The 72,089-nt window shown below is 44.6% G+C and overlaps 2 protein-coding genes across 7 annotated transcripts in view; both read right to left on the reverse strand.

The window, feature by feature from the left end:
• Positions 1-8,056: 8,056 nt before the first annotated feature.
• On the reverse strand, positions 8,057-46,721 carry KBTBD11 (kelch repeat and BTB domain containing 11). Of its 3 annotated transcripts, none has more exons than XM_077309322.1 (3): positions 46,422-46,721; positions 21,945-22,234; positions 8,057-18,988 (listed from the first exon to the last, which is right to left on the reverse strand). In XM_077309322.1, the coding sequence occupies exons 2-3, from the start codon at positions 21,967-21,969 to the stop codon at positions 17,013-17,015; spliced, it is 2,001 nt and encodes a 666-aa protein (XP_077165437.1). In that variant the 5' UTR covers positions 21,970-22,234; positions 46,422-46,721; the 3' UTR covers positions 8,057-17,012. The 3 variants fall into 3 exon arrangements, with proteins under 3 accessions (XP_077165437.1, XP_077165427.1, XP_077165422.1); XM_077309312.1 differs by lacking the exon at positions 46,422-46,721 and adding an exon at positions 45,847-45,980; XM_077309307.1 differs by lacking the exon at positions 46,422-46,721 and adding an exon at positions 27,986-28,665.
• A 7,655-nt stretch (positions 46,722-54,376) lies between these two features.
• Positions 54,377-72,089, reverse strand: part of ARHGEF10 (Rho guanine nucleotide exchange factor 10) — a 110,363-nt gene continuing 92,650 nt past the window's right edge. For all 4 annotated transcript variants that reach the window (XM_077309355.1, XM_077309345.1, XM_077309335.1 and 1 more), the window contains 2 exons: positions 59,408-59,530; positions 54,377-57,936 (listed from right to left, as the gene is read on the reverse strand). In XM_077309355.1, the coding sequence (XP_077165470.1) occupies positions 57,425-57,936; positions 59,408-59,530 (635 nt within the window). In that variant the 3' untranslated portion in view covers positions 54,377-57,424. The remainder of the gene's footprint in view (positions 57,937-59,407; positions 59,531-72,089) is intronic.

The raw sequence follows: 72,089 nt of genomic DNA on the forward strand, positions 1-72,089 counted from the left end.
AAACTCTGCTAGGCAACATCACCAGCTGGTCCCACCTGCTGTCTAAAACACTTGGTAGGCCCTAAGAAAGTTGTCAGTACCCATGTACCCACACTGGGGACCCGTTCTATCTATCCCTTACTAGCTTCATGAGAATAAATACAACTAAAAATGGTGTACATAACAATACTATTCAGAATGATAATGAGTCATCTGTCTGCGGTCCAATCATTTCATGTCTCTTATCTTAGTCCATCAGATCTGTGACATGATTAAGCTGTGTGGCAGAGTACCCTACCACACCAGTCTCCATTCAGTGCTTGTGGCAGAGCCTGCTACTCCAGCTTGTACACCAAAAAGAAAAATGTTGAGGTTGTGGCAACAGTGAATGAGGGAATAATTAGACTGGACAGCACAGGCCGCCTGTGGAGGACAGAAACAATAATACATGGCAGGATGGATTTCTAATCGAACTTTGGTGTCAAAATAAGTTGAATTATACTCAAAGAGATAATTTATTGATTACTTTACAAGCATCCTCCTCCTTCCTTTGTAGATTACAGGGCGAAATCCCTGAAGGGACTTTAAACAGGAAGCCTTTGATATAAAAAAGAATAAAATCCATGTGTCCTGAACTAAAGCACAAGATTCATTCTGTTGGAAAATTTCCTCTGTCATTGCTTCTCTTTAATTGCAGTAGTGTGAAAATGTATGTGGGAGCATCAAACACATCTGTAGTTTGCCCATTCTTCTCCTCCTTATCAGTCTGTATCCCCCTCAGCTACTGATGTCAGATATATGCAATGGTTGCTAAGAGACCACCCCTGTGCCTACCAGAAAAGCTATCCCACTGCTTTGAGGAAATTGTGACCTGCCATGGTGTATTGAAAGAAAACAAAAGCAACACATGAGACATCTTTCTATTTAATGGTAGTAACAGAGGCACATTCTGGTCCCTCCCTCCTCCCTCTTTTGTTTTTATTACTGGTAGGACAACTCAGTCATATACAGGGTCTGTTGGGAGAGGTGCTCTTCCGGGAGCAAGGGGGAAATGGAGTGAGATTGATCATTGTTGTGGATTATTGTTTTGTTTTAATTGGAGTTGATTTTAACACTATTATATTGTATTGATGTAGCTTGGTGTAGTGGTTAGGAGTGCAGACTTCTAATCTGGTGACCCGGGTTTGATTCCCCACTCTTCCTCCACATGCAGCCAGCTGGGTGACCTTGGGCTGGCCACAGCACTGATAAAGCTGTTCTGACTGAGTAGTAATATCAAGGCTTTCTCAGCCTCCTCTACCTCACAGGGTGTCTGTTGTGGGGAGAGGAAAGGGAAGGCAATTGTAAGCTACTTTGAGACTCCTTCTGGTAAAGTGGCATACAAGAACCAATTCAAATGAATAGCCATGTTGGTCTGAAGTAGCACAATAAAATCTACTGGACTCTGATTTTATTATATAAGAACCAACTCTTCTATTTATGTATTCTTTTAAACTGTAAGCCGCCGAGAGCAGACACCAGTACATTGAAAAATGAATAAAATAAATCAATGGGCAAGCAATATGGAGAAACAAGCACCCCCAAATCCCACTAGTTAATTCAAATAAGCATACATTTCTACCTTTGGAAATCTAACTATATTAGCAGTGGAAGAAGAAACAGGAAAGACTATGCATGGAACCACCTTCCCATCATGCTGAGTTCCTCAAAACATTCCACTCTCATTGTCCCTGGGATGTACAGGAAACCGGCAGAATATTCTATGATGGAAATGGGCATAGATGAAAGGTGGACTGATGGGAGGTAAGGGCTGATTTAAGGGAACAGGGCAAAATTAATGGTAAATCAAGGGAAGAACAGAACCTCCCAACCCCCTGAATTTCCCTTCCATAAGTAACACAGAAAACAAACTAACCTAATGTCCCACTATACATGTTATTAAGTGCATTTTGCTTCAATGGCTAAGTGCAGAAAATGTGAGATGTGGTTAAGCAGTTAGTCTAGTTTAATTAAATAACAACGCTTTAACCTTTTTCATATCTATGACCATCCCAAGGGAGGGACTGTGATCTAGTGATGGCACAAGTTTAGTATGCAGACAGTCCCATTTTTAATCTTTATGATTTTCAAGGAAAGGATTAAGGAAGACCTTTCAAAAATGAATAAAACAATTATTTTCTGCCATACGACTTGTCTTAACAAATAGTTACTCCATGGGGAAGCTTTGGCCATGTGGTGTGATTTTGCCAAGGTGTTTCCGCAAACCCACAAAAGAAGTTCTGTTGCTAACCTCCCCACAATCTGCCCCTCATCATGGCATATGCTGGCAGGGATTCATGGGAACTGTAGTCCATGGACATCTGGAGAGCCACACTTTGGCCACGCCTGAGAAAAGATGACATAACCACTCTAGAATGACATGGGGGAAAATGGGAATCCCAAGACAGTAATTCAGAGCTGAATTCATAACAGATATTGGCTTTCCTGGCTGACTCAGCTCTCCGATTTCAATTAAGTGATAGACACCAATAGAGAAATGCATAGTGAGAGAATGTGAAATTGCTCTTAATTAGATTTCTGTAACTAAACTGCCTGATCTGCCTTCATAATAAGAATGTTGTCTAAGTTCTTCCTAAAGACCAAAAATATACTTTGAGAGGAAATTTCATCTACAGCTTGTATTATCTAATTTAACATTTGTTCAATGTGACTCAGGGTGAATTGCAAACAAATATTTATAGCAGGTTAAAACAAAAAGCTCTGGGGAATCCTAACCTCAGCAGTTATCAAGTCAGCTGAGCTTATTCGTCTAGAACTAAAGATGAATATATATACAATTAGATCCACTACCACTTCCTGGTTGATTTTGGCCATTGCGAAGTAGTGGGAATTAAGTAGATATAGGTTGCCTGAAGAATTCCAATGGAATTGGAGAAACATACCTTTGTTTTAATACTGTTGTGGAAGTCATTGATCTGTTGCTCCATTAGCTCAAAAATTACATTAAGGAAGGGAGAAGACGAGGAGGAAGCCCACCATGATATGCAGAACTTTCAAAGATTCCATGGAAATTTCCACACTGGGTGATCTGTAAGAGGATGGGAGTGCAAAATTCAGGGTGTCTGCAAAGGCTGTGACTTTCTGATGGTCGGTTAGGTCCTCTTCACCCTGAGTCATGGGCTCTTTCCCTACGGAAAGCCTGCAGAATGCTCTTTAGGCAAAGGCTGCAGTAGGATTTGAATGGCCTAACAATAATCCATTCAGAAAATGTATGGGTGATCAAACGGCTGTCACAGATTATAAGCCTGGTCAGAGTTCTGGTTTAAATTCTGGTTGCCAGAAAGAAAGTATTAATTAACTTGGGCCAGTCTAGTACTCAAGCTTTTCAAAAGGCCAAGTAGCCATGTGATTTGCTATTTGTGTGCGCATGTACAAGATGTGCATGCACATTCTAATCGGCAACATTTTCTCTCATCTGTACAAGGGGCAGCACCATCCCTAGTCTGCAGCTATATCAAGGCCAGTCAAGCAGGGTGGTGGGTTTGTTTGTTCATTTGTCTCTTTCCAATACAGGAAACAGCTGAAAGAACGTGACATGATAATCCTACTACCCTCGTAGATGAGTCTTTGTGTTCCATGTTTCAGATATGCCCAATCCTATCATTTCATGCTTGGAAACAGGTTTTGCTGTATCAGAGGTATGGCCTTTCTGCTTTCCACTACATGGGAAGCAGAAGAGGAAGAGGAGGAGGAGTTGGAGTTTTTTTGTACCCTGCCCTCTTGCTACCTGAAGGAGTCTTCAAGCGGCTTACAATCACCTTCCCTTCCTCTCCCCACAACACTGTGAGGTAGGTGAGACTGAGACAACTCTGACAGAACTGTGACTGGCCCAAGGTCACCCAGCACATGAAGGAACTGGGATTCAAACCCAGTTTTCCAGATTAGAGTCCACAGTTCTTAACCACAACACCAACACTGGCTCTCCAATGACCCATTTTTCTCTGCATTCTGGCTAATACAGAAAAGAATGACCACCCTCAAACGATGGGCCTGTCATCTCTGTAGAACGTAGGAAACAAAGCTGGCATATGACTTATCAACCCTGAGATTCAGAGTGAATATACAACTCCCACCTGTACACCTATGTAGCTTGAGGGCACATGTCAGCTCTCAAACATGAGCTTGTACCCAAAAGTCACCTTTCTGCACGCAGAAGGAACCTTCTGCTCCTTGTACTATTCACCCTTCACTAGAACCTCGCACAAGGATAGTAAGACTAAAACGCAATCTTCTGCTTGCAGAACAGCAATTGAACCTATTGATTACTGCAATGGTGCTCGCTATGGTGCCTGAGCACACTACAGCACCCACTGATACCTTTTCTTGTGGCCACCAAGTGTTTTTAGGTAATGGGCTTATTGTCTTACAGGGCTTCACGCTGGCCACTGGAGAGCTGATTTGCTGTGCAGATCTTTGGAAAAATTGCTCTGGCAGCAGCTGCCCACACATTCCAAGGATCTTAACAGAAAGGCTGAAGTTAAGCTGTGTGTATTCAAGAAGATATTTTAAAACAATATGTTCATTTTAAAAGGCTTCCTATTAAACAGAGCTTCTTCCTGAAATCATAGTGCTCTACTCTGGCGATCATCAATAGAACAAGAACAGAGAAACACTTTACATCTAGTAAACCAGTTGTTCCAGAAAGCTTCCCCTTCCAGGTCAGGGCTTAAATAGCCTTGCTCTGGGAGCAGCACCTGGGACTCACCTTGCCAGGCTTAACAGCAGCCAGAATCCTGCAAAGGACTACATCCACCAGGATCTGGCTGCCAGCTTGGCCCAGCAATCTTGCTGCGTTATCTCTTAGCTTCTGCTGCTTCTGCCAGGTGGGGGGGGGGGTGGATTCTGGTGGGCTTTGTGGGATGTGTACTGATACTTAATTGCCCCAGGACCTCAGTGGACAGATGGAAGTCCTGGCAAACTCCCAACTGAAAACTCAACAAGGGAAATTTCTGGAGGCTCTCTCACTGCAGGTCCCTCAGGACTTTAGGATGGTTGCTTTAGGATGATTAGGGCTGATCCTGCATTGAGCAGGGGGTTGAACTAGATGGCCTGTATGACCCCTTCCAACTCTCTGATTCTATGATTAAGCTCTGGAACCAATGGGCCAGAGGCATCTGTCCTGCCTCTGAAGTTTCCTGCTCTACTCCAGGCCATGTCTCTGCCTCCTCCGGCTCCTTGGAGGCAGCTGAGTCAGAAACTAGAACCAGGGGACCATGATACAACCTAACTTCATGACATTTTGTGGTTGGTTTCACCTCTTGCTGCGGTCATGTTGTAGCTGGTTCTGTGTCCTGTGGCAGCCATTTAAAACTGGCATCCATGATCATGTGTCAGAATTACAGGGTGCCACAGCCAATTAAGAATGGGAACCCTGAACTGCAACACTGTAGAACTTTTTTCACTGCAAAATCAGTCAGTGTTTTTGATGTGGAACACATCTTCTGGTGCACCCCCCTAGAATGGAAATGCCTACGGATGTCACATCCATAACCTTGGCCCAGGGAGCGTGTCAGAAGATGTGGGGAGGCCGTCAGCAGAGGAGGCCAAAGTTGTGGCTGAGGTGCCATCAGAGGCAAGGCCCCGAAAGCTGGTTGGGGCCGCTGCGTGACCCACACAAAAGCTGTGGAGCGAGATGTTGCCTCTGAAGCTGGCTGGTCCCCTGACCAGTCCCACCCTCTGCAGAATGGGGCAGACCAGGGAAGCTCTGCTGCTGTGGCGCCTCCCTTCCCAGGCTGGTCCCACCCTCTGCAGAGAGGGACAAGCCAGGGAAGCTCTGCTGCCGTAGTGCTTGACTTCTCAAGCTGGTCCCATCAGCAGGGCAGGCCTGGGAAGTGAGCAGACACTGTGGCTGCCTGTAGAGGACTACAGAACTCTTGCTGGGACAGGTAAGGAGGAGAAAGGGGATTGTGTGTGTCTGAGAGGGAGGGGGAAGGGACCAGGAAGGAGAGGTAGGTGGGAGAGGCAAGGGGACGTGGGAGGAAAGTTGTAGGGGGGAGGGATTAAGGGGGGAGGGACCAGAATGGAGAGGCAAGGAGGTGGGGGGGAGAAGATGTGGTGCGAGGGATAGATTGAGGGGGGGAGGGACCAGGATCCAGTGGGTGGGGACCAGATAGAGACCGGAAGTAGGTGGAAGAGGCAAGAGGGGAGGGGAGGAAGAGAGTCCCACACCAGGTAAGTGTTCCACATACCCTGTGATAGTCGGACTCTCACTATAATTTTTTTAGATGTTCATTTTAAAAGGCATCCTATTAAACAGAGCTTCTTCCTGAAATCATAGTGCTCTACTCTGGAATTTTTTTAGACCATTTCCCCCCCCCCTCACCCTGTCTAAAAGGTAAATGCTATTTTTATAAGCTATTAGGGTTTCAATTCTTCCCTCTTTATTTTACACACTGCAAAAAGAAACCACAGAGGGAAAAGAACTAAGAATGTTCTACACTTCAAAGCCCTGAAAGGATTTCACCGGCTTGGCAGAATCACTTTACATTTACTGTGCTCTCTTGGAAGAGCTGCATGGGCAGGGAAATACAATCTCACTGCAAAGGGAAAAGCCAGCATCATCTAAACACTGTGTCTCATATGCTCAAAGAAAGACTGGAGCCAGAATTTCTGGCATCAATGGGCAAGTACTTGCAAAGACAGCTTACACATGTTCAATTGTTTCCTTCCTTTCTCCTTCAAATAATTCCATCTGAACTTTCATCAGAGTTCTTTCAATGCACCCAAGCAGGCATCACTGCCAAGATGTTCTCAGGTCTCTATTCTGAAGAAAACACACACACACCAATAAAATCTATGACTTATCAACCCCCAAAAAACAATTATTAACTGTTCTTGCAGGTTTTGAACCCAAATAATCAAACATTTTATGGTAAAATCAGGTTTACTCTGATGGAGGATTTCCCTCTTGTAAAATATCCTGCCATTAGAAATAAAGAGTGAACATTGTACAGACTAAGATATCTGTAAGGTGCCGTGACAGCTTGCCTGAGGGAGGGGGGAAAGTCCCTGGAAGCTGTCCTGGACAGGGAATAATAAAATCAGAGTCCAGTAGCACCTTTAAGACCAACAAAGATTTATTCAGGGCGTGAGCTTTCGAGTGCAAGCACTCTTCGTCAGGCTGTGATCTTCTTGTCATGTGAGATGATCACAGTCTGAGGAAGGGTGCTTGCACTCAAAAGCTCACACCCTGAATAAATCTTTGTTGGTCTTAAAGGTGCTACTGGACTCTGATTTTATTGTGCTACTTCAAACCAACATGGCTACCCATTTGTATCTGGACAGGGAAGTCACCCCCACACACGTACCAGGTGCTTGTAGATGAGACAAGACTAAAAGGATAAACAGGCTCTGCGTTGATTGGATAAATATTTATCTAACTTTGTATAGAGTGATTTAGATGACTTAATTTGGGTGTGCTATTTGGACTGTATAGAAATCTGTACCCAGTGTGTCTTGGTGTGGACGCTGGATTTTAGACATGACACAGTCCCACGCCTTTTAATGCTGCAGCTATTAAAATGGTATTTTGAAAGAATTCTCTGGCATTGTAGATAATTTGGATCTCTCCCCACAATGAGTTAAACCAAACCTGAACTTCTTAATGGTGGATGCATCAACTCTATTCTAAAAACAATCATTCCTACTACTTAGGAACCAAGTGAATCTATTAAAAAGCATATGTAGTTGAACCAATTATTGTCAGCGCTGGCGATTCTGTGATAACAAGAGAATTAGGTTGTCTATCTGCATGTATTCAAGATACATCATTTCATAGAATCATAGAATCAGGCCATCTAGTCCAACCCCCTGCTCAACGCAGGATCAGCCCAAATTTGTGAGCCTTCAGTCAAGTAGCACTGCGTTCTTCACCCTCTGGGCTCCTGTGTATGATGGATTCACATGTATAGCAAGTTAAAATTTGAAGAGGACAATTTTCTTAGCTGTGACCTGAGAATGCACAAGAAAAGAGTTAGCATGGCACATTAAGAAAGGACACAGATCAATTGCAGACCTCCATGAGGGAACATTTGCTTTCTGCTTGTATTTATTCCAGTACAGCATAGGCCAAAGTACATAAAAAGCTTTATAGAGATTTTTTGCTTGTGCATTTAAAACACACTGGTAACAAATTACATTTGTTCTGCATGTCGTTTACTAGAATTGTGCACAGTGTCCAAAGCAGATTTTGCATGAATCTGTGATTAGTGGCAGCATTAACACAGTCACTGGGGGGGACTTATCCAGACTTTTCCATGAGGAATGCAATGATTACAAAATACCAAAACAGCTTCCTGAAATATTATATAATGTCCGAGATGTGATTCTATCACAATAAAGAGTCAGGCAGTGGGAGAGAGAGATGTGGAAGTAGAGCTAACAATTATTAAAATATTATTTTAAGCGTATCAGTCATGTGTTGAACACTGGCTGGATTGTGCTGGAAAACAGGTCAAGAGCTCAGAACTGCCTGGGATAGAACAGGCCTTGTGACAGCAGGGTTTGGCAGCATTCCTGCATCCAATTAATCATGTGTTAATAGTCTCATTGTTAAGACGGTGGTAGGGAGGAGGGTATACCCTTTTTCCATCCCTAGGCAATGACCTTTGTGGTCACTACACAGCTGCCTAATGGTATCCTAAGTGGTCTAGCATGCAATGTTTATCTGAAATGGTTGTTGAAAGGGACCGTATGATTGTCTGAATGGTTAAACATGTAAAGGACTAGATGATTAACACAGTGTGGGAGGGGGGAATAAGCTGTGGATAGCTTCACCCCATCGTGTGCATGTCTTAAGACATGAGGAAAACAAAGGATTGGATCCAGCCATCGTTCTACTGGGACAAAGGAAACCCTTTTGACTATTAAAAAGACTATACTGAGAATCATGTGACCTGCATCTACAAAAGCCATTATTTATTTTTACTCTGACTTCACTGAAGACAGAATCTCATTAATGATTGATAAAATGCCGGCGTCTATGCAGTGCAAGAGATTCAATCACTATTACGTAAATTACAATTCTGATTTTGGTAGAATTCGGGAAATTCTTGATACGCCCAAATCATTAGCAGATACACCAGATACAAACTTCCAGACCAGCCTTTCTCAACTTTTTTACTGTTGAGAAACTCCTGAAACATTCTTCAGGCTTCAAGAAACCCTAGATGTGGCGCAATCATATAAATATGGTTATGAAACACAGATGTGTACAAGCTCACCTGGGGCCCCTCCCCTCCCCACCCCCTCCAGGCTCATAACTGGCCATTGGGGGGCAGGACCATATATGGTCGTATCACCTGATTAATTTTTAACTAATTAAAATATATGAAATTGAATTAACTCCCACTCCTTCAGGAAACCCTTCTAGGGCCTTCAAGAAACCCCAGGGTTTCATGAAATCCTAGTTGAGAAAGCCTGTTTTAGACTATGAGTTTTGTTCTTAGTGAGCTTGACACAAATTATTTCCCAAAATATTAAAGGAAATTTAACTTTTTAAATGCAGAATACACAGTATCTGATCATATCATCCTTCTTCATGCTAAGGCAACATATTATTCCCTGTAGCACCTCCCCCCCTTCCTTCTCCCAATAGACTTCTACACACATTACACACTACATTATAACCTCTTCAAATTTTCAAAAGTACTTGGACTGTATGGCATGGTACACTGGTGGTGGTGTGGGATAAGAGCCCCCCCCCCCAACTGCCCATATTGTTCTTTTGACTGCGCATTTTTGGTTTTAGAAACAATCGACTCATTCCACAAAAACACACGCTGAATTTCCTGAAGGTCACAAAGTCACAAGCTCTGCTGTATTGTTGTCTTTCATGGGATGATTCTAGGTTGATTTGACAAGTGCTGCCTTTCCCCATTCGAAATAAGCAATGTTTTCCAGTGGATCTGAATAAACTTTTACAAGATGTTCTTCTGCTTTGCTATCAGACTAGCAGCCTTACCCTAGCAGAAGCATCGCCATTCAATTGTGCTTACACACTGGAAGTAATGTAGGGAGGAAAGGCAGGATATTGCACTTAAAAGAAAACTGACGGCTTTTAAAGTCATTAATATTTGTAGATCAAGTACAGCTTTCTTCTACCAATTTAGTAAGCCCGTGCCTTTCAGATGCTTTTCCCTCAGTGGGGCAGGATTGGTTGCACTGTCATAGTCATCCCCAATCCCAGCCAGGTGACAACTGTTTCGAAAGAACCTATACAAAAAGTCTTGGCTACTTCACGCCAGATCTTAACCTGCTGCTACAGCATGTCAAAGATCCCTGCATTCTAAAAGGTTGCACCAGTGTAATTCCTATGCAATGGCAGGACAACTTCCAGTCTTACATTTGTCTGTCAGCTAACCAATGTTTTTGTGCTGGCAGCATGTGATGGAGCTGGGGAACAATTCCTCTAAGTAGAGCTGTTGGTCAAGGCTTCAAATCAAATGGAGGTGGGGGGGGGGAAGGACCCAACAATAACAAACTACTCATGAGTTGAAGGCCCTAAGGGTCAGATAACAATTCCTCTGATTGTTTACCAAAAGCCAGAGAGAGAGAGAAACCTTTCATGGGAATAATTTATTCTTTCTAAGCACTTGAAATTGTATCAGGTGTTTATTTGCAAGAGTTCATTGTGCATAAAATACTCATTAGGTACCACACAGTAGCTTTATTCATGAAACCAGTATGATTCCTATTCAGTTTTCACGAGAAGTCTTTGATAGACCAAATACAAGGTCATTTCTCTCCCAGCTCCTCCTGTGAAAGGTTCAGGGAGCAAACTGGATTTGTATGAAATGATGCTGAAGCCATATGTGTCTTCCTAATTGGGTTTTCCACTGACCGTTAATGTGTGGCTGAAAGGCTTGGAACTGAAATTAAAAACTCCACAGGCTTGATGCAGGGTCTGTGTCAGAGAAAATGAGGGCACCAAGCAGGAAATCAGTTTAAAGGTACCCCATATGTGGCCAGAAAAGTCAATCATCTGGGTATGATTATGCAGGAATCACACAAAGGAAACGGCATTAAATGGCTAGTAATTAAGTCCAGATTATGGTACCAGGAAACACTCGCTCATGTGTTTCACTTTGACTTCAAAGTGAGTGCAATTTTACCCATGTTGCAGCACTAGAGTTTTACATCTGTTTCCGCACTGCATGAAACTGTGGAGATGGGAACAACAGCTGTAAGAGTTTTGATCTAATCTGCTTAAATATATATATTTCTTTATGAATGGACTATGCACAAATGCTTGTTGAATACACAGAGGGATGTTACATGGCGGGGCAGGCGAGCAATTTAAATACTTTGGGGGATTTGGGAATTAATTCAACAAATGAAATTATTTCTCTGACTTCCTGGTTCTCATCTGTAGCAGTTTAAAACATAATACCATGAAAATGTCCTTAGTAGGACTTTATGAAAGGTGCTAGGTTCAGGAAACCACCTTTTGTCATTCACTCAGCTGCCCTGTTCTCTCAGAGCATGTTTTAGTACGTTGAAATGTATTCCACAGCCTACAGAACCTCTGATTTTCTCCCTTATGCTCATGACAAAGCACAATCAGTAGTACATACATTAATCTTAGCTGACAGATATAGAACATTAAGTAACCATGCAGAGAAATGATTGGATGTAACCAACATTTCAATATAGATTGGATTCTTTGGGCCCACCCCTGACAACATTTGGTGCAGAAGAGTTGTTTCTTGTATACCACTTTTCTCTACCTGAAGGAGTCTCAAAGCGGCTTACAGTCGCCGTCCCTTTCCTCTCCCCACCACAGACACCCTGTGAGGTGGGTGAGGTTGAGAGAGCCCTGATATTACTGAAGAAGTTGGTTCTTATATGTCACTTTTCCCTACCCTAAGGAGTCTCAAAGCAGCTTACAGTCACCTTCCCTTTCCTCTCCCCACAACAGACACCCTGTGAGGAGGGTGAGGCTGAGAGAGCCATGAGATTACTGCTCGGACAGAACAGCTTTATCAGTGCTGTATCGAGCCCAAGGTCACCCCAGCTGGTTGCATATAGGGGAGCATGGAATCAAACCTGGCTCCGTGCTCCTAACCACTACACCAAGCTGGCTCTCTCACCAAGCTGTAGTGGGTGAAAGTGGCAGCCTCCCCACTCCTCCACATGGAGCCAGCTAGGTGACCTTGAGCTAGTCCCTGTTCTCTCAGACCTCTCCCAGCCTCACCTATCTCACAGGGTGACTGTTGTGGGATAGGCGATTGTAAACCGCTTTGAGGCTCCTTTGAGTAGTAAAAAGCAGGGAACAAAAAGCCAGCTCTTCTTCCATGTATGCTATGAATCACTCCGCCCTTTGTAGGACTCAGTATATGAAGAAGCTGCCAATGGGAAAAACCGTAGGCAGAAAGAGCACTTGCATACTGCAGCACAGCAAGGGGAGTCATGTGAAGGAATTTGATCAGAAATAAGGGTCTGATAGCCAGTGCACCCTTCTGTTGAACTCCGTGGGCTCAGAAGGCAGTAACTCTTCTTAGGACTGCCTCTAATAGATGGATGTGATTGTCCTGGTTGCAGTGCGGTCATTTGATTAGAATAAAGTTCTAAAGTATGTACATTATTTCCTTTTTAAATCTCAAGTCTTTTTTGAGGTTTTTGGCCTAGAAGTACCCAGATTTAGCTCTCTGCAGGATTATTTAGCACCAAGACTCTATGCCTGATTAGACTGATTACATTTATTTTGGATTGGCCTGTCAATTCTGGGCTGGGCTACTCCTAGAGATTTGGGGAGTACGGTCTGGGGAAGGCAGGGTTTGGGGAGGAGGAACACCGCAGCAGGGTATAATGTCATTGCATCCACCCTCCAACACATTTTTATTCAAAGCATGAGCGTTCGTGTGCATGCACACCTCCCCAGATACAATGTCCAGTTGGAATTCTGGGAGGTCTCTTGGCCCCACCTGGAGGCTGGCAGCCTTAGTTTCAGATTTTTTTTTATTGGTGGCACTTTTATTTGTATGCAGTTTTAGTGCACACACGGCAATGTCTCTACTCTTAATTCCACTGCTTTGTTTTATATATTTAATACAATTTATAACCCACCTTTCCGCCTTTACAACAGCCTCCAAGGCAGCAAGCAAATTAAAATGAGCATATTAAAATAATATTCTAAAACTATTTTTCCACTACAAGCATATGAATTCCTTACTTACTTATCAATGTTGGCATAGTATATAACTGCAGCCATATTACCACCAATAGGGTGCAGCAGTTAAGAGCAGCAGACTGTAATATGGAGAACTGAATTTGATCCCCCCCTCCTCCACATGCAGCCAGCTGGATGACCTTGGGCTAGTCACATTTTGCCTAGAGCTGTTCTTACAGAGAAGTTCTCTCTGTGCCCTCTCAGCCCCAACTACCTCACAGGGTGTCTGTTATGGAGAGAGGAAGGGAAAGGTGCTCTTTGGAACTTCTTCAGGTAGTGAAAAGTGGGGTATAAAAATCGTTCTTAATTTCCGAGGAGTTGTCAATTCATCAACTATATAAATAGAGGGCCTTTTAAAGAACTTGCAAGTATATAATACAGCGGTAAAAAGTATATAGTGGTTGATAAAAATCTCTAAATTTTGTTTGACAAATTAAAATATATCACACCACCTAAAATATTTAAATCAAAATATGTTACAAGATAAAATTATTTTTATATATTCTTAGATTTTCCTGATTAAGGCCTGTAAAGAATGACTGAAAGGGCTTAGTTCAACTATATATTGTATTTATATTCTTGACAATTTATTATATATATATATACTTTTATGAATCAATCCCATTTTTAGGAACCACTAAAAAGATTGCTTACAAAACCTGTTTGGTCTCTATGATTTTTTAATCTTACTATTGTCTCACTTTGGTGTGTATGGTATTTTACTTCTGTATTCATAATTTTACATCCCTTTTAAAGCAGAATCATTTTACAAGGATTATATATATCTTCTTGAAATATACTCTATCTGTACCTCAGCTTTCTGGGTTTTTTGGTTTATTGTTCTTAAACATCACTGGGAGAGAAAAGCCTAATATAAAGCCTATTCCAAAATATCCATTCATTTCCTGCTTGCCAATCTCAACCATTTACTTCAAAACAGTGATGTAGGCCTAAAAATGTCACTGCTGCACTAATCATTCAGTAGCATAATTTTTAAGGGTGAAAACATCGCAATAAAGATTTCCCCTTTATTGAACTGATGTCTGCTATAACCAAATCTGCTTCCTTCTCTTGGAAATAAGCAAATCTAATGTTAGCACTTTGCTAAAGTGACATTTTAACCAAATGGAGCATCTTCCAAGACTCTTCTTCTAACTAAAATGGCTACGCTTCATAAGCAGCATGTCCAAAGTTGGCTCTTAGCTGTATCATCATTAGTATAAATACCAACGTGGTCCGGCTGCAATATCAGCGTAGGTCCCATGCGTGAAGGATGCCCACCAAACTGAACACAAACCTCCCCTCCCCCACACCCACTTGTTCCCTTCAGCTACACATGGGCATACACATGAGAAACCAGATGTTTGTGTGCCTCCCCACACCATTCAATCCATACCACCCTCCGGCCTCTAATGAGGAATAACTTGCATCAGGCCGAGGGGGGAAGCTGGACAGCCACATGAGTGGAAGTACAAACATATATTGAAGCTGTCTAGGTTCCGCCATACAATATGCGTTTGTTCTTCTGCACAGAGGGCTTTACAGAGTTCATAGGAAACTTTCACAAGAGCACTGTGCCTACAGTATAATTGAATCATGTCTCTTAAATCCATTATGTTTTTAAAAAACTGTTTAGGGTAATAGTTTAAAAATCAACATGGCTTCTTAATCTGGGGGGGTGTATGTGTGCGTACGCTTTTTCATATTTTCTGTCTAGAAAGCTTCCATTTGGAATGTAACTCCAATGGCATTTTAGCGACTTGGGCAGAATGTATTCTACAACAGTCCTGGTTTATTTTGCTTCCACCAACTAAGAAAGCTGCCAGTCCACATTTAGAGATAGAAATAAGAATGTATTTCAAAAGTGATTATTACTCACTTTTAACCTTCCCACAGTGGGACTTATTCCCAGTAACATGTCATAGGTTCAGGGTGTTTGGCTATAAACTCATACCAAAGTTTGTTATATTGAAAATTCACACTGAGAGCCATAAACTGGAGGGGATTGAGGGGAGAAGGGAAATATGGAGTACTTAAACAGGCCTACTCAGAAGCAGGTCCCGTGTTATTCAATAAGGCTTGCTCCCAAGCAAAGGTCCTTGGAAGTGCAATCTAACAGTGCCATCCTAAGCAAATCTAGAAAAGATTTCTTAGGATTGCACTGAAAGAGAGCTGTTTTGCTGCATGATGCAGGGCAAATGGCTTTTGGAAATGAGGAGACTTTCAAGAGCAGTTTGGATATGGAATTTAGGGCAGAGGGGGTCAGCCAATCAAAGGAAAACATCAAAAAGTACAGTGGGTCAGCAGACGTCTCTTGTAGGACTGCTCTTTGGATTCTAGTTTCCATAAGTGAACATTCCAAGTTTGAACTGAACTACAAAGATTCATTTTGAACCCAACATCACAGTAACATGAAAAGCTTGGTGCTCTAACTTCCTACAAGCGATTCTTTGAATGAGCTGCCAGGTAAGTGATGATTCAGGGAAAGATTTAGAATGAAAGCAAAACTGCTTATATCCTGCCCCTGTAACCAACTTGACAACTGAATTGTTCATGATAATCAGTCACTCTCATTTATGACCTGGGGTTTGGCTGGCACAGAATGTTAATTCCTCTTGGCTTTTTAGAATAGTGGAAAAGCTATGCCTTGATAAAACTAGCGCATTTCTTTGTGTGCGTCAAGTAAACCACATTTGGTTTTCATTGGCTTGCAGTCAGCAGCCCTGAACATAAGGGAAAGGAAAGCTCCCCTGCTATGAATTTGCTGGTGAGTTCAGTCTCACGAAGGATCTAAACTTGAGTATTATGATGCAAAACCATGACTGAAAAAGAACACCAGAGCGTGTTAAGAACAAAGCGGATCACAACTTTCTGACAGACCATGCCAGGGGACAAAAACGCAGGTCTTAAAAAACTGAAGCAACGTGAAATTGAAAGACCACCCCCTTTTATTTTCATTTTGCTCTCTTCCCACTATGTACATATGGCAAACATGTGACTCGTTTCAACCCTTTGTTAAACCATGCACTGGGGCTGCAACTTCCTGAAGCTGCACAATGCCATGTCCTCAATAAAGACCCTTATGTCAAAAGAAAAATGTTGTAATCTAGAGAATCCTCCACTCCATCTTAGAACAGAGAAAACATTCTGTTTTGTCCTATTAATTTTCCGAGGAGGACTGCCTGAACCCCCACCTCATGGCTTGTTCCACATCTGCTAAAATCCAGAAGGGAGGAGAAAACCAAGAGCAGAAAGTGCCCGCTAGACCCAAATGCATATGTACAAAACCACTCTTTTATGGAAATTCCTTTTACAAGCTTTCTCATTCCATCATTTCTGACAGCTGCGGGATGCCTCTAGACTGGAAAGTGGCACAGGCATTGCTCAACAGTCCATCCAATTTAGCAGCTTTTCACTGGTTCTAGAAGTGTCAAGAGGTGACTTTTCTACACAAACTATGCAAGGAAGCTTAGAAGGGTTGCAGCCAGCTGGTCAACACTTTAGGTGGGACACCACATAAGCCTCCGCAGCCGTGCATGCATTGTGCGAATTAAGGACATCTAACAGTGGCCCTCCGTTAGCCTCTGGAGCTACAAAGGTGTTAGGTAACACAGAGATGACTTTTCACTCCTTGATTAGCCTCTGCTGCCTGGATAGCCCTTCTGCCCACTCCACCACCACTACAGAATTTTGGAGGCCACACGACCACATTCACCCCCTCTGATCTTTCCCTTGGGGGCGTTCTTGCACTAATGACACCCATAAGCAGGACCGGGCCCTAATATGAGCTTGGAAGGGCCACCTCTTACAATCCCAGCGGGCTCTCCGGCTCCAGTGTTTTCTCCCTCTCTGGCAGAGTAAGCACGAAGGGTAGGAGGACCCCTTTGGCATCAAACGGGGCTTTGAACAGTTCTCTGTCAAAGGTGCCTTTCAATCCACCATCTGCTTCCACCTCCCCATTCTGGGACAGGTTAAAGCACAGCATCCCAGTCCGGTTGACGCAGAAGATGGTGCCACCCAAGGCAGCGCAGCGGAACGGCTGGACGGGGCTGCCGCTGGGGCGCAAGGACGCACACTGACTCCAGTGCTTGGCCACTGTGTTGTACCGGAAGACCTCCACCCCCCCAGCCTGCCCCTGCTCCCCACGGCCGCCGCTGACATCAAACCGGTAGATGAAGTTTTTGTAGGCCACCATGTCAGCAGAGCGCCGGCGGCTGCTGTTGTAAGGACATTCCTGCCACTCATCCCGCTTGGGGTCGTATTTCAGCAAGCGGTAGAAGAGGGATCCGCCAGACACGTAGATCTCCCCGTTGCAGGTGGTGGCCTCGTGAGCCACGGCAAAAGCGCCTTTGGGCAAAGGGGCCACCGGGTGCCACCGATCGGCCCGAGGGTCGTATTTCTCCACGGTGAAGAGGCACTCGCCCCCCACGGCGTAGAGGCAGCCGTCCAGGGCCAGGAGCTTGAGCTGGGAGCGAGGCTGCCCCATGGGCTTCACCTGGCTCCAGGTGTCAGTCAAGGGGTTGTAGCAAAAGACCTTGTCGGAGAGCCTGGCCCGCTGGTCGCCGGGGGTGGCGGAGAGGCCTCCCGCCAGGAACAGGTAGTTGTGGAGGACGCACATGGCGCACCCCTTGGCGTTGGCCTCGTCCGGCAGCCGGGTCAGCACCCGCCACTCCTTGGCCGCCTCGTGGTAGCTGTAGAGCAGGTAGCTGCTCTCGTCCAGGGACACCACGGACGAGGGGCTCTGCGGGCGGCTGCTCTCGCGGCTCTGCGGGCGGCTGCCGCCGCTGAGCCTCTCGAAGGCGTCGCTCACCTCGGCCACGAGCAGGCAGGGCTGGCCGGCCTCCAGGCGGCGCTGCAGGATCAGGTCGCGCTCGGCGCCGCTGAGGCGGCCGTAGACGGCGGGCTCGCGCAGGACCTGCAGGTAGTGGTCGCTCATGAAGCGGTAGGCGGCCTCGCGCAGCTCGGGCAGCCGCTGCTTCTTGGCCAGGCTGAGGAGCGGCAAGCAGTTGTCGAGGCGCAGCTGCGCGCGCATGGCCTCGGCGGCGCAGTGCAGGGCGCGGGGCATCTGGAGCACGCGCGCGCCGCTCACCACCTCGGCCAGGTTGTCGTGGCGCACCTCGCCCATGCGCGCCGTGTACATGTACTCCAGCAGCAGGCGCAGCGCCCCGTAGCTCACGCCCTTCACGCGCAGGATGTCCCGCGAGGCGCGCGCGCGGAAGTAGTCGCTCTTGGCCGCCAGCACCGCCTTGTGCGCCCGGATCCGCTGGCCGGACACCTCGATCACCAGGTCCGGCTCCTCCGAGAGCTGCGCGCCCGCGCACGCCTCCAGCTGCTGCCCGCCCAGCGCGCCCTGGCTGTTCTCCTCCGACTCGGACGCCGCGCTGTTGATCTCCCACTGGCTCTGCACCACGCGGGGGTTGCTGCTCCCGCCGCTGCTGCTGCAGCACGACGACGACGACGACGACGACGGGGAGGCTGCGTCGGGCTCCGGTGTGGCGGCTTTGTCTTCGCCGCCGCTCCCGCCGCCGCCGGGCGAGCTGAAGCACAGCGAAGAGCTGAGGCCGCAGGGCGCCTGCAAGGGCAGCTGCGCCGCGCTCGGCTCCCCCGCGCCGCCCCCGTTCTCCTGCTCGGCGGCAGCGCGCCCTGCCATCGCGGCCGGCTCCTCGCCGCCGCCGCCGCTCCTCTCCGCCGCTTCCCCGCCGGCCGCTTTCCCCGGGGACGCTAGCGGCGGCTCCATGTCCTCGCAGCGCATCTTCGCCTCGTTGACATTCCCGTTCTCACCTGCGGAAGGGACACAAGAGAGCGCTGAGTTCGCCATGGGCAGGAGGGAGCCCGCCAGCCCAGCCCAGCCCGTCGCCCCCCCCTCCTCCCCGGTGCGGCTCTGCAGTTCGCCCGGCGACCGTGAGGGGTTCGTGTCGCTTCCTTCCCTTTGCCTGCTCGAGTCGGCTCGTTTGGCGCCCGCCCCAGGTCCTCGCCCGTCGAGCGAGGCGTGACCGCCGCTCAGCACTGAACTTTTGAACCGACCTCGGGGTAGAGTTTATCGGCGAGCCACCAAGCCGTCGGATCCGGGCGGAGCTGGCCTGGGTGGCCCCGCAACGACTGAACTACAGGCCAATGTCTCCGCTCCCTACTGAAGTGAAGCCGGGCCGGCCAAAGCATTTAGGGTTCAACCCCACATTCCCGTGCATTTCCCCTCACAGTGAGACCCATGCTTACACCGCGGATTAACAACAGCTATCCAAGTTCCCCATGCCCAGGACTGCCCTGTCTCTTGTCATTGGTTAACAGAAAACTCTTAAACTGGGGGCCAAGGTACACTAAGACAACTGTAATTCTGCTTTTTCTGAAAAACAGCAAGGTGAGCCCTTTAAACCAGATCGAGCCTCCAGAGGCCTCTGGCTCCTGAGATGTCACAGGGACTGGTAGTGAAAAATTCTAGACTGATCTGAGAGAAACAGGTTCAAGCCCCTACTCTGCCATGGAAGGAAGTCCCCTTGGGCTGGTCACATACTCAGCCTAACCTCCCTCACAGGGTTGTCCTGAAGATAAAAGGGAAGAGTGGAGAACAAAACTCTTAAACTGCTCTTGGTCCCCACTGGGAATGCAAATACATTGTCCTCACTCTGCACAGAGTCCCTGGGGACTAGAAACTTGCTTGTATGTTCAATTCCCATTAAAGCCCATGGTCAATTTGAAGCTGGTGTGCTTATTGGTCCCTTGCTTATAAAGACCATTTGTGTACACTAATAGAAGAGCAGTTGGTTTTTATACCCTGCTTTTCAGTACCCAAAGGAGTCTCAAATTGCCTTCCCTCCCTTTCCCTCCAGCAGACACCCTGACCGTTTATGCACTGGGAACTTCACTGCCCCAGCTCACGTGCAGGAGCATAAATCCGGGCCGGATGAGGTGAACCAGGCCAAATGCGCCCCCATGTGGGTGCAGGAAGTGGTGGGGCAACCTGCCATGACTAAAACTCCAGCCTGCAGCCCGGCATGAAACCTCCAGTGCATAAACGGTCCCTGTGAGGTAGGTGGGGCTGAGAGGGCTCCAACAGAACTTTTGGGAGAACACCTCTAACAGGACTGTGACTAGCCCAAGGTCATCCAGCTGGCTGCATGTGAAGGAGTGTGGAACCAAGCCCATCTCTCCAGATTAGCTGCTGCTTTAACCACAACACTAGGCTGGCTTTAAAGTTCAATAGAACACAGTAAAAGACAGGCTCGATATCCAATTTAATGGGCCTTATTCCCAAAAAGAGTTCAATTATGCAGCCTATCTTGATCCTATGCATAATTATCCTATGCATAATTCTTGAGAATTAAGCTCAAAGTTGGGTTCATGGCTTATGCACTAAGTTTAAGCAAACAACAAGAGCAGATGCATATGTTTAAGTGCATGCACAAGTCCCTGCCCCCCCCCCCAAATGCATGGATATTTTACCACTATTGTAAAGATTTCGATGAACTGGTCACAATTCCCAAACACTGAAAAGCTCCATCAGGAACAGCAATTAACTGCTTCTCCAATTGCCCTAACTCAGCCCTGTAAATGGCACCCCTTCCAAATGCGTTTTAAGACCTGGTGCCAGTTATAGGTGCAGATATTTGTACAATGACCTCCAGTTCTGTCGAGAAAATCTGCCCGTAGAAAATCAGTAATGAAGTGATCCTAGAGTCCCATCAGGAAAGACACTCCATCGGATGCCACCTTCTTGCTCTTGTCAGAACACACACCATGTGCAGAGCTTTGAACCTCTAGTTTCCCATGAGGTCTGCCTAAGCAAAAGCATTTCTCAGATATGCGGCCATTGAGCTAAGGCCAATTTGATACTGGATTGTGTGATATTTCTAATTTTTTAGAAACCATGCAAACCTCCAGTATTAGGGCATAGGGGAATAATGATAAATAGGAAGACTTGTTGCTTCCTTAATTGCTCAAAGTGATCGTGATTAGGGATTCCCCTTTGATTATTGCAGTAGGGCTTTTTTCTGAACCCAAGGTTTCCAGAAACAGCAAATGGGGGGTCCTGCTTCATGAGCAGTTCATGTTGAAAAAGAGTTAGTTTATATACCCTGCTTACTACCTGAAAGAGTCTCAAAGTGGCTTACAATCTTCTTCCCTTCCTCTCTCCATAACAGACACCCTGTGAGGTAGGTGGGGCTGAGACAGCCCTGATGTTAGTGCTCTGTGAGAACAGCTCCAACCGGACTGTGACTAGCCCAAGATCACCTAGCTGGCTGAATGCGGAGGAGTGGGGAATCAAACCCTGCTCTCCAGATTAGAGACCACCACTCTAACCACTACACCAAGATGGCTCTCTGGGTTTTAGATATGACTTCCATAAGCCACTCAGGCAGGGAAATAAAGGTAATAGGCTCTTTTTTTGTGTTAAGGATCAGGTTGAGGTCCCTTTTTAAAACCATTCTGCCAGTGTGAAAAGAAATCTAATCCCTCTGATGTAAATGTCAAAAACTACAAGATTGCCATAGAACAATTATTTTAAAATGGAGACAGCAAATGAGAAGTGCTCCACTGGGATGGGGTATGAATTCAAACTGGTGTGCATTCAGGTAGCTCTCTTAAGCAGGTCTACTCAGTAGTAAGTCTCATGTTATTCAGTGGGTCTCACTCCCAGGAAAGTTCCTTTAGCAGTGCAGCTTCAGTTCCTTAAAACACGTTAATTAATTGTCAGCTCATTGGATGATTATCATAATACATTTGTTTGTGGTCCTGCTACCTGAAGTTCTGGTGATAGATGGCATCTTTTGTACTCCTTCCACGCAGAGTGCTTGGGAAATGTCCCTTCTTGTGAAGATCAGCGAGTCTCAACTATAGTCATTCCAAATTTTATTCTATGGATATTTCAGTGGGATAAATGAACTGCAATACTGTACATTTTCAGAATATTTGGAAAAGCAATCCCCCATCCAGTTGTCTTCTTGGTCAGCAAGCTGGCATCAATACTTGCACATGAGTTTCAGTTAGATCTTCTGTTTCTTACGAAGTCATCATCCATTTTTCTTGTACCTGCATAATAAGAGAGTTGAATTTCATTCAGTTTTAAAATGAAACAGTCCTCACGCCAGCATTTTGTTTGAATCAACTCTGAAGGGAGCTTTTATATAACTACTGTAAATACAGTAATGGAGTTCTCTTTAATCCCATCAACTAAATATACATTTGCTCAGACATTTCTCGGACCTATTGTAAGACCCAAAGTGGCAATTCATTTTAAAAATCCTTCTCTTTTTTATTACAAAGAATTATAATAATCCACTAACTGGCAATGATAATGATATTGGGTGAAACACACTGGCCCCAATCCAGCTCTGGTAATATGCAATTAAACTTGTTTAATTTGTATGGAGATGTGAATTTCTATCTACATCAAAAGACACATCCCAAGTAAGCTATGGGTGAAGATCTGCTGTGTTCTCCTTGATAGCGCAGTCCTGACCCACCACCTAACTGACATAGGGATAAGAGACCCATCCTTGAAATGGTTGGAGTCCTTCCTCCAGAGCTGTGGACAGAAAGTGGTAGTAGGGGGAAGTATGTCCCAACACGGGGCCCTCAACTTTCCCTGATGCTATTTAGTATCTATATGTTCCCCCTTGCCCAGCTGGTCCAGAATTTAGGGCTGGGCTGTGACGCTGATGACACCCAAGTATTTCTCCAGTTTGGTGTAGTGGTTAGGAGTGCGGACTTCTAATCTGGCATGCCGGGTTCGATTCTGCATTCCCCCACATGCAGCCAGCTGGGTGACCTTGGGCTCGCCACAGTACTGATAAAGCTGTTCTGAATGAGCAGTAATATCAAGGCTCTCTCGGGCTCACCCACCCCACAGGGAGTCTGTTGTGAGGAGAGGAAAGGGAAGGCGACTGTAAGCCGCTTTGAGACTCCTTCGGGTAGAGAAAAGCGGCATATAAAAACCAACTCTTCTTCTTCTTCTTCCTAATGGACAACTATCATCTGGAGGCCATTGCGGACTGGCTGAAGTTGAATCCAGCCAAATGGAGGGCCTCTGGTTGGGTCTGCATGTGGAGAGACAAGTGATATAGCACCCAACGCCTGAGAGTACAGTCAACACTGGTGCCTTCCATGAGGCCATTTGGGGTGATTTTGGATTATTCCTTATCGATGGTGACCCAAATCACAAAGACGGCCCACCTGGCATTCTTCCATCTATGTCAGGCAAGGCAGCTTGCACCTTATCTCTCAGACCTGAACCTGGCCAGAGTGATCAATATAACAATCACCTGTAGATTAGACTTCTGCAACACTCTCTACAGAGGGCTGCCCTTGAGACTGCTATGGAAATGCCAACTGGTCCAAAATGCAGCGCCTGAGTCCTGACAGGGCCTCAATGGAGGGCACATTTAACACCAGTGCTCACCCAGCTGCATTGGCTCCAGATTAGAGACTGAATCAGGTTCAAGGTTTTGGTGTTACCTGTACAGCCCTAAACAGTCTGGAATGGCGTGTTTTTTCCCTTATATCCCCTCAAGAACATTAAGATCTGTGGAGTAATATCTGCTCAGGATTCCTAGCCCAAAGGAGGTTAGATTGGCCTTAACCCGGGTCAGGGCCTTTTCGGCCCCACCCCTATCCTGGTGGAATGCACCCCCAAGGGAGATCAGAATCCTGTGGGACCTTAATCAGTTATGCAGGGCCTGTAAGACAGTTATTCCACCAGGCTTATTGCCAGGGCCCGAAATAACCTCTGATTAAGGCTGGCCTCACCACTGTGAGATGGAAGACCAGCTCCTGATGCTAAACCACCCTGCCTGGGATATTAGCTGGGGACACTCAGACACGTCATGTTTTAGTTGAATAATGCTTTTAACCTTTTGTACGATGTTTTCGTGAATGTTGTCATCCACCCTGAGCAACACTGGAAGGGTGGGCTAAAAATAAAATGTATTATTATTTAACCACTATACCACATTGGCTCCTGATAATTAAAGGCTATCCATAAACAACTTGCTGGGCGGTAAATGGTAATGACTGGGGAAGGCACTGGCAAACCACCCCGTATTGAGTCTGCCATGAAAATGCTGGAGGGCATCACCCCAAGGGTCAGACATGACCCGGTGCTTGCACAGGGGATACCTTTACCTTTACCTATAAACTATCTGCAGAATTTCAAAATAGGGGAGTCAGTTGTCCTTTGTCAGCATGAGATTCATTTAGGTCACATAGCTTGCGTTAGCAGTTCATTCCGAGGATTTCCTCAATTTGCCTCCTTCACCAAAAGTTTATATCAGAAACTGTGCAATACAAATCTGGCAAGGTATTTGGCATTTTACATTTGGGGAAACCATTTTCAATTGTCATTTCAGAACTCAGTTACGGTGAAACATTCTGTACCCAAGAAGTCTTCTCAGTCTACCTAAGCAAACATGCAGAAATCACCCACAGGGTGTGGATTCTTAACAGCCCCACCTGCCTCACAGGGTGACTGTTGTGGGGAAAGGAAGGGAAAGCAATTGGAAGCCACTTTGAGACTCCTCCTGGTTGTGAAAAGCTGAGTATAAAAACCAGTTTTTCTTCTAAACCATTCCCCCACCCCACAGAACGTACCCTTATGGACACATCTGTGATTTCTCCTTCAAGCCCTTAAAGAGATGGTGCACAGCAAACAAGAATCCAACCTAACATTAAGGAATTACCAGATGGACATCTGGCACAAATATATCGGAATGAATGCTTGAGATCTGTGTATTCTATGCATCTGTTATATTTTTACAGAGTTCCCTTGCCTGGAGTGTTTTTTAAATGTCCTTCTATTTCATTTGGGGACCACTCCATGATAATGTTTCATAATTGGTGGATTAAAGGTTAGGAGCCACTACTCTGATTAGGTAGAACATATTTCCAGTAGATATTCCATATATGTGTATATAGTTAATAGCTGGACCTAATCAGTTGTCACACATTTGATTTACTAAAACAACAATACATAATGAATTTTTAGTAGTGCTAGACTTGATGGGGCATGCTGATCTGGGATCATAACAAAGCAAATGATTGACTGATTCACTAGATGGGGTGGGGGGGTGCCACCATTGATGTTATCTGGATGAATAACACTGTAAGAAAGCAAAAGAGGTGGGAACCTCCAGCAATCATGAATCGTTGTACTGACATCTTTGGCAGTGGTACACTAACTGCATCCTGGACAATTGCCCCTGATGTAGCATACTGAGACCCAACCTGGCTAAAAGATTTTTGGCAGGAAGAGGCACCCTTCAGAGATGGTGTTTTTGAGAAAGAGAAATGTTGTTCTTACCTACGGGAGATCACATTTCTCCAGTATCTGCCTGCCTATGCATACTTTTAAAGAAACACCCCACAAGCTTTCCTTACAATTAAAATAAAGCCCTTTACTTTTACCAAAGCTCTGACTCAAAAGTGGACAAAGCTGTTATTATCATGCTGCCAAAAATTTCTCACAAGGTCAAAGTCTGTGATGACCAGGAAGGATAATCCCCACATCACATATGTATTATTGTAACAGGAAAGAATACTCAGGAGAGAAACATAACCAGATACTGTTGTTTACAGGTCAAGGTTCACAAATGGTTTGGTTGAGATGCTGGCAAGGGATGTCACTTCTAACTTGGCTAAGTTTACATTTGAGCACACTAATCCACAAGAACTCTTCCGGGGAAGTGGCATCTGTGTCTCCATCCAGGTTATACCCTGCTTTCCCAGCCCAAGATATACCACCTGTCAGGAGTTGAACCATAGAATATCTTTTACCAACAAGACTCAAAGTGCTGATCCTGTTTGTTCATGAAAGAGGAACAAAGGAAGTCACAGATCTAAGTCTGGCCTTGCACATATTCTTGTTTGTGGTTTGACATTATCAAGTGCTCTCATGAATCATAGAATCATGGAGTTGGAAGGGACCTCCATGGTCATCTAGTCCAACCTCTTGCACAATGCAGGAACTCACAACTACCAACCTACAAACAGTGACCCCAATTTCATTGCCCTCCCCCACCAAAAATCTCTAGAATCCAGCCTGGCCTGGAGGAAATTTACCTACCATCCCACAGCAGCAATTAGCAATTCCCTGGGTATGCAGGGAAGGGTCCAAAAGAGACAAACACTGGCACATTCCTTCCTGCCCATCTACTCACACTCTGCCTAAGTTCATAAAATCAGCATTTCTGTTAGATGACAATCTAGTAGGGTTGTGTGCGGCTGTGTCCAAATCGGCCGTTCCAGGCCAATGCAGCAAGTGCCACGTCGCGGGGGCGGGGGGGGGAGGCACGGGTGCCAGTATGCCACTTATGCACCGGAGCCTGCGCCTCTCCCCCCCTCCCCCCAGCCTGGAACAGCCAATTCAGAGGCCGCCACGCACAACTCTACTATCTAGCCCCTGCTTAAAATCTTCCCAAGAAGGAGAACCCACCACCTCCCGAGCAAGCCTGTTCCACTGAGAAACCGCTCTAACTGTCAGGAGTTTCTTCCAGATGTTTAGCCAAAAATTCTTTTGAATTAATTTCAATGCATTGGTTCTGGTCCAACCCTCTGGGGCAACAGAAAACAATTCTACTCCATCTTCTATATGACAACCTTTCAAGTATTTGATGATGGTTATCACATCACCTCTTAATCATCTTCTCTCCAGGCTATACAGACCAAGCTCCCTCAACCTTTCCTCATACGACTTGCTCTTCAAACTCCTTACCATCTTGTAGCCCTCCTCTGGACACGCTCCAATTTCTCTACAGTTTTCTTCAGCTGTGGTGCCCAAAACTCAACACAGTACTCCAATTGATCTGGACATTATACTTATTTTAATACAGCCCAAAATCCCATTTGCCTTTTAGCTACTGAGTCACACTGCTGACTCACGTTCAGTGTATGGTGTACTAAGACCCCCAGATCCTTCTCACGTGTACTAGTCTCACCCATAATAGTGATGAATGTGATTTTTCCTGCCTCAATGCAGAACTTTACACTTTTCACTATTAAAATTCATTTTATTCATTTTAGCCCAGTTTTCCAGCCTGTCAAGATAATCCGGGAATGTGCTCCCGGAGGAGATCACGGCCCTGACGGAGCTAAAACAGTTCTGCAGGGCCAGCAAAAGGGAGCTTTTCCACCACGCATTTGGTTGAGACCAGGTAACCAGCAACATTATTATCCTCATTGTCATCATCATTGTCATCAACAGGGCCCCTGATCCCTCCCAGAAACCTACCCATGCGTTCTGCTCTGGACCTGTTTGCATTGTTATATTCTGTTACTTCTGTTACAGTTTAATGTTAATGTTATTGTGAAAAGCTGAGTTCCATGTACTGTTTTTTACATTTTATGCCTCAGGGGAGGGTGGCAAATAAATAAATACATACATACATACATACTGTATCCTGATTCTGTCTTCTGCTGTGTTTGCTACCCCTCCCAGTTAAGTATCATCTACAAATTTAATAAGCATCCCCCTCTATTCCTTCATCCAAATCATTTATGAATATGTTGAATAATACAGGGCCCGGGACAAATCCCTGTGGCACTCCACTCATCACTCCTCTCCAAGAAGATGATGAACCATTTATAAGCGATCTGTCAACCAGTTCTCGATTCACCTAACAGTAATGGGATCCATACTGCATCTTACCAGCTTTTACCAATAAGAATATCATGCAGAACCTTATCAAAAGCCTTACTGAAATCAAGGTAAACAATGTCCACAGCATTCCCCTGATCTAGCAAGGTAGTGACTTCCTCAAAAGAAAAAAATATATATAAGATTAGTCTTACATGACTTGTTCTTGAGAAAGCCATGCTGACTCTTCATAATTACAGCCATCCACTCTAGTTGCTCAAGGACCAACTGATGATTTGTTCTAAAATTTTGCCAGCTATAGCTATAGTCAAGCTGATGGGTCTGTAGTGACCTGGATCCTCCTTTTTCCCCTTCTTGAAGACGGAAACAACATTTGCTCACCTCCAATCTTCTGTTACTTCACCTGTTCTCCCAAAATTGCCAAAAATAATGCACAGAGCTTCAGAAATTACATCTGCAAGTACTTTTAGTACCCATGGATACAATTCCTCTGGCCCAGAAGATTTTGTTTCATTTAAAGAAACTATGTGTTTATGGACTAACCCTACAGTGATTCTAGGCCATAACTCCCATCCCTCATCAGATTAAATAATTTTGCCATGTGGAGCATGATTCTCCTCACAAAAGAAAAGTGAGAAGTAGGAATTGAGCAACTCAGCCCTCTTCATCACCTGTTACAATGTCACTTTCTGGTTCCCGCAATGGTCCTATCTTCTCCCTATTCTTTTTCTTACTTTGAATATAACTAAAGAACCCTTTCTTGTTGTTTTTAGCATTTCTTGCTAGCCTAAGCTCAGAGTGAAGTTTAGCTTTTCTAACACTCAGACTACAAGCATTGGTTGTTTATATTCCTCCCTGGAGAAGAGCCTAATGCTGGGAGCAATTGAGGGCAAAAGAATGGAGTCACTGAAGCAGCCGTTGTGAGCTTAAATGGACTCCGGGGAATGGTAGAGGACAGGAAGGCCTGGAGGATCATTGCCCATGGGGTCGCGATGAGTCGGACACGACTTTGCAACTAACAACAACAACAACTCCTCGGTTATAAGGCCTTCCTTCCATTTCCTAAATGAGTGTTTTTTATTATTCAGTTCTTTTGAAGGCTGTTTATGGAGCCATCATGGTTTCTTCAGGTTCCTCCCAGTTTTCCTTCTCAAGGCAATTGTCTGCGATTGTGCATTAAGTATTTCACTTTTGAGAAACTCCCAGCCTTCTTGGACTTCCATCTCCTTCAGTTTTTCTGAATACAGGATTCTACCCAACATAACTTTAAGTTTGTTAAAATTTGCTCTCCTGAAGTCCAGCCTATATGTGTGACTACGTACAGCTTTTCTCTTCCCCAACATTATAAAGTCCAAAATCACATGGCCACTACTGCCAAGTGCACCCACAACTCTTACCTTGTGATCCAGTTCTTCCCTATTGGTAAGAATAAAGTCTAAAACAGCAGACCCCCTGGGTGCCACTTCCACTTTCTGGGAAATGAAGTTGTCAGCAAGACAAGAATTGATTGGTCTTTTCATTTTTAGCAGAGCTGGTCTTCCAACAGATCTCTGGGTAACTGAAATCTCCCATGACCACTAGGTCCCGTCTCTCTGAGAACTTTGTAATCTGGTCTAGGAGCATCTCATCCAAGTCCTCTGCCTGGCCTGGTGGTCTACAGCAGACCCTCCCACACACCATAGTGCCACTAATATTTCCTACTCCTTTTATTTTTACCTAAAGACTCTCAGCTGAACTCTCATGCTCAGAAACATAGATTTCATCAAAACTATATATATTCTGAACAAATAGGGCTACTCCTCCCCCCTTCTTTATTTTTTGTCCCTTTTAAATATGTTGTACCCCTCAATCCTATTATTCCAGTTGTGAAAGTTATCCTAACAGGGTTCTGTACTGCCTGTTAGATCATAGCCCCCTTCCTTCCGGTTTGCGGTTGAGGACCGCTTCCAGGGATGGGGAAGAGCCAGCGGCCTGGGCACCACATACGCGCGGCAGCTGCGAGGAAACGTGCATGTGCAGTTGCCGCGCATGCATGTTTACACCAGCAGGGGCGCTAACATGCATGCACAGCAGCTCCGTAAATGCGCGTTTGTGTCCACTGGCATGCCGGTGGCCGCGCCTGCCTCTTCCCCCCCTCTCGCAGCGGGAAGCTAGCCCGGCCGTGAGCAAAGCAGCCACTTTGCTTGCAGCCTGGCGAGCTTCTTGCTGCGGAGGGGGAGGGGCAGGCACAGCTGGCGGCGGCCTGGTACCGAGGCCTTCACGGCCCGGTACCAGGCCACAGACCGGGGATTGACGAAACTCGGTATAGAGACATTGCAATCCTTCATACAAATACCCCAGGCATTTACTTTTTGAACTTTCCCATAAGTTAATAGTTCCCTGCAAATGTGTCATTCCCTTGAAATCTGTAGTGTGCCCATCTACAGTTATCGTCATCGAACCAGGCTTTGAAGGTACGTCACGCTCCCCCACTGGGCTTAGTTTTAAAGCCTCTTCACAAAGACATTTTCCCCCACCTTTGTGAGGTGCAAACCATCTTCCAATAGAAGAGCCTTATTACGGTAGCATTATCCATGATACAAAACCCCAAAACTTTCCTGATGACACCAATGATGTAACCAGTCATTTATTTGCATTATTTTTCTTTCCCTTCCTAAACCTTGGCCATTAACAGGAAGAACTGTTGAAAACACAACCTCTGCTCCCAAGTCCTTCAGTTTTTCCCCCAAGGCCATGTTGTCTCACTTGATATGCTCCATACTGCACTGGGCAGTATCATTTGTTCCCATGAATGAGCAGGAAGGGATATCTGTCCTTGGGCTTTACAAGTCTCCCGGCTCTTTCCATGACATTCTTGATTCTCGCGCCAGGTAGACAGCATACCTCTCGAGACAAGAAGTCCAGTCGACACACTTCGGCTTCTACTCTCAATAAGGAATCCCCAATTACCAGCATGCGTCTCCTAGTCCTAGCACATTGGGGAGCAGAAGCGGTAGTCCTCTCATCCACAGGGGCTTGTGAAACATATTCTGAGCTTCAAGGGAGTTGGGTGAATAGCACTTGTTCCTGGGGTCCAGTCACTATCTACAGGCAGTTCCTGAAAACAATTTCTGAGTTTGAGAAGGGCAGAATATCTATCTTTCGACACCTCTGAGTAATGTTCTTCCACCTGCTGTCCTCTTGTATTGGGGTCTTCTCTAATTTGTGGGACACCTTTCCTACCTCTCCCAATTGCCCTCCAAAAATGCTCCATGATTTCTAAGAACTCTTCACCCTCCTTTTTAGAATAAAGTGTGGACAGGCATTCTTCTAGCTTCTGTACCTTCTCCAGGAGCGTTACTAACTTGTACAATACAAGTGACAACCATCACCAGCTAAGCCACTTAGATACATTGTGGGAAGAAGCAGACCCCTTCTGCAAACTCTGGAACACTCATAGAGCCTTCCAACTTGATCTGCAACAGTCCTTTAGCTTTTGTAGTTTGGTATGCGCCTTTGGCAAACAAGAGCCTTTTATAGCACAAAGGCCGACCCAGCAGAGGGTGGAGCTAGCAGTCAACCCCAGGCAAAACTGCCAGCTAATGCAAATCAGCTAATGCAATTAGTTGCAGTCCTCAATCACCCAGGCAAGGAACAGACAAAAACAAGAACAACAATAAAATTTGATTAACAGTTGATGATAAAACTGCTCAAGAAATGAGAAGTCAGCCATTTCTGGAGGGAGTCTATAATCCTGCTGAAAAAGCAGGTTTGTAGTTAGAGTATATTGCTGTATCCTATGGCTAGATCTGTTCCAGGACATGTTGTAGTGGACATTTCAGCTGATATGTCATTCCTCAATTAATATGGTCACTGTGATCTGTGCTCTGATCACATCCAGATTAAATTAGTGCAAAGCTGTGAGGGTACTTTTTAAAACTGCCCAGAAACTTAGTTTAGTAGCAGTTCAGCTACTCTAGGGCGGGGGTCGTCAACCCCGGTAGTGGGCCACGAAGGCCTCAGTACTGGGCCAGCGGCGGCCAGGCCTGCCTCTTCCCACCCCCCACCCCCAGCAAGAAGCTCGCCCGGCCACTTCGCTCACAGCCCGGCAAGCTTCTCGCCATGAGGTGGGGGGGGAAGAGGCAGGCACGGCCACTGGCATGCCGGCGGACGCAAACACACATGTGCAAATGCACAGCAGCTCCATGCATATACATTTGCGCTGAGCAGCCACGCATGTGTGTTTGTGTGGAGCTGCTGCGCATGCGCGGCGCCCAGGTCACTGGCTCTCCACACCCCCGGAGGCGGTCCTCAACCAAAAAAAGGTTGGGCACTGCTGCTCTAGGGCAGTGGTCCCCAACCCCCGGGCCGTGGCTCCCTCTTCCCGCCCCCCCCAGCAGCGAGAAGCTCACCAGGCCGTGAGCAAATCGGCCACCGAAGCGGCCAATTAGCTTGCAGTCCGGCAAGCTTGTTGCTTCGGGATGGGGGGAAGAGAAGCTTGCCGGGCCACAAGCTAATCGGCCGCTTCGGCAGCTGATTTGTTGGTGGCCTGGAAGAGCGGGGAGAGGGAGCCGCAGCCGCCGGCCTTCAGGAAGCTAAGCAGGGTTGGCCCTGGTTGTCACTGGGATGGGAGACCACCAAGGAGTCCATGGTCACTACTACCTGGAAGGAAGCAATGGCAAGCCACTTTGGAATGTCTCTCACTACGAAAATGCACCTGCAGCAGGAAGATTCAGATTACTGCCCCCCTATGCCCTCAAGTTCCTCATCGCCCCCTGGATCCTTCCATTGCCCTGGCGAGGGGAAGGGTGTACCATCCAGGTTGGTACCATCCTACTCTAAAGTATTCCTTTTAACAAAGCCTTTTATGATTTAAAATACTGTCAATATCTTCTATGTTGTTAAACACTGTAAACACCTTGAACATGTAAAATTGTCCTCCTTGCTAGCACCGAAAGCAAACAACATGGAGTAGACATTTATAGGGGAAAAAACGGTACAATTCCATAATACTTTGATTACAATGGGGAAAAGTTTGAAACTCTTCCAATTTTCCTATTGAAATTAAGAGGACAAATGCCTACATCTGGCTAGACAGTGCTCTGAAAGCATTGCAAAGTTGACATGAAAACAAAAAACAGCTTTCAGGGCTATTTAATTAACTTCAACCTTAAAAAAAAAAAACCCTTTCTTATCTTCAAGACTGACAATCTCCACATGGGACAGTTCAAGGAGGAGACTTTTTTAATTATAGGAGTGGGTAAAAACGGAGTTTAAGACTTTTCCCTTCAATTACAGGATGTATCTTGAAGAGCATAGATAATTACATCCTTTTAAAGAGTGCCTATTAAACCTTTCCCCAACATCTCTCAAAAACATATTGCAGTTCCAGGTTGCCTTAAGTAGTAAAAGTTACTCCGTTTAGCAAGTACATATTTCTTCCCAAATGAGCTCAACAACCAACGCTTCCAAGAATAAGTTTTCCTGATTAGAGGCCCCACAAGCTTAACTATATATTAGAATCCGTTTCAACATCACAGGGAATGGTCAATTTAACATTTAATAACGGCTTCCAACTGGTCATCTGCCAAAACACTGAACCATGAGGTATCAGGAAGAAATACTTTGGGCCCAGTGGCTCCGATGGCCCAACTTGCCAACAAGTTATTTTATATAAGATGAACCAGAGTTACCAGCTCCAGATTTGGGGGTGGCTCCTGAGGACAGGGGAGTGGGGTTTGGAGAGGGGCCTCATTGGGGCATAATCGCATAGAATCCACCTTCTGATGCAGCCATTTTTGCCAGGGAAATGGATCTTTGTAATCTGGAGATCAGATATAATTCTGGGAGAGCTCCACACTGCCCCTGGAGGTTACTAACCCTAAAGTTGATGCCAATGTACCCTCATGGTTTGTGAGGCAGAAATATATCAACTGGGCTTTTACTTCTTCCCACAGAGAACTTTACTGGCCAATTAAAATACCTTGGGCTGCACCTGATAAGGCATGTTATAGCCTCATGTTTCCTTCAGAAGACTTTCAATTACCTAGACCAGTGGATCTCAACCTGGGGGCTGGGACCCCTTTGGGGGTCGAATGACCCTTCCACAGGGGTCACGGCAGGGCAAGCAGTTTGGCTGGGGGGGGGGCACCGCCACTGTTGCTGCTCCTCCTGCAGGCAGCTGCCCTCGGCTGCCGCCACTCCAGCAGTGCCTCCAGCGCAGTGCAGTCTCCCACCAGGCACTCCAGGTGGTGGCGCAGTTTGGTAGGACAAAAGCAGAACTGAACTGAAACCCCGCCAGAAAAAAACAAACAATTGATATACAATCATGAACAATGGATCTTCACACCATTGGTCAGTTTTGGTTTAATTTCTGTGAAAGAACACTTGCATAATTTTATGGATGGGGGTCACCACTACATGAGGAACTGTATTAAAGGGTTGTGGCATTAGGAAGGTTGAAAACTACTGGTCTAGACTAAGTTTGGGACTATTTGTTTCAGAAGATACCATCTTCTTCACGGTGTTCAGTTATTTAGTCCATAATGTATCTGCCCACCTCAAGAATAGACCAGGCTTTCTCAGCCAGGGTTTTGTGAAACCCTAGGGTTTCTTGATGGCCCTGGATGGGTTTCTCTAATAATGGCTGGGAGTTGTTTATTTATTAATTACAATTTTAGCCTGCCACACTCCAGGGACTTGGGGAGGGTTACATAACACAGATAAACCTCAATAAAACCCAGTCGACCCCTTATAAAACAAACAGGAGATAGCGGCATAATCCCCACACATACACACTACCCAATCCCCAACCAGCCAACTGACTCAGGGTATGGACTACGGATGAGGTTACAGTGTAGCTTGAGGAGGGCTTTCATTGCTACTAGCTCCGGCCTCAATCAAAGACTTGGAGGAAGAGCTCCATTTTACAGGCCCTTTGGAACTTGACAGCTCATTCCACCAGGTTGGGGTCAGGACTGAAAAGGCCCTGGCCTGGGTTGAGGCCAGGCACACTTCCCTACAGCCAGGGACCTCCAGCAGATTAGAACCTGCAGAGCAAAGAGCCCTGTGGGGGGCATAAGGAAACAAGCGGTTCCTCAGATAGGTAGAGCTCAAGGTATGGCCTTAAAGGTTAAAACCAAGACCTTGAACAATGCAGCAACCTCAGCACGAATTGGATATGGGCCCTCCAAGATGTACCTGTGAGGACCCTAGTAGCTGCATTCTGCACCAGCTGCAGTTTTCAGATCAGGGACAATGGTAGGCCTGCGTAGAGCGAGTTACAGAAATCTAGTCTGGAGGTGTCCATTGTATGTATCACTGTGCTCAGACAGTTCGAGGGCAGGTAGAATGCTAGTAGTGTCACCTGGTGAAGATGGTAAAGACTACCATGAAGATGGTGAAGACTACTCCAGTGACCTGGTCCTCCATCGAAAGGGAGGCATCCAGGATCACGCCCAGATTTCTGGCTGAGGGAGAATCTGGGTGACCGTCCATGAAGAGATAGAGCTGGGTGTCATCCACCTATTGGTGACAGCCCAGCCCAAACCTCTGGACCACCTATGCCAGAGGGTGCATAAAGATGTTAAATAGTGTAGGAGAGAGTACCACCCCTTGTGGGACCCCACAAGGGAGTCTGCTACGGCCCTTTCAACCATCTTACCCAGAAACGCAATTGTGTATGTGTGTTAAACATTTATCGGGCTATATGACTATATATATACAGAGCCTCTTGTGGCGCAGAGTGGTAAGGCAGCAGAGATGCAGACTGAAAGCTCTGCCCATGAGGCTGGGAGTTCAATCCCAGCAGCCGGCTCAAGGTTGACTCAGTCTTCCATCCTTCCGAGGTCGGTGGGCTAAAAATCAAATTTATTATTATTTAACCACTATACCACATTGGCTCCTGATAATTAAAGGCTATCCATAAACAACTTGCTGGGGGGGTGGGGTAAACAGTAATGACTGGGGAAGGTACTGGCAAACCACCCCGTATTGAGTCTGCCATGAAAACGCTAGAGGGCGTCACCCCAAGGGTCAGACATGACCCGGTGCTTGCACAGGGGATACCTTTACCTTTTACATATTGCCATGCTGACCCACCCTCCCTGCCAAAAATGGCCAATGATGAACCTAGAGATGGTGGAAAGGGGAGAGGCCCTAGGGTGGGTGTGTACACAGCTATGCTTCCCAACCATATTCTGCATGATCACACCACTTCTGGGGTTTCTTGAAGCTTGAAGAATGTTTCAGGGGTTTCTCAATGGTCAAAAACTTGTGAAAGGCTAGCATAGACCATAATTCTGCCAGTTGTGCTGCAGCTCAAAATATAATATGGCGCCACTCTAGAGTATACATAAGGCATTGTAGTTTCTCTACCTGTAGTATTGGGATAGTATAGTGGTTAGAGGGTCGATCGTCACTGGAAATACCCAGTGAGCTTCTGTGAGTAACCATGAATCAGTCACCTTTTCTCTTAACTTACAGCACAGATAGCTGTGAGGATGAAATAAAGGGAAGAGCTAGGTATCCTGAGATCCTGAGGACAAATGGAATGAAACTAACAAACCACATTTGCCTTTGGCCCACACAGCAGGCGTCTGCATGGTGAAACAGACTGTACACTCAATGCATATGAGCTGCAGCGTTAGCCCTCCTGTTCCCGCCATCCCATAGACGCCTGTTGCCTGTTCTGCTTATTTTAGGCACTTATTAAGTTCAGGCACGCATTAAGATGGCTTAATGAGTCATCACAAAGAGAGCCAGTTTGGTGTAGTGGTTAGGAGTGCGGACTTCTAATCTGGCATGCCAGGTTCGAGTCTGCACTCCCCCACATGCAGCCAGCTGGGTGACCTTGGGCTCGCCACAGCACTGATAAAACTGTTCTGACCGGGCAGTGATATCAGGGCTCTCTCAGCCTCACCCACCTCACAGGGTGTCTGTTGTGGGGAGAGGAAAGGGAAGGCGACTGTAAGCCGCTTTGAGCCTCCTTCGGGTAGGGAAAAGCGGCATATAAGAACCAACTCTTCTTCTTCTTCTTAATGCCATTAACATTACACAACCAGGACCTTGCTCATAGACTGACTTGTCATTTCCCGCACGAGTTATGAAAATTTAAGGGGGCTAATAAACAAATGAGAACTCTACTGAAAAGGAGGTTGGATTGAGCTCTACTCTTAAGCATCACAAAGATGATGGAGAGGATTTTCTGAAAACCCTTTTTAATCCTACACATGAGCATGTAGCATAAATGTTAATCTGGAACAATATGTTGCTGGGAAATATTCTAAGCATCAATACAATTTCACACATCGTGGCGTAATCCTTCTTGAGAACCTTTCTTCAGAGTCTGGGCGGGGGGGGGGATATCAGTTACTAATTATTTAGATATACCGCCCCTATGCAAAGGGATGTGATTGGTCAGCCTGGATGGCCTCCCAAACCTTTGCGTCTGTTTTGCTGAGCACCATTTGGGGGTGTAGAGAAGGGTGAAAGGAATGCACTTCCCCCTTGCTGTGATTGAACCCTTCAGTTCTGAGCTGTAATCCTTAAAAAACATGGCCCTGGGGTGTGGCACCATTCTGTCACAGCACTGAACGGCCACTGGTTGTCTTGTTTCACAGAGCAAAACATCCTCCTGCCAAGGGGTTTGTGGTTAGCTTCAGAACCAAGCCAACAATGAGGAGGCAGAATTTTTATTAAGTTATATCGACACTGCAGACCAGCAGGATTTCATCAGCTGCCCTCTAAAATAAATAGAGGTTTTCTTTTCAAAAAAATAATAAAGTCAGAGCCAGAATTCTTTCCTTTTCTTTTCCTATGTTCTGTCTAAATGACCTTGTTATTTTCCTTTTAGGAAACATGAGCTCTGTAAGTAATACATAAATATGTTGTGGTTGAACTTACACACCCTTAGTGTAGAACTGCACAAAGCATAAATGTAGGCAATAACCAAGAAATAAGACATTCCCCAGCAAAACTGTTCCCACTTACACTGAAAGACCCAAGCAAAAGGGAACTACAGTACAGAGTTAAAATCAGAATGCAGAATTATACAACTGGAATGGACCCCCAGGGTCATCTACTCCAATTACCTGCTCACCCACAGTGACCCCCAATTCCACACCCAGATGATGCCTGCCTTCAAAAAAACAAAACAGAATTTCTAGCCAGTCTGGCGTGGAAGAAATTTGGCTCCCTGCTCAAAAGTGGCAATTGGCATTTCTCTGGGTATGCAAGGAAGGGCCACGAGAACCAAACACCGACACAATCCCGACACAACCTGCCTAAATTCACAGAATCAGCATTTCTTTGAGCATTTCTATCTAGCCTTTGCCTACAAACTTCCAAAGAAGGAAAACCCACCACCTCCTGAGGAAGCCTGTTCCATTGAGGAACCACTCTATCAGGAACTTCTTCCAGATGTTTAGCCAAAAATTCTTTTGAATTAATTTCAACCCATTGGTTTTGGTCCAACAGAAAACAACTCTGATCTACTCTATATGACATCCTTTCAAGTACTTGAAGATGGCTATCATATCATCTCTTAGTCGCCTTCTCTCCAGGCTAAACAGATCAAGCTCCCTCACCCTTTCCTCATACGTCTTGGTCTCCAAACCCCTCACCATCTGGACATGCTCCAGTTTCTCTACATCCTTCTTCAACTGTGGTGCCCAAAATTGAACACAGTACTCTGACGTCTAACCAGAGCAGAGTAAAGCAGTGGACACTTCATTTGATACAACCCCAAATCCCATTTGCCTTTTTAGCCACTGAGTCACACTGCTGACATGTTCAGTGTTTCGTCTATTAAGATCCCTAGATCCTTTTCACACATAGTACTGCCGAGACAGGTCTCTCCCATCCTATAATGATGTGTTTGAATGCAGAACTTTACACTTACCACTACTGAAATTCATTTTAGCCCAGTTTTCTAGCCTGTCAAGATCATCCTGTATGCTGATTCTGTCTTCTGGTGTCTTTTCTACCCTTCCTTGTTTAATATCATCTGCAAATTTAATAAGCACCCCCCTATTCCTTCATCCAAATCATTTATGAATATGTTGAACAAGGGCCAAGGACACATCCCTGGGACACTCTGCTCTCCTCCAAGAGGATGACAAACCATTAATAAACACCCTTTGGCTACGATCTATCAACCACTTATCGATCCCCCTAACTGTTATGGGATCCATGCCATATTTTACCAACTTGTCAACAAGACTATCATATGGAACCTTACCAAAAGCTTTCATGTCGGGATCTCCTTTGCTATTCGATAGCAAAAATATGGAGAGCCAGGAAGCTGAGTTTTCCCCTTAGTGACCAAAGAACTAAAGTTAGAAACAGATGACTAGACTAGGGTGACTCCCCTGGCTAGTTGTGGGAAGTGCGTGCTCTGTGACAAACTGGAGGCAAGAAGAGTTTGTCATGTTCTGCAATAAACTGGAGACGGCTGGCTCCTAGATGTCATCTAACCTAGCACACGGGATGTGCAGAATTTGCATCTGGAACTGGAGAGCACATCCATTTGATTTTTCAGAAGACCTATTGCCAAGCAAGCATTCTGATTTCCTATTCACGAAGCCCACTACAGTGAAGGTCTGAAGTCAAGGGTTAAAGTTGTTAGCTCCATTCTGTTCACTGCTTTATCCAAAACTGATGCCAAGGCAGAAACTAATGTGGGAGTAAAACAGAGATCAAGCCATTTGAAATCTGGGTTTGGTGTGAAATGACGAATTGCTTATACTGGCAGAGAGATGCATCCATTTGTTGTACATGGAGGAGGCAATCCCAGGAATGGAGGAGATTCTCCATTCCTTTGCAAAACACACATACCCCTTCTTCCAGTAGGTCCTTCTGTGACCCATCTTCATGGAGAAGGAACCCATGTCGGCCCATTGCTTGCCCACATGGAAAACAACAGCCATTATTGGGCTCTGTGACTCATAGAAGACCAAGCAGGTGTTATCACTGTTGCATGTCTGTCTGCAGGGGAGACAGCAGCAGCCCTTCTCTAACTTTTGCCTCCAAGCCAATTGGTCCTGAGACATTCCCAGCACTCCTCAAGCAACACAGAACTAGGATTGTGGTTCTGCAGTACCAAGCCAGTGTGCAGGAGTTTAGGATGGCACTGGGCAGCAAGTGATAGGTCCTCTAGCAGCCCAACCTCTGAAAAGTTTTATCTCACTTTGGGACCACCACAGGGTCATCTGCCTGCTTAAACTCAGGCCTTTGGAGAAACTAGAATCTTAATTCACCCCCAGTTAAGTTGGTAACCTGCCCCAAAGGCCTCCACATACTAAGTACAAGCACATATAGGGTAGTATGTATCCTTTTCCCAGGCCCACCCACCTTTGTTCCCCACCTTAAGAGATGGTGCAAGGGGTTTGCAGAGAGAGGATTTTAGGTGCTCATGCCACAATATTTGTTTGCATTGAATGGGTATATTGAGGTCTTTTAACTTGGCGGGGGGGAGAGGTGTCCATCTTTTCCGGCTTGTTTTAATATTGGCAATTCCTGTGTTGTTCTAGTTATTGTTTTTAGATAGTGAGCCACTTCAAGCAGGTCTCTGAAAAGATGGCACATACATTTTATAAATTAATAAAGGCAGAGCCATAAGGAACATATACAAGTGTTCGAACCTGAGGAAAAGAAGACGAGCTCTTTGTTTTTACTCTGCTTTTTCACTCTGAAAGGATCTCAAAGCAGCTTACAATTAATCGTCTTCCCTTCCTCTCCCCACAGCAGCCACTCTTGTGAGGTAGGTGAGGCTCAATAGCTCCGAGAAAACAGCCCAAGGTCACCCAGCTGAGGACATGAGGAGAAGGAGGAGTTGGAAATCAAATCCGGGTCTCCAGATTAAAGTCCACGCTCTTAACTACGAGACCAAGGCTGGCTCTCAGGGAAATGATATACTAGTGATCTGCATCCAGACATGCATAGCACATCAGCTGTTGAACAGAAACTTCAGAATATACACTTGCAATGAATATTTAGAACCCTAAATATTCTCTTCTATGACATTTTCCAGTCAGTCTTTCTTCTGACCCCAATTGCCTTGCTTCCCCTGTGAAATGCAAACCTTCCTGCCACATGCAGACACAAAAACCATCATAATAATTCCATCACAATTACCAATCCCCCCTTCATCCAGCCCCTTTTTACATATGTGTCATCCAGTTACAACCAGGATATAGTAACTCCAGCAAGGGACTTTTTCAAGGACAGTGAGAAGCAGAGATGGTTAGCCCTTGCCTTCCTCTGCAGATTCTTCCTTGGTGATCTCCCATCCAAGCACGGACCCTGCCAAATTTCCCTGACACCTTCGTCCCTGGCTCATTTCTATCATAGATGTACAATATGAAGAGAAGCCACATCTCATGGAGTTCCAAAACACTTTCACCCAACTTCCAAGCAAGAGGTTTTAGCAGCAAGATCCAGTTGTTAAATTGCATCCTCAGAATAGTATTGTATACTTGAAGAAAAGGACTTTTCTTCCATTATCAAACTTGTGATTACAGTCCCACCATGTATAAAATCTCATCCTTTTGTGCAGAAGGAGAACTGGGAATAGAACAAGGGATGCCTGAATTTGGCTTTTATAAAGCAGACTCATTTTACCACTTTTGACAGTATTCTGTAAAAGAAACCTATTTTCTTGCACACTTCAATGGTCATACCTAGACAGCAGTCTGGTTCTGAGCCCAGCAGACAGCATTCTTGTTCTAATTGGGCCACATGGCTGCAACTTTCGTAAATGATTCCAATTATAATCTAATATAATAATTTCCACTAGAAATTTGAACTTGCAATATATGAATCAGTTCATTTTCTAACACTCAGTTCATTTTCTAATTCTAATACTCAATTCATTTTCTAATTCTACATTGTCTAAACCACAATCAGCACATAGTACAAAGCTTTTTTTTAAATTGTAGCTTTGAGTTGTCCTGAAGGAAAGAGCATTACTGAAGGAGACTGCACTGCTGCAAATGAATATTGCATTTTCCAAGAAGAGTGCCTGAGCTCGTTTACTCCGAAGTAAATGACAGAGAATTTGCATATCATTCTTAAAGTGATCAAACACCAGAATCAGATTATAATTGACCATGTAAAGGTATCCCCTGTGCAAGCACCGGGTCATGTCTGACCCGTGGGGAGACGCCCTCTAGCGTTTTCATGGCAGACTCAATACGGGGTAGTTTGCCAGTGCCTTCCCCCGTCATTACTATTTTACTCCCCCAGAAAGCTGGGTACTCATTTTACCGACCTCGGAAGGATGGAAGGCTGAGTCGACCTTGAGCCGGCTGCTGGAATCGAACTCCCAGCCTCATGGGCAGAGCTTCAGACAGCATGTCTGCTGCCTTACCACTCTGCACCACAAGAGGCTAATAATCGACTATATGGGTAAGTTAATTAAAGTCACATTTGAACTTTGTCTTCCATAATGCTGCTGTGATTTCAGCCTGAGTTCAATGGACTTTGCTCTGAACCCAATAAAAGGGCTTAGGATTTGCAACCTAAGAAAGAAAATTTCACAGCTTTCCTGAAATCCATTTTTAGCTTCTACTACCAAGGCCTCCCTGGATTTACTCTCATTAACAGGGTGACTTAAGAATTCTGGCAAACTGCACTGTGCGTGCTCTCCAGCCTTCCATTACCCTGTGCCTTCTGTTTACATGAGATGAGATTACTTTCTTCTGAGGTAAAACCAGGGCAGCTGCAAATGCTATATAATCTTGCTTTCCTGTAAAGCTGAATTGCCTTCACTAAGTATATGCCAGGGACGGAGATGATTCCCGTAACTGGGAACCTTGAAACTACCACATGCGTAGGCACATTACTCTGCAAATAATCTAACCTGTACATTTATCTGCAAGAAATGCTCAGTGCCTTCAGTTATCCTCCCCTCGGGTTGGAATGTTGCTTCCTTCTTTGCTAGTCTCCCTCATTCTCGCATTAAAACTACAGTTCCCAGTATTCCCTAACTATTATAGCTGGTTAAGCAGGCTATCAGGCTGCTAGGGCTACACCACTGTACTGAATGGCCCTTCTTGAATCACAAAACTGTATAAACGATAAAGGCATTCCTTGATTAGTCAAGAAGCATTTATTGTAATTGTTTTTGCAAACAGGTATGCAAAATGCAGACAGCTGGCACCCTCCATACAAGAGGCATCCTTCCCACCCTTCTCTTGCACACAAGGAATGCCTCCCCCTGCCCCCCCCAAGATGATGCCAGCTGCAACATACACTCATATAATCTAAAAGCGAAAAACATTTTTTCCTTGTTTCAGAACCGCGGTTTCTACCCAATGCAAACATTAACTGATTAATCAACTCGTGGGCAAGTATGTTTAACTGATCACGATTTCTTTCATCAGATGGCCACTCCTAGGAGCTGTGCTCTGCATGGGGACTGAGATAACCATTCACGGCAATTCAGAGAATCATTACTGGGCATCTGAAATACGGACAGAGAGCGTATCAAAACCAGCAAACTAGTGGGCAGAGCCCCTCCCTGGCAAGCATCTTCTGTACAACTCCATTGCTTGTGCTCCTAAATGTTCAACATGCAAATGAACCCAGCTGGCTCCAGGTTCTGATGGGGGTACTAAGAAAGGTCTTCCGATGACACGCCCACACACGCAATGTGCCAGCTGAGCTTATCCTACACTACTCTCTCTCTAAGCCCCTCAGCACAGATATACACACCCTTCCTGCCTTCCTATCTCTCTGGGGTTAAGGGAGCATGAGATGTTATCCCAGAGGTCTCTGTGGCAATTTGGGGAGGTTTGCTAAGGCTCTTTTATGAAAGAGTGATACAATTTCAGGGGGGGGATTATCCCAAAGGCATCTTCAACGCCATTCCCTCTCATTTTTACGGCACAACTCACCTTTCTTCTCCCTGGAGACCCTCCCTTGAGGTAGTGGGAGACCAGCCTAGAAACAGGGGCCTTCCCTTTAACTTGGAGGGCCAGAGCTCAAAGTGCATCAGCTCACCACAAAGCTAAGCTCCCCTCGTGGTCGTGAGCCGCCATGCTGGACTCAATGAACCTACAAACAATTCAGACATTCAGCACCGCCTGGGGTATAATCGTGCATGGAACTGTGCCACTTCACGAATGAGCACGAGCACAGAGCATCATTCATGTGAAAGTGCTCCACATCAAGCTCCCCCACAGCACGTGCACATTTATCAGGTTCTATTCTGGCTGGGAAGCTAGGCTGGAATACTTCCCCCTGGTTAATTAAGCTGTGGGGTGCTTTCAAATAAGGATCCACACTCGCACGTCTCTATGGGCCAGAACAGGCCTATGGAGTTTAAGACATTTAACATGGTATAGATAGGATTGGCACAGCAGGAAATAAGAGTAGCTGCCTAAATACGAAATAATGAATGGGCATGATCCAGTCACAATTAAACACCATCTTACAAGCAGAAACGATGGTGGGTGTTGGAACCCTGGGGTGGATGGATGGATGGATGGATGGATGCCAGTGTGATGCAATAGACAGGGAGCTGTAGAGGGACCTGGAAGGTAAAAGGTAACGGTAAAGGTATCCCCTGTGCAAGCACCGAGTCATGTCTGACCCTTGGGGTGACGCCCTCTAGCGTTTTCATGGCAGACTCAATACGGGGTGGTTTGCCAGTGCTTTCCCCAGTCATTACCGTTTACCCCCCAGCAAGCAAGCTGGGTACTCATTTTACCAACCTCGGAAGGATGGAAGGCTGAGTCAACCTTGAACCGGCTGCTGGGATTGAACTCCCAACCTCATGGGCAAAGCTTTCAGGCGGCTGCCTTACCACTCTGCGCCACAAGAGGCTCTTGGGACCTGGAAGGCCTGAGTTCAAATCCACTATCATGAAAGCCTGCTGGGTGACTTTGAGCCAGTCATTTTCTCTCAGAGGTTAACCCACCTCACAGGGTTGCTCTGAGGATTAAATGGATGGGAGTATGATGATGTCCAAGCTGCTTTTGTTCCCCACTGTACAAGGGAAAATATGGGAAGGGAAAATATTTTGAATGTCTGGGACAGTATCCTCACTGCAAATAATGGTTGGCGTTAAGGGGGGAAGGGGAACAGATCACAAATGTTCAGGGGAAGGATAATGAGACAGTGAAAAAAAAAGAATATTTTGTACACATCTTTAAAAAGTATTTTTTTGAAAAAGCAGACACAGCTGGATCAAAATAAGGGGATGTGAACCTCAGCCTTCTTGCAAATACCTCTCCCCAAATCACTTTTACACCCTTTGGGGATTTTTAAAAATGCCTATACAACTACAATTACACCAAGTAGATTTTAGAGCAGTTTGCCCAAACCCATCTTTTCATCCCTGTTTGGGTCCACATTCCCAAAGGACTGCTAACCACCATGATGATGTAAGGCAAAGCTTGCTGAATAATAATTCTGCGATGGTTGGTGGTTGTCCAAGATCAAGACACTTTCTAATAAAACATTAATGGACGAACGAAAGCTTTCAAGCTTTATATTTAACGCTTTTTTTTTTTTAGCCTTTGGGAGAACGGCGCCAAATCATCCCGGCAGGCCGCAAAGAAAAAGAGCGACGGATGAAAAACCCACAAAAATAAAATTAAGCTTTCCATGCGGTTTAGGCTTAGGAGGAAAGACCAGAGAAGATGCCTCTGCGGAGGAGAATATGCTCGGGGCAGCCTGCAGCGCCAGGCAGTGAAGGGGATTAATCGGGACTGCGGGAAGAGAAGCAGGCGAAAGCCTGATTGGAAGCGACGCGGCCCTAAATCGCCCTTAACAAACACGTCCCGGCTGCTTCTCCCCCCGCCGCCGCTCGCCCTACCACTGCGAGGCTATTTCATGGACGGTGGCAATTTATGGTTTGGCAGCGGAAGACGAAGCCAGCCTTCCCCAGGAGCCTGCCTGCCTGCCTGCCGCCCGCCCACCCTCCGCTCGCCCCACTGAAGCGACAGCCGCCAAGCCAAGCCAAGGCAGGCAGCAAATGCTAATCAGGCGCCGGCGACAACGAAAGCGCATCCTGCCTCCCGCCGCTCCCCGCGCGCCCCTCCGGCCGGGCTCTGAAGGGGGCTCCGCTCACCTCAACGCGAGCCAAACCGCAGGAGAAGGCGGACGCGCCATCGCCAGACCCGGCCAACGCGCCGCCTTCTGGGGATGCTCCTGGCCGCAGCCGGGCGAGAGCAGGCAGCGCAGCAGCCCCGGCCCGGCCCCCTCCCTCGTCCGCTCCCTCTCCCCCCCCCCCTCCTCTCTCTCTCTGCGCGGGGAAGGCGAGCGCCCCCGCCGCCGGCACTGGGAGGGAAGGCGGCGCGTCCCAGGCGAGGGCGGCGCGCGTTGCGCGGACGGGCGCGCTTCTGTCAGCCAGCGCCGGCCATTCGCCCCCGGGCTGTGGGGGGCCGCTGGGCGGGAAGCGCTTTTGTTTCAGCCGCGGCCCCCGTCCGGCCTGGGCCACGCAGCGCGCCTTCACGGCCCTTTGTTCGGGCAGCCCCTTCTCCGGCGTTCCGAACGAGCCCGCCCGCCGGGAAACCCGTGAACGTTCAGGGGGATTTTCTGCCTTTTCGCACGGCCGGGAAAGCCTCCCGAGCGCTTCTCCGCGCGCCTTCTTCGCCTAAGACGCCCCCTCTCCCCCCCCCTCCCCGCAGCGCTTCCCTTTCGCACCTGAGGGCAGCAGCCAGCGACGGAAACCTGTTGCTGCCTCCCCGTCGCGGCGCGATGCTGGTCTGGCTTGGCGACATCCAGCTGCAACGCCCCGGTTTCCAGAGGCGGCGGCGCCAAGAAGGGGGCGTGGGGGAGCGCGGGAGAGAGGGATTGGCCCTCGCCGCTGGCGGGTGGTGGCACCGCCGGCCTGAGCCTCGTCGCAGGTGGGGACCGCGCCAGCCGCGGGCTCTACCGGACGGACAGCGGCGAAGTCGTCTCGCGTTGACGGCGCGGGGCGCGGAAAACCTGCGGCAGACTCCGCCCCCGCCAAGGCTGGAAGAGCAAAGAAACGCGGAGCGCTGCTTGTCATCCTGGGCTGCGGGCGCTCGCACATGGCGCGGCAGAACAATAGGCGGCGGCGGCTGGGGAGGATGCGGGGTGGGCGACGCGCCAGCATGCCTGCCCCACTGCAGCTGCACGGACACGGGCCCATGCCAGCGCTGGCTCTCCAAGCAGGGCGGCTCTTCCGCGTGGTCCAGCTGAGCGGGGGACAAAGCAGAGGAGAAATGCATTGAACCCCCCCACCCACCCCTGGTAACATTCGGCGGCCCCCCCAGCCCTCGGCGCGCCAGACTCGGGAAGCTCAGGAGGAATGACTACCTGGGGGAGGGGCGCCTGGGAAATCCCAGCCAAGCCCGCAGAAGCCGTTCAGCATCACACTCCCAGGACCTGGAGCCGCTGAATTCTCCTCCCCCTTTCCCGAGTGGTTCTCAGCCGTTCATGGCCTCAGAAGAAGATTTAGGCCTCATCCGACTGGGCATTTAGTGTGGTTAATTTCCAAGGTTATATTTACCTGCATACCTGGGCAACCGCCCTGAGCCATATAGAAGGGTGGTATAGAAATCGAATGAATGAATGGGCGGTATAGAAATCAAATAAATAAATACCTGCATACCTGGGCAACCGCCCTGAGACATATGGAAGGGCAGTATAGAAATGAAATCAAATAAATAAACTAGTCTGAATAGAAGACTCTGACCCGGTTTCATAATCCACATAGGGGCTGGATGGGTTGCTGTGAGCTACAGTGAAACATCCCTTTCAGAGCTATCATTCCAAGCCATGTACAAATGACAATCCTACAGACAGATAACAAGGGCTATGTATCTGGACCATTCATGCTATATGCAAATAATGGCTTGAAGGCCAACCCATCATAAACTGAACTGAACTGCCTGAAATCTATATAAGCTGCCTGAGGGCCTGTTTTTCCCCGTTCGGTGTTTGGAGTAGGAGTTGTTAATAAAGAGCTGTTGTTTTCAAAAAACTTGGCGTCTGTGTCTGGCTGAACCCACAGACTTAGTACCAAGAAAATTATTAATTGCTAAAATATCACATAAGCAAACCTCAAGGCTGAGGAACAGCTCTCAAATTCGTGGCAGAAAAAGGTGATTTTTAAAAGATTGAGACACTTTTCTTGGGAAGGGAGTGGCACACATCCCCACTGCGGACTGCCCTACTCCAGCCTTTCACCGTCCCAAAATCTCTCAAGGATGGCGCTGGGAGCACAGGCAGCTCGAAAGATCTGACGTGCCGGGTTCAGAACCCTGCAAGGCAGGTTCAAGTGGGTAGCCGTGTTGGTATGAATTAGCATAACAAAAATTGAGTCCAATAGCAGCTGTAAAACGAACAAGATTTATTCAAGGCGTGAGCTTTTGAGTGCATGCAGAAGAGTGGCTGCACTTGAAAGTTCACACCTTGAATAAATCTTTGTTGGTCTTAAAGGTGCCATTGGACTTGGAGTCTTTCCACACCCATTAAATGTAGCGTAATCCTTACCTTAGGTCGTCATCATATTCTGGGTGCTCCGTATGACATTGCCAACATCCATCGTCCAGGCAGCAAACTGCTCGCTACATCTTCCATTTTAAAGTGTTAGTTGGGGAATTGCATACAGTGGATTCCCTAACCTAAAAAGTGCGAGCTACAAGAGAGCAGGCCACCAGCAAAAGAAATGAGTGGAGGCAAAGAAGTGCTACTTTTGCCTTCAACATCCCACCTTCACACTCACCTCCCTCTCCCTTCTCCCAGGGACAGGATTTTTTTTTAAGCAAATGGCCTGGAGCAATGAATAGGCGTACAAGCGTGCAGCCAAAGCCAAAAATTATTTTCCCCCAAAGTTGTACCACAAAGCATGCCTCTCTAAAGTCTCCCCTCCCCCCCAAAAAAAATTAGGAATGAAATTTATTTTTTAAAGTATCAAGATTTGTAATCCCATAAGGTGTGGCAATAAAAAAGCACTATACATCTATGATTAGATGCACAGGCATTTCAACAGAGAAGTACTTAATTAAAATTAGTGGGCATCGCGCCCTTTAAAACATTGAGAATGGGGATTGGTTACCAGGATTGACTGATAGGTGGAAGAGAGTTGCGTGTAAAGTGCATTGCTCTCTTCCAACATTTCCAGCAGGCAATGTGAAGCGTAAGGAGCGCAAAAAGGCAGCAGATGGAAGCGTGACAGCAAGATGGTGAGGAATCACTGGAGGTGTGATAATATTTAGCACTAAGCCATTACGCAGGCTTAATGCTATATTTTTTCATGTGTGGATGTGGTCTCAGTCTTTGTTGTCCTGCAAAGACAGGTGTTCTCTAAGGGCATCCTGGACCTTACAGTGGGCACCTGGACCTTGAAGTAAGCCCAGAAACTAAGGAGAATCAATACACCTGCCAGAGCATACATTAACATAGTGCCATCAATTTGCAGCAGACTTATAGTGACCCTGTAGGGTTTTCAAGACAAGAGACTAATACATATGGTTTGCCATTGCCTCTCTGAAGCAACTCTAGACTTCCTGGCAGTCTCCCAATCCAAATATTAACCAGGGCCAACTCTGCTTATCCTCCAAGATCTGATGAGCCAGGGCCATCCAGGTTGAACACTAATATTATGTGTTTCCTTAAGCTTGATTCCAGACCAGATGTCAGCTGAAGCAATTGAAGCTTCTACTTCCTTCACAGAAGGAATTGTCAGAATTAAGTTTCCTGTCCTGATGTTCATTGTCGCTGCTGGTATTTCCATAGCTCCATTGGTCCCTATGCTGTATTCTTATTTCCAAAAAATTCTTTCATCAAATCATGATTTGGAGCTGCCTAGCTTCAAAATTCTCCCTTCTGCCTGAGGACATACCAAGTATGCTGAGGGATAGTGAAATGTCCATTTTCAAATGCTGATCAATGCAGAGTGAAGGTTGCCATGCAATGGCTGGTCGTGGTCAGTGGCGGAGAACAAGCCAATAAAGCAGCACAAAGATGGGAAATGAGAGTGGGAAAACATCAATCCGTTTATAGAACCCAAATGGTGGGATCGTTGGTCGTTCTGGAGGATGGTGCTTCCAGGATCTTTTAAAGATCAGGCCATTCCATCGTCTTGCTTGGCTTTCTGTAGAACACAAGCTGTAAAGTCAAACATTAGCCAGCAATTCTTGTTTTATGCATGACTTCTGGACTAGATGGTGCACTAAAAGAAATCTGCCCTTGTTATACAAACGTTGGCTCTGAACAAGTATTTCCCTCCCATTGTACAGTTGTCCTACGCCCTTAAACTGGATGCTGGGAAGCACCCACTGGCCAGTGTTTTTCCACACCCAGATCTGGTTGTGCTCAATTTATATTGACCAGTGATTTGAACCAAATCTGAATACACATGGTACTGTATCTTGGATTCCTGGGGCAAAGTTAAAACACTGTTTTTAAGCCACGTGAAATTCAGATTGAATTTGTCTTCAGATTTAGAGAAACAAAATCATAGTTTTGGGTTAAATTTTTAAAAAGGAACATATGTGCTAGCATTAGTTATAAATCTAGTAATAGCAAAATCTAATAGCAGCAAAATTTACATCAGTTGTAAATCTTAATAAATCTATGTGCATAATCCAGCTAGAATTATGTCCTTTTAAATTCCAATAAATTCTAGGAGAGATTTAAACTGTTTTTCTACTGAAAGCAAAATAATGTCAAAACTGACTGGATTACGCCCTGTGTTAATATCATGCTCCACCATAGAATATACAGTTGCAAACCACAATACATTTTGTAACAGATGTGATCTACATGCCTGAATTTCACATGTTCATCCTTATCATTCTGAATTTTCTGATTTTCTTTAATGAATGAATGCAATGAGTTCTTAAAAACCATGACTGCAATTGTGATGAGCAGTGTCTCCACATAACAAAATCAGATGCAGAAGAGCCTGACCCAATATTATTTCTGACATCTTGCATTAATGTCCTTCCTTCCTCTTTCATTGCCATGCGGCTGTTCTCAAGTTCACACAAACCATCAAGCACAAAACAAATACAAACTATGAAACCAAACATCTATGTTGTATTTTATGGTTGTGATTGCAGTTGCAAGATGGCCAGATCTTAGATCAAATACTGTATCACTGAAACATTTGTGCTTGTGATTACACTATATACACCAAGGCTCATTTCACAATTATTAGGCCAGATTTAGACAACACAGCTTTCTCCCTCCACTGCAGAGTGACTTTGCAATTATAGAATCATAGAATCATAGAGTTGGAAGGGGCCATACAGGCCATCTAGTCCAACCCCCTGCTCAACGCAGGATTAGCCCTAAGCATCCTAAAGCATCCAAGAAAAGTGTGTATCCAACCTTTGCTTGAAGACTGCCAGTGAGGGGGAGCTCACCACCTCCTTAGGCAGCCTATTCCACTGCTGAACTACTCTGTGAAAAACCTTTTCCTGATATCTAGCCTATATCGTTGTACTTGAAGTTTAAACCCATTACTGCGTGTCCTCTCCTCTGCAGCCAACAGAAACAGCAATCTGCCCTCCTCCAAGTGACAACCTTTCAAATACTTAAAGAGGGCTATCATGTCCCCTCTCAACCTCCTTTTCTCCAAGCTGAACATTCCCAAGTCCCTCAACCTATCTTCATAGAGCTTGGTCCCTTGGCCCCAGATCATCTTCATCGCTCTCCTCTGTACCCTTTCAATTTTATCAACGTCCTTCTTGAAGTGAGGCCTCCAGAACTGCATACAGTACTCCAAGTCTGACCAGTGCCGTATACAATGGGACTATGACATCTTGTGATTTTGATGTGATGCCTCTGTTGATACAGCCCAAAATGGCATTTGCCTTTTTTACCGCTGCATCACACTGCCTGCTCATGTTTAGTTTACAATCCACAAGTACCCCAAGGTCTTGTTCACACACAGTGTCACCTAGAAGTGTATCCCCCATCCAGTAGGCATGCTTTTCATTTTTCTGACCCAGATGCAGAACTTTACACTTATCTTTATTAAATTGCATCTTGTTCTCATTTGCCCATTTTTCCATTGTGTTCAGATCTCGTTGAACTCTGTCTCTATCTTCCGGAGTATTTGCCAGTCCTCCCAATTTGCTGTCATCTGCAAACTTGATGAGTAGTCCCTCCACCCCCTCATCTAGATCATTAATAAATATGTTAAAAAGTACCGGGCCAAGCACCGAGCCCTGAGGTACCCCGCTACTCCAGTCTGATGAAACACCATTGACAACAACTCTTTGAGTGCGGTTCTCTAACCAATTCCCTATCCACCTGACTATCTGAAAATCCAGATTGCAGTCCTTCAATTTATCCATCAGAACATCATGGGGAACCTTGTCAAAAGCTTTACTAAAATCCAAGTAAATGACATCAATCGAATTTCCCCGATCCAGCAAACCTGTTACTTGGTCAAAAAAGGAAACCAGGTTGGTCTGGCAGGACCTGTTGGAGACAAATCCATGCTTCCTTGGATCACCAAATTGTCCTCCAGATGTTTGCAGATCGCTCCCTTTAATATCTGCTCCATTATCTTCCCCGCAACAGAGGTCAGACTCACTGGTCTGTAGTTTCCCGGGTCATCCTTCCTCCCTTTTTTGAAGATCGGAATAACATTTGCTCTCTTATAACACAGTTAAGGTTGCCAACATTTTTCTGGCAGGGTTCCTGTGCCTTTGACACTGTATTGCCAATCTTACTTTTGTGATTGCCTTTGGGAACTGCCACCCTCTTTATTCCTTCATCAATTTGTAGTTCTATAGGCACCGCACAGATTTCAGACAGTGAGCTCTGGAATAGAATGGCATAGAGATCAAAGTGTGTCTTGCAGGGACAACGCTCTCAAGGACAAAATACAGAACCAAATGACAACATACCTGTATTCATGGCGAATTCTGCAAGTTTTTTCACAATTAATTCAACTGATCAGAGAAAATTCAAAGTTTGCTTGAATAGCCCCTTGCATTTCTTTAGTTGGTACTACAAAAGCATCAACTCTGTTTCAGTAATTATATATTCGTAAAATGTCTGTAGCTTTTCCCAGGGATAAGCTTTTCTTTTATGAACATTATTTCCCTTTCTTATAAAACAGTTAAACCTGACTCCATCCTGTAGGATTACTGTTTTTTCTATGCACAAGTGCATTAAGCAAGAAAGTACCATTTGAATCCTTTTCGTCTTATATGCAAACTTTACAGATGGTGGGATACAACAAAAATCCATTCAGATGTTTCCATCCGCTCATAGACTCTGCTTTGTTGCCTTTTGGCTTATGCCATGCAAGCCCGCCAAACACGGTCTGGGCCCAGTATACCTGAGGGATCGCCTCTCCACCTACACCCCCCAACGAGCCTTGCGCTCTACCTCCTCCAACCTCCTGGTGGTTCCTGGCCCCAAGGAAGCCCGCTTGACCTCAACCAGGGCCAGAGCCTTTTCCATTCTGGCCCACTACGAGTTGAGCTAAAGCTCTTTGCAGTTTCACCATCCTTTAATTGTTATTGTTGTTATTATGTTATTGTTGTTTCCACCTTACTGTTAGCAGAATTATGTTACCTGTACCATTTTGTTGTTTCATGTAAACCGCCCTGAGCCTTTGGGGAGGGCGGTATATAAATACAATAAATAAATAAATAAATAAATAAATAAATAAAATAACAAAGCCCTCTCACCAACTGCAGGCAGCACATCAACCATGGATTCAAGTCTGTCACATAATGGATCTATCCCATTTTTGGACCTTTTGGTTCAGTATCTTGATGAGGCTAGGCAAAGAACTCTGATGTGTTCTTTGCTAACAATTCAGTGGATGTTTTTGTTGAAACATTTTAAAAAGTTACCTCATTTATACCGTCTTTGTCTCCAGTGGAGACACAAAGTGGTTTACATCCCTTCCTCCGTTTCAGCCTCACAACAGCCCTGTGAAGTAGAATTAGGCTGAGGCTGGCCCAAGGTCACCCAGCAAACTTCCATGGCAGAGTGGGTATTCAAACCTGGTCTCCCAATCTGACATGAAGTGCTCTACTACAATGGCTTGATCAGGGGCCCATGTCACACACAGGACCAGACCACCTCTGGATTATTCCAAACTACAATAATGCATATGGTGGTCAAATCAGCTTTTAAATCATCAATATATTAAAATAAAAAAACTAAGGATAATCTAATGCAGTGGTTCTCAACCTGGAGGTTGGGACCCCTTCACAGGGGTCGCAGCAAGGCAAGCAGCTTGGCCGGGGGGGGGGGCACCACTGTTGCTGTTCCTCCTGCAGGTGTCTATCTGGAGCAGTGGAAAAAAGCGAGATCAGCATGGTGGGACAAGAGGCAGAACTGAACTGGTAAACCCCGGAAAAAAACCCAATTTATGTACAGTCATGAACAATGGATCTTCACGCCATTGGTCAGTTTTCGTTTAATTTCTGTGAAAGAACACTTGCATAATTTTATGACTGGGGGTCACCACAACATGAGGAACTGTATTTAAGGGTCACTGCATTAGGGAGGTCGAGAACCACTGCTCTAATGCATATTGTATTTGCTTTTTAATTGTATCTCTTCAAGAAGATCCTTTCTGTGACATTTCTAGTCAGCAGAGCACAAAGTGTGTGTGTGTGCTTGTCCTGTACAATGAGAACACCACAAAGTAGAGTTTTGAAGACTTGTTTATTCACCGGGGTGGGGTTTAAAACATTTTTTTTCAGAGTTTATTTGGGACATAAATACAAACATTTTATGGCTCAGGTTATAACATTCATACTATTAAAGGTTAGAAAATATTTAATGAACTGTAGTGGTTATACACAAGTTCTTCCTGTTCTGCAAAGACTTCTGCTTTCTGGTCCACCTAGCAACACTCGCAACGATAGCTATTTGTTGACTCTAGAAATGCCTCAACATTGGTTTGCGCCTGACACTGAAACCATGTGGTACCATTTTGCAATATATTACAAAGCAAATATTATATTTTATACTTGGTTACTGGTTAGTATGTTAGCTGATGTACAAGTTCGTAAAATACTTTAAAGCTATTCTTTACCATAACATCTAGCAGCATATATTTTGTCAATTGGTCTATACTTTATTAGCAATGCTCAACATCAAGTATCCAAAGAACAGTTCAAGGCCGAGACGGCCTGAAACCTTTCACTTGGACAGCTATTGCCAAAGCCCTGTCTCAGATTCTTACTTTGAAACCTCCATGAGATTCAATACCAAAATTTCCCATAAGGAACAGGAAAGTGGCTGCTCAAGAAGGGCAAGTTCACACTTCTGCAATAGCTTCGCAGTTCTTAGGAACTTGGCAAATGGCAATGAAAGTCCACGAGGAAACTTAACCTGCTACATAATTTTTTGATGGCTGTAACCTTGACTCTCACATGCATCATGTTATTATTAATAGACAAAAAGGTCACCCTCACTCCCATCTAAGCTGCCGATCCAAAGGAATGGGAGCACTCAATGAGCAAACAGCTAAGTGCCTACATTCTATTGAAATTGATTGACTTTCGGACTAATGGAGCTTTGCTGGACTGTGCCTGAGGCATCTGCTTGCTTCTCACCAGAGCCTTTATTTTGCAGAAGCACATGCAGCAGCATTCCAAATGCAGTCCTCAAATCAAAAGAGTTTATTTAAGCACCTGCAAAAAATGGGTTTAATATCTATGTAATTGGGAAATGATCCAAAAAGCCAGAGCTGGAATTACCATGGGTCCTTCTAGCTTTCATTAAAAAAACCTGTCCACTCTCTTTTTGACCTGTGTCCATTGATTCGGCAACACAGGACTCAGGATTCACGTCTGTTTCTGAATATTCTCTCAATAACATTTGGCTTTCTCTGCTGACATTTGTATATTTTCCTGGATCAATCAGGCACAACTGAATTGAGGGTCTCACGGTGTTTACGCATATGTGACTGTGTATCTGTCACAAATGTCACATTGCTAGCCAGCATGCAAAAGTGTAAATGATTCTCACAGGGACCAACGATACTGAACTCATGTTCACACCTTCTAGCATTTGTTGATCCTGGAGGCTGAACCAGATAGAATGTTATCTTCCCAAGTTGAATTCTCCATTGCAATGCCCCCTGCGTCAAGGACAAAAGGATGAACATAGCCAAGAGTTCATCATTGTTGCAGGTCACCACCAATTCCACTGTTCTATTCATCCAAGTTCAATCTTCAGAAGTCCAAGAATAATGTATTGCTTGGTTTACCAGAGGTATACGCTCGCAAAGTCCTTACTATGCAACCTGAATTCCAGCAAGTTCCAGGCCCCAAGAAGGCTCATACCTCATGAAATGGCTTCCAATATCATCTTAAAATTGCTTGGAGAAGATGGAATGTTCCTACTTTGAGACAGGACTATGCAGGGCATGTACCTGTTGACTGAGCGAGCCGAATTGTAGCAGAGTTGGACGTTGTAGGCTAGCCTGAATCCCAGGTATATATGGTGACCACTCAAAGTGAAAGAGAGTGTAGAACGGAGTTTGCACAAAAGGGGTTTGTGCACCTTGCTGTGAGTCAACAATTTCTCTTTCCTTGCAATATGGCACTATGGTAGGCTTCTTTCCCTTACATATTATGCAGTGGATTTTACCTAAAATCATAGTTAAAGTGAGTATCAGTCAACCTTAAATGAAAGCTTGCATTAATAATATGCACTTTCAGAAGGCATTTGATATATTAGTATAGTGCTGAATTCATTACCTTATGAGGTCATCGTGTCCCCTTCACGTTACAGTTCTTTTGTTACTATTCTTTCCAAAGCATCACATAACGTTTGTTTTTCTGTGATCCTGCCCCACCCTGCACAACCCCAAACATATACAATATACACATGAATGGCGAACACTCCATTGCCAGCAACAGAATGTACAACGAAAGCACTGAAAGAAAAAAATGTTACATATACCTACTGCTTAACAAAAATCTGCATTCAGGGTAGGAGATTCAACTGGAAGAAAACTCTAAAATAAAATGTGTAAAATGTACACATGTTGGTGTTTAAAATTTATTTTCTGCATAGTTGTAAATACCAGAAATAAAATTTAGTATTGTTTGTTTCAAAGGAGTATAAGTCTAAAACAAATATTTGACCAAGTTCCTTTTTTTTTTTGTCTGTGCCTTAAAGATTATACATGACAAATTATCCAAGTGCTCTGGAATTGAGACCATATTGGAATATTGCTCAAAAACCTTGGGTTTTTGCTCAAAAATCTTGGGTAAAACATGCACCACATGCATGATGCTGCTTTAGTAAAAAGAGGTTACTTAAGAAAAAGAAGCCCATCAACAGAATACCTTTTGTTTCTTGTCTCTCATTTAGGGCTCAAGGCCATAAAATTGGAATATAAATAATGGCAACATTGTAAAAAATTGTTTAAACTGAAATTGTAATAAAGTTATATTTCTGTTACACAGATAAGCATTAAGACTTAAGCATTTTGAAGACAGTTCTTGAAGGGATATCTCGGGAGATCTTTAGAGGCCTTACTTGATCTTTTGGTCCTATTGACATCTATGGAGCTAGTCATATGAGTAGACCTTAGCAAAGATGCACCTTAGCTTAGAACTCCTTTTTCAGATGATGACACCACCACCATTCTCTTTTGAAGAGGGATCATCATGACGAATTTTAGCCTTCTGGAGCTAGAGCAGATGTCTTTTACCAAGTCACACTGCATCATGGTTTTAGATATTCAATAGTGGAATCTGCCAAATCATTACAGATGAAACCAATTCGTCCGGTCGTTGTGGCTTAGACTTTCTGTTCACTCTTCTATGCCCTTGGCCTCCAGAAATAACTAGTACAGAGATTGCTTTCCCTTCTTTGGATCTACGTTTTTTGCTTTGATTAAGAGCAACATCTTTCAAAAGCTCGTAGACAGCACTCTCCTCAGGCCTGTGTTCGGTGGTGGAAGATCCATGAGATAACGTCAGAGACCCTGAAGATGAAGACATATCACTTTTTTGCGCAATAGAGCCTACTGAATCTCCTAGCCAAACAGCATTATCATCTGTGTTGCTTAGGGAGGCACCGGGTTGCTCACTGCAAACATTCTTTTGGTCATCATCTTTCGATGTTGAATCAGGTTGATTCAGACTATGCCTCGATTTGCTTTTGCTACGCTTGTTTGTCATGGAAGCCATTACGAGGAACTTAACTGGGCCGTTATGTGCATGGTAAGAGACCATTCCCCTTCCTGCAGCCAAAAAGAAAATAAATTTAATTAAGAAGAATTCTCATCACACAGGTCATTATTTTGCTGGCCATTAAATGAATGGAGCTACACCATGTTACAATGTCTTTACATCAAGGTCATACAGGGGTGGGTTGACCACCATTCCTGCTGTTTTACCACATCTTTGGTTTGGAAGTCCAATTGCTGAATTCCTGTCCTCCAAGAATCAGGTGACATGTTGCAGATGTCATTGCAACAATGTTCCTCTAATTTTCTCTCCTTATTCATATAACATTTAAATATAGTTCCCAAAGGGTCTGGTGTCACCATACTGAGTTTCCCTGCCTCTGCTATTTGCAATCCGTATTGTGGTGTGGGGAAAGTGGAACACACACACACACCCCAGAAGGACTGGACAGGTACAGCGTTTGGAGGCTCCTTCCTTTACACAAGAGGGAGTCAGATTCTGCCTCCACAATTAAAAGGCATTAGAACAGCCCGCTACATACTACAGTGACCTTCTGCCCCTAGAACAAATCAGAAAAAATTAGGACACTCAGTTGAAGTTGACATACAGTTCATGCTTTGTTCTCTCTGCTTTCACAACAGCATGAGTAAAGAGATCAGCTGACTTGTTTTACTTGGCATTTCTGCTATCTCAGCATTGCATGCTTTCTCCACAATCCACAGCCAAAGGCCTTGTTTTCAATCAATCTTACCCTCCCCTTCATCTCTTTATATAATGATGCTGGTCTCACTAAAGTAAAATTCTTTCTTAGATTCCAGACAAAAGCTTTAAAAATCAAAGGCCCCACAGCATAATGGAATTTGTCCTGTAAGGCAGGGGTAGTCAACCTGTGGTCCTCCAGATGTCCATGGACTACAATTCCCATGAGCCCCTGCCAGTGTTTGCTGGCAGGGGCTCATGGGAATTATAGTCCATGGACATCTGGAGGACCACAGGCTGATTACCCCTGCTGTAAGGTATTAAATCACTATAATAGTCTCTTTTTTTACCTATTTACTGAAGAAGTGGTCTAGAAAGGCAGCTGGCTAGCTGTTCAACCAGTTTAATGGGAAAACTGTGCAAGAGCAATGCAAGATTAAAATCCACCAGTTATCCACCAATTAATCATAAAGATTCAAAAACCTGTGTAAATTTCCCAAGTCAATAGCACAGTCAACAGATCCACAGCCAGCCCACGTGTGGATTACCAACTGCCCCCCCCCCCCAATTCACATATTTGCTTGGTATAATAGGGTCACCTAGCTAGATCATATACAAAGCATGGGGTGGTATTACTTCTTTAACATCATCTTTCACTTTGTTATATGCCAAGAAATTAATAGCCTCAGCTGAAACTATAGCAACAAATTCACTTTTATAGTCCCTTCCCCGTGTTTATCTGCATTATGGTGGAAGTTATATATTTGGATAAAGACCACTAATTTAGCATGGGCCACAGAAGATTAAATAAAACATTCTACTTACCAGTTACTTTTGGGATTCCCTGCAAGCGAGGAACCGGGAGGGCGACAATAATCCCTAGATTTGTCCCAACCAATAAAAGACCATGGCATGCCAAAAGGCTGGTGACAGAAACCCGATGCTGTCCTGCAAGATTTAAATGGTGCTGTATCATTCTATGATTTTTGCCAGTACAAAAGTAATTTTACTGCAGAGAACATATATAAAATCCCACTATTGCAAAAGACAAACAAAACGTAATGTCAGTTAAGCATTGACACTTTTCACAATTGTACGCAAATGTTCCAGTTCAACCCTTGATTTTCTGAGATCTTTATTACTTTTGTAATAATTTTATAGTAATAAAAATCAGTCAAGTACTGACTGATTCATCTTACAATATGAATGTGGTTTCAGAAGGATTTCTCAAAAGCATCCCTGATAACATTTGGCTAGCAGGGAAATGGCAGCTTAGCATTGTAGGAGGGCATCTGTTAGGGAGAAGTCCTTAGACCTCCCAAATAATGCCAGAAGCACCAGTCGTGGTTTGACAAAGTACACAACCAGACATTAATAAAATAGTCTCTTAGGAAACAAGAGAACTGCAGTATGAAAGGCTGGAATAAAAATAGCCTAAAAATTCTGGAAGGTGAAACGTGTCTTCTTTAGCTACCTTACAAATATTTACATATAAATATTTCATCTTTTCACTAAATTACAACTATTTACATAAATTTGAATAGATTGTAATTGTAATTGCAAATTACTGTTGTTACTGCCTTTATTATTGAACCGTAGCAATAATACGTTGTAAGTTCTGCTATGCTCTCCACCCACACATTTTTTTGTGAACTGGGCAGAATATGGATTTTTCATGGGGGTGCTGCTTCCATGCATGTCAAGCAGAACCCTGGACAAAATGATTATCATTCATGTCAATAGAAATCCACATGAGACAGTGACAGTATGGATTGTGATCCTGGTTCACAGTAATGCAAAGGAGGAGAAAAACAGCATTTTCTGGTATTGGTTTAAACATATACACAGTTCAAAGTCAACATCACTAAAAGCAATTTATAGTTTGGCTCTAAACTTGAAGGCTTAATTTATTCATGACAAAAATGATAAGCACACTGCTATGAAAAACGTGGCAGTCCTTTGGAGATTTTTTTTTTAATGAAAGATACATCCATATACTAAAAGTGGTCCTAATTTCTGCGGTAATGGCAAAAATCCCCACAACTTGTCACTTGTGGGGCTGCTTCCATGCTTGGGTGGAAACAGATAGGGCTAGCAACAAGTCTCTTAATTACTTCTGTTCACAACTGCCATTGTATCTGCCATTGATCACTACCCTTAACATTTTTATTCTTCTTATGTTTTGGTGAATGGCAATTGAACCCAAAGGACTGATCACTGTTATTCTAGCGAGATATTATGCCGCATATTTGTGGGCTACCTACATGATGCTGTTGACTAATTTCTTGCCTATTTACTCTGTCCGTATATCTGCACTGTGAAGATTCCTATTTCGTTGCCTGAGGAAGTGTGCATGTACACAAAAGCTCACACCTAGGATAAAAATTTGTTGGCCTTACAGGTGCCATTGGTCTCAAATTTAGTTCTTTTTTTTTTTTACAGAATTTTTATTTCATTTTCCAAAGCTAAAGATAAAACAGTACGAATAGTATACATTATTAATACAGAGAAAGATAGGTTATGCTCTTCATTTGATACACTTAATTCCCCGTTTCAGTCCCCTTTTAAATTATGTTCTTAAGTAATTCAGATAAGGGCCCCATTGTTCTTGAAACGCCTCTTCTGTTCTTCCATTGACTATCAGTGTCAGTTTGGCCATCTTGGCAAAGTCCGCTAGTTTGTTCAACCAGTCTTCTATTGAAGGTAGTTCTTGCCTTTTCCATTTCTTGGCCAAGTCTCAAATTTAGTTCTGTTAAAAAACTCACCTGGGTGTGTATATCTTATGTTTTCCAACCCCACAACATTCTACCACATGTAGCATGCACAACAGCTGTGCTGTAGGCAGCAATCTGAATACATTTGTGATACAGTGTGGGATTCTGCCACACATAGGAAAAATTCAGAGCATTTTGCTTGGGTGAGGAAGAGGGTCACCAATTGGGCTGGGAAATTCTTGGAGATCTGAGAGTGGAGCCTTTGCAGGATGGAGTATAATGCCATACAGTAAACTGCCTAAAGTAGCCATTTTCTGCAAGAGGACTGATTTATGCAGTCTGCAGAACATTTATGACTCCGGGAGATTTCCAGGCCCCACCTGGAAGCTGGCGGCCACACCTGAAGAGACTACCTAGTGCTTAGCCTCCAAATGCACAAGGCCTTATTCATGAAAGAAGGAAGCACAACTCAGACAAGCTTGAGGCCTTTATAGCACAGGGCGCCAATACAGAGAACACCAGTCACAGCTTTCCAACTAGCAGAAATACTGTTTTGCACTAGCAGCAGGAATCAGATTGCCAGCTGCTCCCACTACCATGGCCTGCCCATTCAGTCAGTGTTGTCAGTTTTAGCAGTGGGGAAATCCCAGCAATCCAACTGAGAAAATTATCTCCTTGGAAGTACTGAGGGCAGCTATGCGTTGGGATGCCAAACAGCTCGTTTTCACAGTAGGCTTGGTAGCTGCCTTCTTGCTTGGTTGTAAAATTAAATGCAACAATATAATCCCTAGTGGCAGCCGTGTTTTAAGCAACAAAACGGAAGGTATAACTGATACTCGGCTATAAATTACGGTCAGCTTGTGCAAAAGGATTTGGCCGTCCCGTTGTTTTGCTTGAGCCACTGCCAAACAGCTGGCTGTGCTCACATCAGTTTCTTCACCCTCAATACTCCTGTTTGCTTTGCAGCTGAAAGATGCCTGTTGCACTTCCTTGCCCTGAGTACACGCAAAACAGGGAGAAATTGCTCATCACCTGACATTGTGATAGATAGGTCACAAATGTTATGTACCTGGCTTTCTAGCATCTCTTACAGGCACAGCAGCACCCTATCTATCAACACCTGACCGAGCCACTGTGATTCATGTAATGGTCACCTCCAGACTTGGTCTGTGCAGGACTACCCTTGAAGCCGCTCGGGAAACTCAAACTGTTCCAAAATGTAGCCATACGGGGATGCCGCGCATGGCACATATACAACTTGTGCTCTCCCAGCTGCACCGGCTCCAGATTAGAGACCGAATCAGAATGAAGGTTTTGGTTATTACCTTTAAAGTCCTAAATGGTCTGGGACCATCATACCTGCAGGACTGCTTCTCCCCCACCCCAGGGCATTAGGGTCAAGCCAGCAAAATTTGCTTGGGTCCCCAACCCCAAGGTGATCAGACTGGTCTCAGACAGAGACAAGGCCTTTTCAGCCCTGGAGCTGGCCTGGTGGAATTCTCTTCCAAAGGAGATCAGAGTCCTGCAGGAAATTGCATGGTTCTGCAGAGCTGTCCCACCAGGCCTATAACATCATTTAATTGAATTGGCCTCCCTGGCAAAGCACCAATTTCATATCATCTGGGGCCAGTAAGACTCATCTGCCCCCTCTTGCATTCCTTGCCACTGGAATTTAGAATAAGCAATTAAGGATGGAACTGTTTTTAGATGCTTTAGATTTTTAATTATTTATTGTATATAGCATTTTATGTTTTTTTATTCTGTGTTTTTATTAATGGTGGGTGATAAATACAATAAATACTAATAATTTAATATCTTCCTTCGTTGAGGAAATGGATAGGACGGCTGCAGCAAATCCTTATAAGTTAGTGGCCTTTTTTGCCACAGACCCATTATGCACGGGGGTTTTAGCGCACATTCGGAGTGGAATGGCGGCGACTAAAATCACCGATAACGCACGGAGCCGGCTGCAACTGGCCGCAGCTTCGGTGCATGCCGCCGAAAAAGCCGCGTCAGTGAAACGCGGAAGAAAGCGCAGCTTCCGGGTGAGCGGGGCGCAACCAGAAGCGGCGCCCGGATCACCGCGTGCATAATCGGTTACTCTGGGTTTTGCCGCCGTCGCACCCCGCCCCGTACATAACCGGTATGCGTCACATCTTCCCCCTCCGCGTTTTCCATGTGACCCGAAATCGCCGTTTCGGCGGCCGTGCATAATGGGCCATAGTGATACCACAGCAACATCACGTAAAAGAGTGTGCTTCTCCAGCTGTCAAATAACTGAAACCAAAATATGCAAATGCTTGTATTTGCACACCCCAGCTAAGCAAACACAGTTTTGACTATTTATTTTATGTCAACAACACTTGGATATAACTGTCTACCTTCTCTGGGTTTAGTTTTTACCCTTTGCCAGACCATCTGTAATATTCTGACAACAATAACATCTAGAAAAGGGCAAAGGACTCAGGGCCTGTCAGAGCACAACGTGACTACTGCAGTCTCTAACCAGTGATTTGTAACAGTGAAACAACAAGGTTTTCACATGTAAAAATCACAAGCGATTATCTAGCAATCTAACCTCTTGAAAGCAGAAGACAAGCTTGGGAATCAACAGTTGGAAGCGAGGTCAGACGGAAATCCCCTGCTCTTAAAATGATGGAGATGCTGGGGAATGAGGAAACACCTGAATGGAGATATGAGCTTCGATAAATCCAAACATCATTCATGTAAGGAGGTGAATGTATGCAATTATTTCTGTGTACTTTTCTAGATGGGTAGATCTTATATGGTACACAGCTTTGTACATTCTATTTCTACTCCTGAACCATTACTAAACTCAATAAATGATTTACATTCCAGAAGGAGCCTTTTAGGGAAAACGCAACCAGGATGCAAGCCGTTAAGATTCCAAAAGAGCCAGAACCCTACAACCACTTCTTCATCTTATCTAGTCTCCATTAACATCCCTAATTCCAGTAGCAAAGGAAAGTAATCTTTGACTAAGTAACTACAGCAATGTGAAGATATACTGGGAGCAGCTATGCACATACAAAAACACAAATATCCTTGACGGGCTTTGAGACACATTGGGCCCTGATACTGAAATGCTATAATCACTGACACGCCAAACACAGATGTTACGAAGCAATAGCATAATTTATATGTCACAATTTAAGTGTTCAGGATGCTGTATGTACAGTATATCTTCTTGGCACTTTTTGCTACAACTGTGTGACATTAAGCTAGTATTATTTATTTATTTACATAATTTGTAGTCTGCCTTTCTGCCCTTAGAAGGGACACCATGGTGGCTAGCAATTTAAAACACTCATGATAAAATCACATTTTAAGCCTCCCCCCAACACACATTATTTAAACAATTAAAAAAACAGAGTAATAATACCTACCAAACAGTAAATGCAATTAAAACATTAGGTACAATGAGGTCTCATGGAAGGAATGCCAAGTGAATAATGACACATTTTTTTTCACCTGCTAGCAAAAGACGGTAAAAGGAGGAGGACAGGCTAATCTCACTGGAAAAAGAGTTCCAGAGTTTTGGTGCCATGCCTGAGAAGGTTTTCTCCTAAGGTACCTCCTACCTAATCTCGGAATTATGGTCTCCATACTATAAGTATGTGACTTAAACAGAGGGAACAAGATCTTGTCTAATTGTGGTGAAGATTTAATTACAGCTTCCTTGCTGCCAGCTCTCACTTAGTGGCTGTAGCTTTCACCACACACTCTCTAATCTAGGATTTATCTCTGAGGTGGCAGATTAAAGCTTTCCCCCCACAGCTAATCTTGGAGACAACCGAACAATATTATTATTCACTGAAGGATACTTCTGCATTGTCAGATTTGGCTCAAAACCATCATTTTCCTTTTCTGGGTTTACTAGATCGATCAGAGCCAGTGCTTTCTCGGGCCTAGTCTGCACACAATAGATAATGCACTTTCAATGCACTTTAGAAGTAGATTTTCCTGTTCTGCACTGGAAAATCCAGCTGCCAAAGCACATTGAAAGTGCATTATCCTTTGTGTACAGACTAGGCCCAGGTCTTGGCCCCCACTTGGTGGAACGAGCTCCCAGTGGACAACAGGGCCCTGATGGAGCTAAAACAATTCCACAGGGTCTGCTAAATGGAGCTCTTCCACCAGGCCTTCGGTCAGGACCTATGAATAAGCCACCAACCCAAACCCAGTGGCCCCTCCAACCATTCACTGCACTAACATAAGAAAAACAGAATCACAATGCAGAAAGCTGAGTTGCCGATTGTTGGGTGTTAAATGTTAAATTACAAATTGTGTTACTCAATACAAGTTCCTATTGTTAAAGATGTTAATATATACTAAAGTCAAGAGGTTTACTGTATTGCATTGTAATATGAAAGTTCCAATGTAAACCGCCCTGAGCTGAAATGGAGGGCGGTATATAAATATAATAAATAAATATTTATTTTTTGTTGTGATTTTTAAAAAAAAACTCTCACCAATACCAAATTATCTTTATTGTGCTTATAAAGCCATAAAGCTTTACTTTTCATAAAACTGTTCAAATCCATTCTTTCTCTTTTTAAAAGATATTCTGTTATGCCACTTGAGATTTAGAAGAGGTGAAGGCCGGCTACAAAAAGGAAACTTATTGTGCTCATTTTCCCCCCAGTGAGGAAATGCTGTGTTTCCTGGAAACTGATGGGAGGCAGGAAAATATATTTGTTACACAGAAGATAATGAGTGGAAAGTGCCCTTTGTTGCAAAGGTAAGATGACATCAGTTGTAAGAGGAACAAATGAAGCTTTCCTTCAGAGTAAGCAGAATTGCTGTGTAGAAATGTATGCTCTCTGAAATTAGAAAAAAATACTAGGGAAATAATGGCTAACATACAAAAAAGTAGCCTATTAAGTAATAAAAAGTCAAATGAGTTCATGAAGGATCCATAATGTTCATGACAAGATGGACTAAGTAAGACTCTAAACATGGGCCAGTTAGGTCAGTGCAATAAACATGGATGGGAAGTGCAAGATCTATTGGGAGCCAGGACCATAATTAAGTAAGCTGTGTATATTTTATTTTTTCTATTTACAAAAGTGATATCCTGTCTTTCTGCCCAGTCAGAATCACCAGGAAGAATTGGTTTTTATAACCCGCTTTTTTATAACCCCAAAAGGAGTCTCAAAGTGGCTTACAATCACCTTCCCTTTCTCTCCCTGCAGCAGACACCCTGTGAAGTAAGGTGGGGCTGAGAGAGCTTGGAGAGAAATGTAACTAGCCCAAGGTCACCCAAGCTGGCTGTATGTGGAGGAGGAGTGAGGAATCAAACCTGGTTCCCCAGAATAGAAGTGATACTTTTTACCACTACACCAAGGCAGCTAACAATGGAGGGGGGGAAGCATTATAAAAACATAAATGTTATTATTAATTGTATTTGTTGACCACCACTCCCGGGCCATGTCGGCTCGTGGCGATTTACAATAAAATTATAAAAACTCATGAAATAAAACAAACATTTAATTAAAAAAAACATGTAATAAAACCAATTAAAACTCAAAATGCCATACATACGTAAAAACACAGAAAACAGCAATTAAACCACGCAGTATAAAGGGAACTGGGATTGCTGAAGGAACATCAGATGGAAAACACTGAGAGAAGGAGACACGTGATTATCCTTGGGGAGGAATGCCACAATTTTGGTACCATGACTGAAAATGGACTCTTCTCTGATTACCACCCATCTATCCTCAAAAAGCAAGGCCTCAGAAGATGAAGTGGGGTAGATGGGATGAGTGAAATGCAAAGCTTTCTGTTATAACCCCTCCATGTTTAAAAACATGCATAGCATTCGTTTGGAACGCCATAAGCTACGAGTAGCTGTTGTTATAACAACCTTATACTCTGTTTAAGAGACATATATTTGCTAATGTGAAGTTAGTCTGAAAACAATAAATTTAATGTCCCTTGACAAAGCTTGTGGGCGAATTGCGTTGGGACTGTTTTGAACATAAAAGAATAAAGAAATAATAGAAGATTGAAGACTCTACAGAAGAGTATTTTGGATATTTTGTTTGTCAACCTGGTATCCCAGTGCCTCAATACTTGATTAGCATTAGTTTTTGGCATTTAAACTGTTTTAGCTTATCAATAAATCCCGACAGATATTCTACCAGTGAAACTGAACACAAGAACACACTGGCTGCATGCCTTAATGGCTAGCCGAATACGAAACCCGAAGACCTAGTTCTGGCTCATCGTCTTCCATACACAACATCCAGAAGGTTGATCAAATAAATAAGAGAAATCAAATTGAATCAATACGGAACACCAAAAAACCCAGCAGATTCGAACAGTACATTCCAAGTACAGACATAAACCGTCATCATCAAACTGTGTCAGAAGTCATATTTGCTGGCTGAGTTTCAAATTATCTAATCAGTTCTGGGCTGTTTTCATATGACTTTCTTCCCCCAGGGTGGAACATGGTATGCTCCCGCTTTATTAAGGGGCTCAAATACAATACTGTGCTCTTTCTGAGCACGGTTCCCTTTTAAGCCAGGGCAAAGGGAGACACTCACAGGTCGGCACTTCTGCAATGACCAGTGAGAAGATCAGGTGTCACCAGCAGGAAGCAGCGTGGGGACAGCAGCACATGAATGCTGTCTCTATACCCCTCTAACCCTCTTGCTGCAGTTTCCACTGCAGGGATGCAATTTTACACTATGTGTGGAGTCAGGCGAGTAAGCTTTAAGTGCAAAGCAAGGGCATACAGTCTGCGATTTGTTGACATACTGCAAATTTTCACTAAAAGGCTTATAGCCGCTTGGTAACAGCTCTGCAGCACTGTAGGTCAGCCAGATGTTTCTTTTTTTTCCTAAAAGGAATAGGAGGAGTTAGGCCAAAAAAAGAAACCTGATAAAAATAAGGGTTTTACTGCTGTTTGCAGCTCTATGTCTTTTGCCTTGGCACTTCCAAAGAGCTTTCAGAAAGAAATAAAAACACTTGTCCTTAAGCACAACCGGGCCTCAGAATACATTTGTTGTTCCAACACAACACTGATCTAATTGCAATCAAATTATGAATACATGCATGCCAAACATAATTTTTGCTTTTGCTTAGCCCAATGAAGTGTGCATCATGGACTTTCATGAGGCTACACATTCAGATAGCCTGCTTCAAAACCAGCAACAACACACACCAGCTCCTTTCGTACTTCAGCATAGCAGTACTGAATTCCAAAGGTCAGCTGTGACCCACAGGAATCACTGATGGCTGCTATGAATGGGTGAAGAGAAAAGCGAACCATGAAAATCCATCAGTAGGAACGACCAGTAGGGGGAAGGGACAGTTTCTGCACAGCGGCTGACTGCTTAGTAGCCTCCAGCACAGGATTCAGCACGGACATTCTTCCAAGGTACTGACCGAACTACCCTCTGTCTTTATCACCATCTCTGAACTGCCAGTCATAGGAAGGCTATTCCCTCTTCCCTAGACCAGTTTGCAGCATCAGAAAGAAACACTTCACCAGCAACCCAAGGGGAAGACACAACACTGTTACAAGTTGCTTCCCCATGAAGGTTTTCCTCTGCTTTGGCTTTCAGACTCTATTTTTCCATTGTGTGCTCATACGCCTTTCCCTATCTTCAGTAGCCATTTAAAAAAAACTGCTTTGATCACACCTTTTTGGAAAAAGCACAATCCAAGTGCATCATCGCCATGGTCTAGATAGGAAGGGCACATTTCAACGGTGTCTCCCCACACACATTGGCACCATTTTCCAGCCATCTGCTGCTCACAATTTTATGTTATGTAAACTATCTATACTACCTTGCCCTCCAGCCATAGGTCGCCAAGGCAGCAAACGTTAAAAAACAAAACATTAAAACATTCGAGACCTTAAAAGGTGTTTAAAGTACAAATTACGCATCCAAAGTTTTAGTGTCTCAACCAAGAAGGCCCTTTTTTTGGATTGCCACCCATCTAGCCTCTGCTGACAGAGGCTGCCAAAGCAGAGCCTCTAGAGATAAAGTTCATATGGGAATAGGCTGTCCCTCAGGCACCCTCTCAGCTGTGTTTTCTGTCTCCTTTCTATCTTCTGACACAAGGGATGGGCATGGCCTAGGGTCCATATTGAAGTCCATGCCTTCAAGTGAGCCAGCCACTGAACCCAGAAATGTAGTTGTGCTTTTGTTTGTTTGCTGATTTAATTTCTATACCGCCTGCCCATAAGGCACAGGGTGGTTTACATAAAACATCATGGGTATACACTGAAATATAGTGATAGGAATATAACAGTGGTTCCAAAATTCAACTTAACAGATTATAACAAAACACTATAACAGATTCTTGGATGCTTTAGGATGCTTCGGGCTGAAACTGCGTTGAGCAGGGGGTTGGACTAGATGGCCTGTGTGTCCCCTTCCAACTCTTATGTTTCTATGATTCTATGATTCACAATTCTCAACTTTTAACATGAACCTGTAGGAGGTCAGCATGGCTCAGATCATGGAAGAGGGCTTTGGGAGACCAAAAGATGTTGTTGAGTCTGCCAGCCTCAACCAAATACCTGGTTTATTTATTAGTTTATTTAGGTTGTGTGTTTTCCAAAGACAAAACAATTTGTAAATTGCTTTGAGTTCTGTCAGGGAGAAAAGCTGAGCCTGCAAGGGAAGGCAGTATACAAATTAAACATTAAATCATTAAATAAATAGTAATAAAATACTGGGCAGGTTAAAAACTGGCAATTGCTGTAGCTCTTTTTAACCATTTGTTTAAAAATTACCAGTTGTTTTTGAACAGCCAGGAATAACCCTCCCAGTGACATAGCAGGAAAACTAATATCCATGAGGGGTTAATAGAGGAAAATGCACAGAAAGCTCTTTTGTATAGAAACTGTTGCCAATTCTCATGATTCTGCATTCACAGCAAAACAGAGAGAATCCTTGTTGTGAGGGAATCAGCCCGAGTTGTATACATGCGGTGTCAGATCAGTTCTGGGTGCAGTGCTATCTTTTGACTACAGTTATCGAAACCTAGCAGTGCCTACCTGCTACCTAGCAACAGTTCCCCTCTGCGTTCAGCACAGGAACATCGGGGCATACAAAAGACTGAGTTTTAATTTAGAAGCTTTTCAAGCAGCTGCCTTTTCAGTGCTATAACTTAATAAGAGGAAGTGGCCCACAAATGAACTAGAAGAATAGTCTGCAATACAAAGTTTTAAGAACGGTCATTTTAGCAGAACCTTTGTAGCTTGGAGAGGAATTAATGAATAAGCCTATTAATTGCAGAGGAATTATTTCTGATCTAAGAGGCATAAGTAGAAAGAACACTAAAACAAGTCCCCAGGCCCTTGGGTCATCTGGGGTCACAGTGTCTCTATGTCACTGTAACTTGATTCAAAGCACTTCAGGACTGAATTATCTTGATAGCAGGTCTTCTCCCCTGTATCAAAACAATCCCTTCAAAGCCTTGGATGTATTTCAATCCCTTCTTCCAGACTGACAACTAAAATGTTTAGTGCAAAAATGAGGTTCCTTCAGGTTCCTCAACAGAGCAATGCACCTTTTATTTTGCTATGGGACTTGTTTGTTCATCTTTCCTGCTAAATTCTTCCCTTTGCTTTTCCAAGCATATGAAAAATAGATCAGTATTTTTTCCTGATTTTCCCCTCAATTTTCTCCAGGTTTGTTTGTTTTAAAAATCACCACACAAACCTCTAGCTTCCTTATTCATTAATGGCAAATGGATTTTAGTTATTTCAAAGTTATTACAACTATAGCCAACAATGAGACCGAAATTGTTAAAATGTTCGATTGTGACTTTCTTCCCTGTATCATAACAAATCAGAATTCTTCAGTTAAAATAGAAACCCCTGAAATGGGATGGGAATGATATCAGAGATGGTTATATAACATAAGAACTTATATGAATGACTAACAGAAGCTCTTTGACCCAAAAAAATACTGTTTAGAACACCTTGTTTTATTTCCATGGCAATGACCACTGAGACAAAATATTTTCCAGGTAGCTTTTCCCTCTTCTAATATGCACACAGATATACTCACTGCTAAATACTGTCTAAACTGCATTTTAGGGTTCGATCAGATAGTCTATTGGCCTGTTTACTGAGAGACTGATGTATCTTGACTATCTTTGTTTATCTTGCTAATCTGCTTTATGCCAATAAAAGTATTGTGTGTGTGTGTGTGTATAAACATGTGTGTATAAACATACACACTGCTAAATACCACACAAAAAGCTCACAACTCATTGTACAAAACATGGATTCCTTTGGCACGAGGATGACAGACTGAATGTAGAATCCGCTGAAACACAGATTGCCTGGTTTGTGTGTTAAAGAGATACTAAGAATTTGGAAGAGGGATGTAAAGGAACAAAACATTATTTTGTTTCAATTAATTCACATTTTGAAGTTAGTGAACATATGGCTAGTCAGAAGGGCTGGCACTGGATAGGAGTGTTTCTATACATTTGTCAGCAATTAAAAAAAAAACTAATCTCAAGTAGGAAACTGCAGGGGGGGAAACAAATAATTATGGTGGGGAAAAACAAATAATTCCCCTATACCACCATCCACTGAGCAAAGTTTATTTGCAATTCCGGTCACCGTCTCTCAAAAAGGGTAATGCAGAGCTGAAGAAAGTACTGAAGAGGGCGACCACGATGACTTTGATGACTAGGGGGTTGGAGCACCTTCCGTATCAGGAAAGGCTGAGGAGTCTGGGATTTTTCAGTTTTGAAAAGAGACAACCAAAGTGTGTGTGGGGGGGGGGGGG

The sequence above is a fragment of the Paroedura picta genome, chromosome 1, assembly GCF_049243985.1.
Source record: "Paroedura picta isolate Pp20150507F chromosome 1, Ppicta_v3.0, whole genome shotgun sequence".
NCBI classification, from domain to species: domain Eukaryota; kingdom Metazoa; phylum Chordata; class Lepidosauria; order Squamata; family Gekkonidae; genus Paroedura; species Paroedura picta.

Bases quoted from the DNA above. Each gene is read 5' to 3' on its own strand.
- KBTBD11 (XM_077309322.1), bottom strand. From the start codon at position 21,969: ATGCCATCTATCACCAGAACTTCAG. The intron at 18,989-21,944 runs GTAGCAGGACCA...TCCCTTCCGCAG, and splicing joins ATCTATCACCAGAACTTCAG to GTGAGAACGGGAATGTCAAC.